The 72,089-nt window shown below is 45.1% G+C and overlaps 1 protein-coding gene across 1 annotated transcript; it reads left to right on the top strand.

Annotated features, from left to right (window-relative positions):
- The first annotated feature begins 36,723 nt into the window (after nt 1-36,723).
- On the top strand, nt 36,724-49,490 carry LOC119455135 (glycine receptor subunit alpha-2). The gene is made up of 8 exons (XM_037716602.2): nt 36,724-36,846; nt 42,328-42,395; nt 42,709-42,938; nt 44,800-44,882; nt 45,014-45,148; nt 46,402-46,543; nt 47,349-47,568; nt 48,567-49,490. Exons 2-8 carry the CDS (start codon nt 42,354-42,356, stop codon nt 48,705-48,707), a joined length of 993 nt encoding a protein of 330 aa, XP_037572530.1. The 5' UTR covers nt 36,724-36,846; nt 42,328-42,353; the 3' UTR covers nt 48,708-49,490.
- The last annotated feature ends 22,599 nt before the right edge of the window (nt 49,491-72,089 follow it).

Genomic DNA, 72,089 nt, shown 5'->3' with positions numbered 1-72,089 from the left:
AGCAGAGAAGTTTGCTGTTTAAGCTCTACCAATAGAGATGGGGATTATAAACGTTGGAAACGTTGTAGCACCTGTTTTGTAAGACCGAGTCGTCGTGAATGTCACGACGCCAATCGTATATGGTAGCGTGACGCCCTGTGAAAACTAGAAGGCATGAAATTTCAAAATAATGACGTCGCTTTAGGGAAGTGACAGCCGTTAAAAGCGACACCCGGTAAGTGAACAACGACGGCTATTGCGTTCACACTTTCTTCATCGTGTGCCTTGAAAAAGAAATGTCGTAGTGCCAACGTTGCCTCATGTTTGAGTTGATGAACTAGATCACGTTGAACAACTATGACAATACATATACTCGCGCGAATAACCTAGAAATCAAAAGTGCCCCAGTGATGGTGGGCCTATAGAAATCGTGAAGAAGCTTGGTGACGCCATCGGGGCCATCTTACGTTCTGACAGAAAACATATGTGCCATTGGGTGGTTGCTGGCAGGTCTGGACACTAGAGTATAATCCTTCGTTTCGTCCATCAGGGCAAAACGAACGCCACAGTGACCGAAGATAGTAAGTAAACGCTATCCGCCAAATAAATTAGGTTGAAGTAATCACAGCCCATATCATAGATGTCAACGAGAACTTGTCCAAACATTCCGGGTAGCTGCTCGGTGCCGCAGTTGCTAAGAAGCGAGACGCTAATTGGTAGTATAATATGAAGAAATGGTGAAAATATTTTTACCTGTAAGACAGAGACATCCGAGCTTCTCAAGATTGTTGAGCACGCAGATCTTGCACAGATGACAACATAATTGCTCAATACAGCTATTTGACCTCATAATGATTAACACCACTTCTATACGACATCACTTGGTTCAACAAACTGGTTAACCAAAGTGTAGATAGATTTAATGTCCTCCACGTAAACGTTCAAAGTAGGAAGAACAAAAACAAGAATGTTCCTCGATCCATTGACGATCAAGCTTAACGTGCTACCTTTGTCTGATTTTCGTTTAACGCCAAATAACGTCCCTCCAAGCTCTGCGGGGTGCCTTAATGCCGTACGTGCTGTAATGTAAATAATTGAGCAGCTAATTAGTGTAATTGTGCTAATTATTGAACTAGACATTTTCATTTCTCGTGGTATAGTAATGGCCACCCCATCGTGTAATTTTAGCTGAAGGGTTAGAATTGTTTTATCTGCCACAGGTAATTTTTAAATATATGGTGAAGCTAAAAAAAGCATATTTTATGTACAATGGTGTAGTGCGTTCCTCTGGCTGCGGCGGTGGCATCGCCATATGTGTCAGAAATCAAGTTCATCATGAAATAATGAGTGACTTTACAATAATTTCTTCGTGCAGAGTACCTTGTGGTCAAGACTAAGAGAACCATTGTTGCGGTGGTTTATAGGCCACCAGCACGTAGAAAGCAATTTTTTTGTTATATATATACACATACTGATATCTTTTTACAAAACTTACATCCATGTGCTTGCTGTTTTTGTTGATTGGCGCAGTCAACAATAACATATTCGGCGATTCGGCGAGTTCTACACAACTGCAGTCAATTTTCGATTTTTAGACATGCATATGCACAATAACAAAGCCTAGCACGTTATCAGGTAAAACCTTGTCGCTACTTCATATTCGTGTCATGAGCGTTTCAATTTGCAAATTTATCTCGGGCTTGTTATCAGTTAAAAAAAGTTATTGGGTGCCATGTGCCCAAACCACGATCTGATTATGAGGCATGCCGTAGTGGGGGACTCCGACATAATTTCGACCTCCTGGCCATATTTAACGTGCGCCTAAACCTAAGTACACGGGTGTTTTCGCATTTCGCCTCCATCGAAATGGGGCCGCAATGGCCGGCATTTGATCCCGCGACGTGGTGCTTATCAGCCCAACACCATAGCCACTGAGCAACCACGGCGGATGATTGTTATGAGTTGACGTAAGCGATCAACTGCCTACTTTTTCCCTTTTTTCACTGTCTGGTATACAAACCAAAAATCAAATCACGCTACATTATCTCAAAATTAACATTGTCACATGAGACAGTTTTCGCGCTACAGTTAGGTCCACTAATTGCAACATAGTATGCGTAGAAAGCAATCCACACTGCGCTTGTCAGCGTCATCTACAAATGCTGAAGATCTGTTGCGACTGTGCCTTTCCATACATACAAGTCCTTGCGGACGAAAAAGATTTGCAGCCTATGCATAAACGACGTGTTACACTGAGAGAGAGAGAGAGAGAAAAAAAAGAAAAACGTACCACCCTTTCATTAAATTTGGGAGTATTCACTTCTCGGGAAATTCAAAAGGTGCCACAACCAGCTAAACTTTGACATAAACAAGCTATAATTTCTAATTACTAACATATACTTCAGAGAATTTATGCTAACCCTCGGAAGATATGGATGGAGATAAATAACTTGACTGAAAATAATAAAAAAAGTGATGTTGATTTGCTGATTTTGCAGAAGGTAGGACAGATGGAGACGCGTTAGCAGCCATTTCATATATTTGTTAAAGCTGGTTACTACGTAGAAATAAGCCTATCGTCCATCATGTACGTATGTTGCAGAAAAGATGTCGTCTACCGCACTTATTAATTTTAACCATTGTCACTCCTTATGAAGTTGAAAGGATTATTGGTAAGATCCATGATGATTTCTGTGCCGGTGTGGATGAAGTAAAAGCCGTTGCTCTCAATTATCTCGCGCCATTAATCTCGCACACCCCTTGACATATACACTACCAAATTATATGTTAGATACTTAGATCTTTCCTTCGAATCAAAGTATAGGTCGCGTTTGTCCAATCTATAAACGGGTTGCTAACGGTGTATGATAAAACTGCAGTCCTCTATTCGTTTTACCAGTCCTTTCTAAAGTTTTCTAATGGGTCAGGCATACCAGACTCGAGTGCTTTTTCACACAGAACAACATAATCAATGAAACTCAATATTTATTTCAAAAATTTAAGTCCACAGAGCTGGCAACTGTTACATGCTAAAGAAGAAATACTTGGGAACATGGGCAGCAGATAGTACACTATAGTTATTCTCATTGACTTGAACAAAGCTTTTCATGCAGTGAAAGATGACATTACACTTTATAAATTGCAGGATAACGGTTGGTTATACGGGAGGTGGCATCAGAACTAATGAAAAATTAGCTCACGAACAGAAAACAATATGTTAAGGTTGGCAACACGCTCTGCCCAATGGCATTTGTCAAAAGTGCTGTACCTCAGGTTTCCATCTTAGTCATTTCGTTTCATAATTTACATCAATGATGTGTGCAACATTCCAAACTTGTCTAAGCTAATTATTTATGCAGTACGACACTAATATATTTTTATAGGTATATCACTCGTGGACCTCGAGGTTGACGTTAATAAATCCACCTAAAAGATGCTACATCACAAAAAAGTTTATGCTTAATGTAGCTAAAATAAATATATCATTTTAAGTCTATTAATAGGTCATGCAGAGAGGGCCGAAACACAATGTTTAAGATTCAAAAGCTACAGCATGTTGAGACACAAACATTTCTTCGGCGTGTGGTTCCAAGAAAATATGTCCTGGAACACATAAGTTGACAGACTTGCATCAGAACTAAGCTAAACTGTTGGTTGCGTAATAAAATAAATCCACTCGTAAAATGGCTGAGAAGGAAAATATACTGCGCCCCTTTTTTACTCACGCTTGTCATTGGCATGCTTGTATGGGGCACAACAAGTGAGAAGATCTTGTGCAAATTAAAAGTTTTAGAGAGAAAAAAAAAACCGCTGTCTGTTCGAAAACTATTACGGCAATCCGAGGGATATTTCCGACAACCCGTTGTTTATAAAACACCGCATACTCAAAACGAAACATGTTTGCAAATACAAACTATTGCTGTACATTAATAGAAACAATCTTCAGTTATTCGCCAGTAAATGAAATTATGCATAATTACCCACTGTGTAGACAAAGGATGAAGGTAGGTGTCACAACGACAGGATATATAGAGCACTAACCGCATACCGCGTGCCGGTGTCTCGGAATCGTGCTGGCTAAAAAAATACGCTTCTACAGCTCATCAACGGAATTAAAACACTAGATCAAACATCTTTTTGTGAATGGGTTGATTTATTACTACTGTAAGTTATCGCTTGTGCTGTATATCACTCTTGATGTCTATTGCCTTTAGTCTGTCGTTGTCTTAATTCACGCAAAGTTATCTATACAAATCATGGCTCCAACGCATGCAAAAGCTGGGCTTATATCTGGTTTTTAAGCCTGCGTTTTTGTTTTGTTTTTTCGTTTTGTGTGTGTATGTCGCGAAAAGCGGTGCGAGAAAAGCCACCGGAGTCTTGTTGCGCTCTTTAAAGACAAGTGAGATCGGCGACCGCAGATCACTACTTATCCCTTTCTTTTTCTCTCTTATTTTCTTCCCACTTCCACCTCCTCCGGTGTAGGGTAGCATATCGGGCGCCACCCGGGTAACTACCCTGCTTTTCCTTTTTAATACGAAAGCATTACATACCCCACTGCGCGAAAATCCGGCGTTGTCGGCGGCGGCGTGACCGAGCGATGATACCAAAATTGGCAGACGGCAAAAAGAGTAAGATCACGTAAATAAAAGCTCGGATTGACTTCAAGTTTGTCGGGGAGGAGGTTCCTATAAAGAAAGTAAATTAAGGCGTAGAATTTGATTCATTTCGGTGTGGGTGGGAAAGGAACCCTGGCCTCCAGGGGGCGACACGAGCGCGCTTCCCTAACGCCACGGCGGCTCCATGATTCTCGTTGACTAAGGTGTGTCTAGTGTGTGCGTCATTGCACACGTCACGTCGCAGCCATCTGGCTGACTAAACTTGTAACCTAGTGCATGTGTCATTGGGCCCGTGGCGACACAGCCAGTGAAAAGGGGGGGGGGGGGGTTAGGGCGGGGGCAGGTGGGGCCACGTCACGAGTGAATAAAGTGAGCGCGCTGCTTCCCGCGCGTCACTTGCTCATCATCGGATTTCATCGGTGCTGTCGCAGCTGCGTAAAATTCGCGGAATTCGTCGTTCTGCAGCAAAATGGTCCGAATGTTTCCCGTCTGTGGCCAACGTATGCGCAAAAGCACACACCGAATCTGCAGAAAGAATTGTAATGCATGTCGAAAACATCAATCGCCAAAGCGACTATAATGCTTTCGCATTCCTACACGCAAGCAGTCTTAAGTGTCTCTGCTGAATTTTCTTACTTTCTCTCTCTCTCTCTCTCTCTCTCTCGCTCACTTTATTTTTGGCACCAAAACATTATAATGACCATTCCTGGCATCTATACTCTGACAAAGGCTCGCGGTGACTCCACGTACGCAACTGGGAAGCCCCTATGACAGTGGTCGTAAAATAAGTAAACTGCGCCAATCGCACTCGTCCACAGCGCATGATATTGAACTTCTGCGGAGACGTTCACCACCGCAGCATGCGCTTGTCGCAAAATCACTTTCTGCAGGACTCGGCAACTACTCGTTTTGAGACAGCAACGGCATTAGAAGCGTGTTTTAACTTTGCATACACCCGTAAACATCGTCACAGGAATGCAGAGCACAGCGCCGTGAGTTCTGGACACATGTGACGGGGTCTCAACGCAGCCAACGCTATATCGCGTACACTATACCACAATGTGCTACTGCCGACTGACATCATTTGTTCTTCCCTTTATTTGGTTCTGCGCGCGTGGTGTGGCTTCTTATATTGCAGTTGGTAACTCTCATCCCTGAAATGTACTTCGTGCGCTTGCTTTGTCTATGCATAATGAAACGGAAAAAGGTCGTAAAGAGGGGGGTAAATTTAGTGTCCTATTCGGATTATTTCGCTGCAAAATAAGTGGCTGGCCAACAAGATTGGTTCCCGTATTGCATTCCTTACTCCGTTCGCCCTAATATAATTCAGCACACCTGACAGCCGCCGACAGATAACCTGCGCGCCTCATGTATAACCCTCAGACCACCCCTGCGTGTCGTCTCCAGACTTTAACGAAGACCCTCGCGAAGCGATATCACGAACATACGCCGCGCAGCGCGTCGCATACGAAGATCACAGGCCGACGCGGTTAACATCCAGATTGCTTCATGAGCCGCGATGCCGTCGGTTGGAGAATACCATACATATTCTTGTCTTCAGATCATCGGAGTAGAAAGACCGCCATAAAAAGGTTCAAAAGGCAGCCGCTGGGCGCGCTTCTCGGTAACTACGTTCGCCAGCGGTCAACGCCGCGGCAACTGAACACTGGCAATGTCTTTTCACATTACGTTGAAGAGACGTGACTGGAAGTGCGGTCAGTAGCATGCGGAGAAAAACTGGATCATGCACACAAGACCTGGGGTCATGGCTGCTTGCCTAACCTCACCCCCCTCCCCCCCGCTTCTCTCTTCTCGTCTGCGGGCCCTCCGATATCCATCTCTCTCCCGACAGGCCCGGTCGTCAACGTCTTCATCGCCTTCGCTCGGCATCAGTCGGTATGCGTTCCCAAGCGATGAAGCGCGTGGAGACGGAGCGAACGGAGGGGGGAGGGGGGGGGGGTTCATTTGGAGGTGCTTGGGGTGCGTAGTGCCTGCTCCGGTTCGATCTCTTCTGATGGGGTCTCTTCAAACACGATGCGCCTTCAACCGCCGGACAGCACAGCAGATGGAGTCGCGTTTCAAGAGGCGCAAACAGTTCCGTGCAGTCATATAGACGCTGAACCCCTAAGTGATGGGACTGGTTGTTGCTTCTTTCGCTTTCGTTCGTTCATTCTGGCATTCGGCGAGTTTGGAACATGCAAAGACGCAGTACGGTGGCCTCCTCCGAAAATATTTTGCGTCACTTGCCACAACGCCGCCTTGGTGAAAGACTGTATCGCTTTGGCACACTGATGGTAGCTCATCTTCGAGCTTTCTTTCTTAGGTCCAGCAGCACTGCACGGAACTGGCGAAGAAGAAGAGGGCTCAGAAACAAGGATTCATGGCCGAAGCGCGAAGAAACTCTTCAACGCTGAGAGGGAAAAAAAAGAAAAAATATTAAAAAAAAAAACAGCAGATAGGGCAGAGAACGCCACTGCTATAGGGAGAGAAAGAAAGCGATAGATCTGTGAAAACGAGAGGGCCTGCAGGCGAGAGCGACGCCGAGAAAGGACGTGTCCGCGGTGAGTGAAGAGCGGCCACGGGTCGTGTTCGTGCTCAGTCCGGAGCATCCCGGGAGCACGGCACGCTCGCGCTCGACTGCTGTCCGAGCCGAATGGGACGGCTTCCTCTCTCCGTCGAGGCGACCGGCCCCCTCGCCGCTGTTGCGTCGATAAGCCCTCGGTGCGAGGCGGGTAATTAAATTTAATGGCTGCCCTCGGTGCGCCCGCTCGGACCTTATCGGCGTGATTAATGTGGACGGCTCACAGTGGGCCTCCCGCGATAAGCAACCGGGCGGCGGCGGCGTCGGCGGCACCGGAGACATCGGCCGAGTCACCACAAGAAGCAGCAGCATGGAGCGGCTCCCGTGCTCGGTATGCACCGGCTCCAACTGCGCGGGATCGGACCCGCTGGACTTTTGCCACTCGTCGTCGTCTTGTGTCCACTGCGGGGGAAGCGCGACAGCGTACTGACCTGCTCCAGCAGAGGGCGTCGGCCGAAACGTCATAGCCCATTGATGGAAGCCGTGCCCGCTTTAAACCTCGGCCCTGAATTGTACCTTGTTTTCCGCAATGACGTGAGAAATTCTTTAGAGGCTTCTTTAGGTTCTTAGTTCTGTATTCATTTGTGGTTTAGTTCCATTTCCAATTGGTTATGTTAATTTTATTGCCCATCCCCCATCTAGATAAAGAAGTGTTGTACCTTGAGCAGAACCATGTGAATGCTTTGTAATGGCTCGTTGCGGGCACTTATCGGCTTGGTTACGCATTTGATTTTCTACTTGTGCCGCTTTCGTTTATGCGTTCGTCTGCGCATTTATCTGAGCATGCGGTGGCCTCTTTGAATGATTATCTGAACAAAAGTTGTCAGTTGAACTAGCGCTCTGTCGTGTCCAACCTTTTTTTTTTTTCGGTAGCCCTATTCGCACTTGTAACTACGTCACAACAATTACATCAATACCACCTAGCCCAGATGTCGTTAATTATTCTGACTACATGTCTACATTTCAGGCGCTGTTTATGGAGTAATTTGGGGACGTTAATTATGCATGCGATCAGCAAAAGAGTAGTCTTACGTGGCTACACTCTAAGAAGAAAAGGAGGAAATGGGGTATTGAGGTTACTCCTTTAGGGGAGGAACTGATCTGCCACAACCATTCCTCCCTACAAAGGTTTGAAGGGAACAGACTGCTCGGTATGTGACGTCGGTAATGTGTGTCACGATAGGGAGAAATGGAGCACAATTGGTTGCTTTAGAGGCGTAGCATCTCTCACAGCTTACGTCAGGGGCTCGCTGGTGTACACTGTAAAAATCAGCCGCCATTTAACAGTAATATTTAAAAATAATTTTGGGCAAGCCATCGGCATCATCACGACAAGAAGTTTCTATCGCCGTGAACAAGAGGAGGAGGAGAGAGTTCCGAATACCACACGAAAACAAAAGAAAAAAATTATCGTGATAAATAAAGCGAATCGATTGGCTGCCAAGATAGTTCTCGGCATTTACTGCGGCATTTTTTATAGTGTAGCTTAAGAAAAAGTGCGCTCTACTTTGATTCAACAGGTACCACTCGCTCGCGTTAGGCGAGAGTAACTGCGCTGATATTATAATCATTGATATTATCCTTTTTATTTCATTTACTCATCAAAATATCGTTGAAAAACCTGTGTACGCTAATAAAAACGTGTGTGAGTAATAAAACTATGGCAGCCGCATAAGAGCAATACTACTCGCAATACGCACGGTTCATACACGCACACGACAACAGGGCATACATGGTGAGAACGAATGCTGTTAACATCGGCAATAAAGGTGCGAGCAGAGCTTAACATAGAAATTGCTGGCTAAACGAGATTTTAGTTTTTACTACTGAAGGACTAACTGCGCGTCCCGAGGCAGGGACAACTTTGGGAACACGAGGAATGCAGAGGAACAGATTAAGAGGTAAATTAGATAAGCTTTCTACACGTCGTTAAAAATGTCCACCTCGAATCATCCTTTCAATCACACAATTAAACGTTGCGGATTAGCCGGAAGGGTATTTCTTACCAGTACTTCAAATAAATAAATACAATCAATGCCAATAAAAAATAAACGATCGATCGATCAATAGATAGATAGATAGATAGATAGATAGATAGATAGATAGATAGATAGATAGATAGATAGATAGATAGATAGATAGATAGATAGATAGATAGATAGATAGATTACGGCAGTGCAAAAGCACGCCATCAATTTTTCTGACAAATGAGAAACCGTACCTCTTCATATATGCACGAGAGATAGAAAAATACCACAGTGAACTCTGCGTTTCATGGTCGCCTCAGCCCAATTTGTTTTCCTTCATTTGTTTGTTTGTATCATGTAAAGGTTTATTATTATTATTATTATTATTATTATTATTATTATTATTATTATTATTATATATATATATATTATTATTATTATTATATTATTATTATTATTATTAGTATTATTAGTTTTCGTGTTTTTTTTCTCTTTCTTTTTTTTGCGCAGGCCACTGCACTACATCACAGGACGTGTTTTCTTGGGAACTCAGTTGGGGGCAGAATTTTTCTGCAGGGTTGGTACTTTGGGCCCGTTTTGTGGGGTCCTTATCCTTCTATACGCCGTGTTCCGCGTGTACTCCCTGGCTTGCCAGCGCAACTACAGTTTTGTTAGAGATGGGTAACATAACGTACGCGGGCGTTGTACGGTATTAATATTGCCAGATAAAACGGGCCAGGACAATGAATAGTACGGACCTTGCTCGCTTATATGGTGCTTCACTATTATTATGAGTTATGATAATTTAGAGAAATGTACCAGGTGATTTGCAATGGGAACATGCTTATTAAAAATCGTCTGTAGCATATATATAGCGCGGCTCTTTCATATCAGCTGGGTTATTTGATCTGTCAGACGTTCTTTTTGCTTGCACTAACATGTCTGTGTAATGTTACCTAATTCCACTAAATACTATTAACGTTATGGCACATGTCCGAAATGCGAGACTGAGGCTGAGTGATAATAAAGGCACGTACACTTAGCAGAAATGGCCGGTGCCATTCGGTGCAGGTGATTTCATTACGGCTTGATGCTCACCACGCATTAACAAACGCTGCTGCGTAGACGTCTCGGCAAGTGTTCTTTGTCGTACAATCAGCGCTTAACACGTGAATTTGTTGCATGCGGGTCAATCTTCCAAAACAGAAAGACGAAAGGAAACAGGAACTGCTACCGGGAACACCAAAAATACAAGTTTTCGTCTGAAGAATTAGTTAATGAATCGCCTTGTTTTGGCTAAAAGCTATAATTACGCCGACACCCAGTAAGTAAAGAGGAGCGGCACCAATATTTCGCCTGCGTCAGATGTTGCCCCTTTTTATCTTTGCGTCCGTACACGAATTCCCGGTTCAATCTTTCTCTTCTTGTTCGCGGCAGAACGCGCGCAGCGAACGATATCGACCCATGCTGCAAGCGCCCGACCACGTGTTTTTCTGGGTGTGCACCAGGAGGCCTGCGCGTCTTTCAGTGCCATGTTACCTGCAGAGCAGGGCGACAAAAAATATAATAATGAAAAAGAGAAAAGATGCCTTAGCGATAACCACCAGAGAAGGAAGAAAATTTGAAATCTCTCACACCGGAGACACATTGGAGTCACTGGCCTGAGCTGCAGTGATTAACGACTCCAAGCACGCCATGGACCAATTTGCGCCCGCGCTACCGAACGATCGCTACTTTCTGGAGCGGCCACGTATGTAGGGGTAGGGGGTGGGGTATTTCGTTGTCTTTTGGGGCCCTTCGAGGCCTTTTCTGTGCCTCGTGCACCGCAGTTTAGTCTAATTACGTGCGGAAGCATACGCAAAAATGCGCGCTGAAACGATCGGTTTGTGAAGCAGACATGGCTGCAAGTTGCGGCAAATGATATACGGCGTAGCTGTCCGGCCCCCGATGCCTTCACCACCGCATAAGTCGCACCGCACGCTTATTAGCCAAGTATGCTGCCGGCACGCAGAATCGGTGTTCGTGTGTGATGTGAAGCGCCGCGTGAGCGCGTTAAACGCTGATTTATATCGACGTTTTCTGAATTTAGTTTCATTTCGTTAACCCCTGGCGGTTTCTGCTCGTTACCACCGGCGGCCGAGGTGTCATCTAAACTATGCCTCATTATACGAAATAAAAGCTATCACTCGACTCACCCCACTTAACCGGCTATTAATATATGGCAGTTTGCTGTTTCGTCGCCACGTGTTTAAAACTGGATACCTAAGTGCTGCCTATCTCAAGGTCACTGCTAAGAAGTGCTTTCTGCAATGAATGAATTCCTTAAGATCAATATATAAGCTCTCCATATCGTTTGCGAAGAATGCTACCACGGAACACAGAAAAAAAAATGTTTATTTTCATTTCATGCTAAGTACCAGTAGCGGTCGTTGTATTCAAACGGAATGAAGAAAATTGTGGCCACTTTTTGCATCCTCTTCAGTAGAGTGGATGAAGTTCGGCGATTTTAATGCGTTAGCATTCTTGGGGTACTTAACGCACTTTCCGGGGGCTATCTATCTATCTATCTATCTATCTATCTATCTATCTATCTATCTATCTATCTATCTATCTATCTATCTATCTATCTATCTATCTATCTATCTATCTATCTATCTATCTATCTATCTATCTATCTATCTATCTATCTATCTATCTATCTATCTATCACTTGGGTCACTGAGTATGTGCCACTGTGTGTACGGTAAGCGTGGGTACAATTCCCAGCGTTCGCAGGCACTGGCGCGCCGTGCTCCTTCAGTGATAGTCGCTGTAAACCTACTTGCTGAATATAGCTAGCTAATTTCCTGAGCTACCTCGCCTGCTGGATGTTATCACATATTAGAGGCATCGTAGAACTCGTATACTGCATGAGACTTCCAAGCTTCCAAGATGGCGTCAACATCACTGTATTACAGCGAAGCTGTTAGCCTCTAGTTGGTCGGAATTTCTCGTGGTACGCTCACGAAAAAAACAAAACGGCAGCTGGAAATGGGGTTTGCGTTTCAGTTTTCGCGTAACACAATTATCTTTTCTCGTATATTATAATTATAATCCGATGACATCATGTCTGTAGGTTGTTCGTAAGTCGTATTTTACAAATTTCTTAGCACACTTCACTTTGATAAATTCAATTAGTTCAATAAAGCACTTGTGCTAGGCGGAGGGCCTACAAAAATGAGGATGTGTGGATGGATGGATGGATGCTATGAGCGACCCCTTTGAAACGGGGTGGTGGGTTGCGCCACCAAGCTCTTGTTATTATTTGCCTAATGTCCTACCTTTATTTTATTGCGATAGAAATTATATGGACACTTCAACCTGGATTTCTGCCGTCGGCGTCGCTGTCACCGTGAGGTTCCGTATAAAGTCTAAGGGTGATAAAATCGTCGCCGCATGCCGTATTCTCCAGCGCGCTATCACGGAGAGCGAACGCACGGCGGAAAGCAAACGCGACCGTCGCGCGAGAGGCCGTGGGGGTATACATTGGAGGGAGGGAGGCGGGGCGACGCTGTGCTGCGGCACGAAATGCGTATCTTGCAACCGAGTGCAGTGCGTCGCAGTAATATGACCTAAGGAGCTCTTCACTGCGAGCCTAGAAATCGGTGCAGCTTTCTTTACCCACACCACTAGCATAATATTCTTCGCATTAGCTGAAATAATTTTTGTTCACTCCCGACGATTCGGGAAAGCAGGAAGAATGCGTGCGACCGAGACCAACAAAAAAGCTTCATGCCGGCCGTGACGTGCCAAAAGCGAATGCATCTTTAACACTGGACCACTCATCAGAGGATAAAAATTATGGGCTTTTACGTGCCGAAAGCTACGATCTGATTATGAGGCACGCCGTAGTGGTGGACTCTGGAAAACTTGGACAAGATGGGGTTCTTTAACGTGCTTCTAAATCTAAGTACACGGGTGTTTTTGCATTTCGCCCCATCAAAATACGGCAGCCGTGGCCTGGATTCGATCCCACGTCCTCGTGATTAGCCCAACACCATAGCCACTAAGCAACCACGGCGGGTCCATCAGAGGATAGCTGCTAGTAATTTATTGTCTCCTCTACTAAGAAGGTATGGTATGCATTAGCTTAATGCTAATTATGTCAAATATGCGAGCCCTAATTGCGAACAGAAACACCCGCTTCGAAACCTGCGGCACCAACCGCCGTGCCTCCGCGCCCGGAGAGCGATCTTACTGGCGACTGCAGCGCCGCCGCTGCTGTCATGATTGCTTGCAACACTCCGCCGCCGCCGTTGCTCTCACCTCCCCCTTCTAGCCACCGTACTGAAGGACAAAGCCCTTTTCCAACTGCCATTCGAGGTCTATCTCAGTGGCCGCGGCAGCTAGGTGGCAGTACCATTGTACAGCACACCATACAGCGCACAGATAACTCAAAGGGAAGCTCCTTACATTTCGAAGCGAGATCCGGATGCCTTAGAACGCGCAGTTATAAAGCGAAGTACACCAAGGACGGAGCCGCATGTGCTTGCTGTGGTAAAGCTAGAGAAACGGTGGAACGTGTTCTATTGGAATGTGAAGAAATCTACCCAGCTGCAAGTCTAGGCTTCTCTGACCTCCTTGAAGTCCTTGGGTTCAGGGATAGCACGGGCAAAGTAAACATGTCAGCTGTAGAGATTAGTAAGAGGCGGTTTGAGGTTTAGTGGTAGAAAAGTAGGAAGACCACAAACAACGGAGACGTACAGAAACAGAGTTCCCAGTAATGGTTCAAAAAGGTTGATGCCTGGAGTTCTTTGTATTTGTGCGTTTCTCAAAAATTGTCGCAGTTTCGCCCGAAAGGCGAAGCATCAATTGCGATAGCAAATTAGTAGATAGCTATTCGGAGTAGGGATAGTAGTTTTATCGGCTGCATAAGCTTGGACACATTCGCTTACTAACTGAATTAACAAGCGTGGTGTCAGCGCGCACAAGCAAGCATGAATAGATCACACTGAATGACCGCAGACAACGACTGTCAAAACGCTGGCAGCAAGCGCAGCCGCCGCAGCGGGCGAAGGTTCGTGCGGTCTATCGTTTCAACGGAAACTAAGCGGCGAATGCACAGCGCATACAAAGGTCAGAGCCGTGTGGAGATAAGAGACGGTGCGGGCGACCGCCACAGCCGGGCAAAGTACAAACGCAGTTGTTGGCAGAGTAGAAGCTGCTCCAGTTTCTTTCAGTTTCCGCGTAACAGATTAATGTTTTCTCTTTATATTCGAATGACAATCCGAAGCTGTCATTTCTGCAGCTTGTCCGTAAGTCGTACTTGACGCATTTCCTGGCGCAATTTACTTTTAAACATTATTTAGTTCATTAAGGCAATTGCCCTCAGCGGATGGCCTAGAAGAATGAGGATGTATGCTGCATTTCCGCACACGTGCGCGTGCGCGTGACGTACGTCGTTCGTGGTGGTGGTGCTTGTGTAACGTCGTCGAATGTTAGTTTCGAACGTGGTGGTACTTGTCTGACGTGCGCACCAACTTTGCTGTAGATCCACTTTCACAGGGTGGAATAGAGGCGGATTTTCTTTTTTACAGCGAAGCTGTCCAAGGCTAGTGTCCCCAAGATCGTGTGCGCGTGTTGAAAAAAAACTATCATCATCAGCATTAGCTCGAGCGTCGTCGTCTTCTTCCGCAGCTGGCTCGTTGGCGCCCCTCGGTTTGCGCTCGTGCCGTTGGATGCCGTGTTGAGCATGAGCTCGTGCTTAAAAATATGAGGTAATTTTAAAGTGATTCATAACAATATCATCAAAAATAAGACTTCCCAAATTGGTTCATAGATATGCAGATTATACTTAAAAATTACCTTGAGCAAGGGCTGAGACTTTTCAAGACAGCTTTCAAGGCACTGCTCCCGCGTTCGTCGTCGTCGTCTGCTTCCAGCTGGCTGCGTTGTCGCTAATCATTTCAGCGTAGAATTTCACTTCTGTCATCGTAATAGGGAGGCCGCCTTTACGGTGGTATCAGCCATTCATGAACAAATGACGTGGTGTCCTAACGCGTTTAAGAAACGCCGCCACGAACGCGCTCGGATAAGGGCTCGTTGTCGACGTACCGATCGTAGCGTGAGGACTTCCGATGCCCAGACGAAACGTCAGCGAAGAGTCGTGGACCCCGAGATGAGGGAGCACGATGTCGAGGCCAAACGTCAGTGAGCAGCTGCCGACCCCAAGTTGCGGGTGCGCGATGTTGAGGCCAAACGTCAGGGTCGTCTTGCCCTCCAGGAACCCGTCAACGGTGGTGCACGCCTCGGCAACTCTAGCGCCAACTTCCCCGGTGCGACGACCAGGTTTCAACGCGAGTTTCTCAACCAGAACGTTCATGATAGACATGTTCGGATGGGTGATGCCCAACGACGATACGCCCATTCTCATCGCGGAGGGAAATATTCACTACAGCAGACCCACCATAGTCACAGCTTCGCTGGCTTCCATCGTCACAGTAGTGGAAGGGCTCTGAATTGTTTTCTTTTTTTGTACGCTGGACAATGACAACGTATATGTATATTTTGCGAGTATTGCAGCGGCCCTCCCATTTTGCCTGTGAATGTAATAAGCTCTTCACTTGTTCTATTAATTATCGAAATATGCAAGTTCTGCAAAATACTGGTGACTATATAGAAACTGGCAAATTCGAACTAAAATAATTACTCGAAGTGATAATCTGGTCTCGTGACGTGAGTACCACTAACATATATTTATTACAGTGGCTATGGTGAATTAGCAACTGTTTAAGTGTCCTGCGTTTGTTTTGTAACGATTACATTCGTTTTCCGTACTTCTTGCCCTTCGTCGTGGCTTGCACGAAGTCGCACCAGCACTATCACCTGGATAAACCATGCATTCGTGGGAATGAATGATAGGCAAAGAAAAAATAATAATCAGGAGAGATTTAGCGGGGAATGCGAGAGAAACGAGTTAGCCTTTTGCCCCTTATTCAGGTCTCGGATTCATGATTTAAATTGCGTTCACCACATTGCAAAATGTTGAGCAGAAGCTCACTCAACACATGTGTTGAGTGACCTTGCAGCTTGCCACGCAGCTTGCCACGCAGCTTGCAACACCGACACCGCGTTCCAGGAGAGTCGCAGTCGCAGTCTCTCTCGCTCTCATAGCGCGCAAAACCTCTTCGAGGAGCGAAGTGCAACTTACGATGGTCCGGAGCAGACCACCATACACTTTCTTCAACTTCGACAATCGAAATGCTGACGCATAAAAAAAAATAAATCGCAAGAAAGAAACACTAACACTTTTACAACCTAATTAAAAAAAAAAAATAATCACCGCCCAAGCACCCCGTACAGATGGTTAACCAGCGAAGCTGAAACGTGTGGCCCCGGTGTTTAGCAGTGGGTTAATCCCGACGCTGTATTGAAGCGTTTCTCAATTATTGGTTACATGTTTTTGTTTCTAGTGGAACGCAAGCGCCAATGGTGGGCGGATGCTGCTAACCACGACACCGAGCTAACTCGAGATATCGAACGCGTGCGACAACGGCGAGCCAAGGAGGCGACGTTGTGGGCAGAGCAGGCGTGCATGCTTGGGTACGACGCAGAGAACGACGTCACTAACGGCGCTGCCAATGGCGCGCGCACTTGGGTGCGACGTAGAGAACGACATAACTGGCGGCGCAGCCAATGGAGACGTTTAGCGAAACATGGGACGAACGGTTTTTCGTTTCGCCTAGCCATATACAGCTTTCGCTGTAAAAATGCTTAGCCTTGCACTCAGCCGCGCAACGCTTGAAACATCGAAGCTGGGCGATCGTAGCCCAGCATTTTCCGGAAGTGCGCGCGAACTTTTCATCTTATTACACATGATGATGATAATTTCTTTTCGCGCGTCTCGGACTTACGGCCGTCACTGCGCGTTGCATAGCGTAGCTTGCAACACCGACACCGCGTTCCAATGCCGACACCGCGTTCCAGGAGAGTCGCAGCGTGAATGCGTCTCTCTCTCTCTCTCTCTCTCTCTCATTCTCGCTCTCATAGCGCGCAAAACCTCTTCACCTCGCAGAGCACGAGCGTAGGAACGCGCCAGCTGTGGACGAAGACGACGACGCTCGAACGCAATCGTATGGTTGGCATAAATGCATGTTCCGCGAGCGTGGCTATATAGCCTAGTGGTTACGACACCCGCCTTAAGACCGGGGGTACGCGGGCTCGAATCCCGCCTCGGTAAGAAAGCTTCTTTTCTTTCTTGGAAGTTTCTTGATACGCGCCACAAATTACGGCTGGCTTAAACAGCTTCGCTGTAATAATAATAAAAAAAAAACTGAAGAAACAAATTGTTACAACGTAGGACACCGGGCAAGTTCAGCTTTCCGCCTCATTTGGGCTGCTCCGGGCTACTTAAAGGTCTATTGTGCACGCAAAACCCATTATCTTGAAGCCACTAATGACTACAGCGTTGAAAAATCAATTACTGCTTCTGAAAACAAGTTTTGTAGCAAGATTCGCATCCTGTAATATTTACATTCATTCCTTCTCATTCTCAGCCATTGGGATATTCCTTCTCATCGTTGACGCGCAGCCTAAACATTTTGATTATGTGCCATCGCATGCATAACATAATTGAAGACTCTATTAAGTGTAAGTTCAAATTGCGCATTCCTGGCAGAATTTGAATGTTTTCGGCTAAAATGAGTTCATTTCCGATAATACTTAAACAATTTCAAGCGAAATGGCTGTATCAAAATTTCGAACGAAATTCATGCAGAATAACACAGAAGAATAAGGTATGCATTGCGTTCAAGCCTTTCCTCCTCTGGCAGTTTCTATGACTCAGAACAAGAAGCTCATCACGAATTAACGACAGCCATTGTAGAATTTCGAAGGCCTTAAACCTCATGTGTCTGTTGTCCACCATATATAGTGAACGGCTTGTACGTCGCACAATTTTGGAGCTCAGAGTACAAAAAAAAAAAAAAAAATATCACGAGTTGTTGCAACGTCGAAATAATTTTGAACTGCAAGGGACAACTTTTGTTCATGAAAACACATAATAATGTTCTTCAACTGGTATCACGCAAACTATTTAGTTTTTTTAACAGCACTGAAAATTATATGAATGTGGAATGTTTCAAATCACGTATATTATTTCGTATGCACGTTGGCCGCATTGTGACTGCGACCCCAGAAAAGTGTTGTTGGCTTATGCTTGGCACTGGACTTTGCTAAGAAAAACAATTATAAAATATTTTTTGCCGCACTGAAAAAAGATACGTGAAATCTCCAAATAGTGATCGCACCATTTCAGGCATCTCCATCTACTTCAAGAATATAACGAGAGAGTGTAAAACAACGCGCACGTTCTTGTATTCTCCGCTGCATCAACTTCACCCAACATCGAACACGCATGTTTTTAGGGTGAGACACATACGACAACCAGATCGAAATACATAAGAGCGCGTTTAAGAAGTTTTCGTGCTCATCGTTTATGACGGCTTCCGTATCGTGTAAAAGCGGCAGCACCCACTGTCTGCGACGCAGACACCAAGCGCCATCACCCGCTGGCTGCTTTCTCAACGCGAAAAAAAAAAAAAAAAAGCCGGCAGATCCCACATCCTGTGGGAATCAATGTTATGCGAAGCAGTGTGCGGGGATCCTATCAAGTTAATGAAATGACCATGGGAGCACGAAGACGTAGGCGGCTGTTTCATGACCTACATGACACACATGTCATGATTCACGTCATCACCTGTCATTTATGTTAGTCATGCACTCTTGTCATACTATGCCAATTTTGGCTTGATGACCTAAATGACTGGCTGTTCCATGACCTACATCATATGTTTGTCATTTAATTCATGTCATAACCTATCATTTATGCTCGTCATACGCTCTTGTTATACTATAAGCTAATTTTGGTACATACGAAGGTAACGAAACTTCCATGAGAGCCCAAAGACGTAGGCGCCTAGATAGATAGACAGTTAGATACTCTCAAAGTTCCAAATCTTCGCCAAGAAATGCTTCGCATTTAATAATTGCGGTCACTGGCTAGAGTAGAACAGCCATAAGCCAGCGGTTAAAAGGATGGTAGTACTTCAAAACCTAAACGCACTGCTAATAGATCCTGGTTCAGTGGGCGCTGCCAACATACTTTATCTTGGAAAGCCTTCGCGGTTGCTCTGGTTATTCTGCTAAGTTTTCCTGCATATATAATGAAGCTTAGAAATAACCATAAAATAATTAGGCAATGTTCTGATTCTTCCTTCTTCCTTTACATTCTTTATGCTAATATCCCCCAGAATTAAGTATCTGCCTGAAGCTGTTTTGCTTAAGTGTTTGTTTCCAATTGTATCATAAAAAAGCCGGCAGATCCAACGCCCTGTGGGAATCGATGTTATGCGAAGCAGTCTGCGGGAGCCTACCAAGCTAACGAAACGACCACGTGAGCACCAAAACACAGGCGGCTCTTTCATGGCCTACATGACACGCATGTCATGACATTCATGTTATGAGTCATCAGGAGTCCCTTTAGCTACACCTGAGAGACCTTAAGGCGAAAGCCTTAGTCATGCTCATGACTGACTTCTACCACCATCCTTTAGGGTTTCCTTTACTTAGTACCCACGTCCGAAATCATTTAATTGGTTTTTGAGTGTTAATCTTATTTCGCTGAGTCATTGTCATTTTTGCTCAGTTATGATCATGATTATCACTTCTACCATTATCCTTTAATGTTTCCTTTGCTTAGTATCCACGTCAGAATACATTTCAGTGGCTTTCGAGTGTTAATCATTTTTCGCTGCGTCATTGTCATTTATGCTGAATCATGCTTATGCCTATGATTTCTACCACCATCCTTTAGTGTTTCCTTCACTAAGTGCCCCCGTCCGAACCCATTCCAGTGGTTTTTGAGTGTTAATCTTTTTTTCGCTTAGTCATTGTCATTTTGTTGAGTCATTCTCATGACTATGACTTCTACCAGCATCCTTTAGTGTTTTCTTCACTTAGTACCCACGTACGAACCCATTTCATTGTTTTTTAAGTGTTAATTTCTTTCGCTGGGTCATTGTCATGACCTACATGACACGCATGTCATGACATATCACTTATGTTCATCATACATGTATGGCATGTATGACTCTGTATGACTAGTACATGACATGTATGTCATGACATACATGTCATGTATGTCCATGACCAAAACGACCATGAGAGAACAAAACGACCATGAGAGAACCAAGACGTAGGCGGCTATTTCATGACCTTCATGACACGCATATCATGACATTCATGTCATGAATCTTCAGGAGTCCCTTTAGCTCTACCTAAGAGACCTCAAGGCGAAAGCCTTAGTCATGCTCATGACCATGACTTCGACCATCAAGCTTTAGCCCTTTCCTTCACTTAGTACCACATCCGAAGCCATTCCATTGGTTTTTGAGTTAATCTTTTTTTCGCTGAGTCATTCTCATTTTTCCTTAGTCATGGTCATGGCTATGACTTCTACAACAATTCTTTAGTGTTACCTTCACTTAGCACCCACGTCCGAACCCATTTCAGTGGTTTGTGAGTGTTGTGAGTGTTAATCTTTTTCCGCCGGGTCATTGTCATGTCATTTATGTCATGACCTATCCCTTATGTTCGTCATACAATACTGTCATACTATGCCAATTTTGGGACCTACCAAGTTAACGAAACGACTATGAGAGCACAAAGACGTAGGCGGCTAGATAGATAGATAGATAGATAGATAGATAGATAGATAGATAGATAGATAGATAGATAGATAGATAGATAGATAGATACTGTCAAAGTATCAACTAATCTCCAAAAAATGCTTCGCATTTAAAAAAAGTGGTCGCAGTTTCACCTGAAAGGCGAAGCATCAATTGCGGTAGCAAATTTGTAGAGAGCTATACGGAGTAAATGATAGTAGCTTTATCAGCTGTATAAACTTGGACATGCAGCAGCACCGACAACACGCAGAACTAATGTCGATGCCGTCGGCGTTTTGCCCGGGTTCGCACAAAATGGGTGCGGCGTTGCTGACTGGTGCCGGAGAGAGAGAGAGAGAAACGAGAAGGGAAAGGTAAGGAGGTTAACCAAGGACGTGCCCGGTTGGCTACCCTACGCTTGGGGAGAGGGAAAGGGGAAGAATAGATAAGGAGCGAGAATATGAAAAAAAAACACATAAAGAGTCAGTTATTCACACAGTCAGTCGCAGAGGAAGGTCCACTGTCACAAGCGCTCATATAGTCCAGTCTCCTTCAAGTACTGAAGAAGAGCTTTTGTGGCCTTTCGCATGCAGGAATGCGTAAGCCATGGTCCCAGAATCTTTTCCTCTGACAGCACTCTGCTATCTAACATGCTGAGTTGAGTTTCAAGAATCCGTCGTTGAGCGTCAAAAGCTGGGCAATGACACAGAAGGTGCTCTAGCGTCTCATCGCAGCCGCACAAATTGCATGCCGCACTGTTAGTCATTCCTATTAGGAATGAATAGGAATTTGTAAATGCGACGCCCAACCACACGCGACACAGTAAAGTTGCTTCACCACGGGAGAGTCCAGGTGGCAGGCGAAGGTGCCGGAGCCTCTGATATAAATAGGCACTTGGTGCCGCAGCTAAAAGTCACCCCCCCTCCCCCCCCCCCCCCCCCCCCCCACCGCCTTTAGCGCGTCGGAAGAAGGCGCGTTTGCTCTACATATATGGTGATTGTAAAGGAGGAAAAAGACGCCTACTTCTGCAGCCCTTAAGGAAGTACGGCGCAGAACGCACATTTGTTTTCCGCCGTGGGTTCACTCCCCGTGAAAGAGCGCGTCCCTCGCGCCCTTTCACTCGCACATACAGCGTTCGGCGGCGCGCGGCGACGATTTCATCTCCATTGACGTCATACGGAACCTCACGGCAACGGCAACGGCGACGGCGACGCCGACGGCAGAAATCTGCTTTGGAGTGTCCATATAATTGCTATCGCAATAAAAAAAAGAAGAGTGTTGCCGCGTTAATTACGAAGTCGCAACCACGGTCGCCACGCTCCGCTAGCAGGGTCGACTGAGACTGAACGCGCTCGACAGAGGCTGTTCGCAGCAGCTATCGCGCGACTCGAAAGCGCGTAAAAAACAGACACACCGACGAACGTCACCGGCAAATGTACGCATCCGCACCGTCTTCCTCCCTCACCTCTCACTCTCTATAGTTTCTCTTCGATGCCGGGGAGAAGCAGCACTGAGTTGTTTCTGTATACATATACAGGTAACACGGCGGAGAGTCAAACGAGCAGGTGCAATCTTCCCGGCTGCCGCAGGTCGTGGAAGAGATCGTTTCTCTTTTGTTTCTCCCGTTCCCGAAAGCACGGACCGCACTCTTCATTGGTAGCGCTGGTAATCTATATTTTTTTTCTTTTCTCCTTCGACGGCTCCCTTCATTCGTTCCGGCGACGCGCGGTCTTTATTGAGTGCGTGTGCGTACAGTTATAGTCGCGCACAAGCGTATCGCGCGGTACCAGTGCAAGCTAGCGCACGCACACACACTCTCTCTCTCTTCAGAGCACATACGCACAGACAGGCGCATGCCTGCAAGGTACAGCAGATCCGCTTCCACCGGGAGTGCGATAAGAGCGCCCCGTTACAACATCTGCGCAGGACCGAAATTGGGTCCCTCGTAGACATGGGCGAGACGGGGGAAGAAAATTGTGCGTAAAAGCAAGAGCGCTGATCGATTACGCGCGATTCAGGTAGGAGACAGGGCTAGAGCACTCTACCGAGGACTAAAAAAATGAAACAAGAAGAAGAAAGAAAGAGAGCGGTAAATACAGAAAGAAAGAAAGAAAGAAAGAAAGAAAGAAAGAAAGAAAGAAAGAAAGAAAGAAAGATGAACAACACATTCAAACCAAGAAAGAAAAAAAAAAGGGAGAGAGAGAGTCAGTACAGTGCGCACAGGGTCCTCGCAACACACCCTAATAAAAAAATATCACTGTAATAATGCAGTGATATATTACAGTCAACTATAGTGCGTCGAGCCGTATGCGTTTGCTACGGCCACGTTTAGTTGCCGGTAAGATAGTCAATTAGAGTCTGTAAAGCGCTTATGAGGCTGTCTGAAGGCGACGTAATTAAATAGGACCAGCTGCTATATGGATGCAGAGGCCCGCGGGCTTTCTTTCAAATAAGGATTAATGGTGGCCGAGGTGATTAGTCGTTCTAGTTAGCATGTTTTGATTGTTTAGACTAAGGTGAGTGGAATTAAAAAAAGAAAATGTTTAAATAATTACAGATTATGAGCCGTTGGTGTGAATGAATGAGCCATTCCGTAGCATAAAATTAAGAAGGATGTAATCAGGGATTTCTCCAATGTAAGTGAGAGCACGATGGATTTCAGTGTCTAGAGCTGAGTGAGGAACCGCATTGCAACGAAGCAGAGAGAGAGAGAGAGAGAGATAGAAAGCCAAAGCTCTTTACGTTAAAAAGAGAAAAGTACAGTTTCTCATATGCACGTTGTTGGCAGAGCGAGAAATGTGGCCTTTGATTAAATTTCCCTCGTTCGAAGGTCGAATTAGAGGATGCTCATACTATATGACGTAGTGCCACTTCGGCCTTCGTATTCATTCTAAGTGCTCTAATATAAATAATTTCTGGGGTTTAAGGTGTCTAAACCTCGATCTGATTTTGAGGCATGCCCTATAGTGGAGGACTGTCGATTAATTTTGACCACTTAGGATTCTTTAACGTGCACTCAATGCATGGTACACAAGCGTTAGTGCATTCCGCCTCCGTCGGAGAGCAGCCACCGTGGCTGGAGCCGAACTCGCAACCTCGAGTTCAGCAGTGCAACACCATTTCTGAAAAGCCATGTAAGTCACAAGGCCTGAGTTTCGTCGAAGGCCACCGGGTTAGGCCCTGCGTGCGTGTGTGTGTGTGTTTGTGAGAGAGAGAGAGAGTATCGCGCATTGGGCGCACGTTAAAGAATCCCGGTGGTCAATAATATTACAGAGACGCCCCCCCAACACTCACTGCCAGCTGGAAGCGCTTGCCTAGTGAATAATACAATCAGGGTTGAAAGGGATAGAGAATGAAGGAAAAGTAAAGCACACGTACGAAAAACGCACTAGCACGCAAACTCATGTTTAGGGACCGTCATTAGGGCACCTATCTGTCCCACAGGTTGTTGGAAGTGCTTCTGCAGCACACCTCCGTGGTTGAAGCGTTTCGCGCATCTGAAGGCTTATGCCAGGGAGGGTTTTCAAAAGCGTTTGTTCAGACGGCTCCTAAGGTTGTAAAAAGCCTAGAAATGCAAATTACGCGGTCCATATTATCGCTAACGCTGCAAGTGGTGCACGAGTGTGTGATGGATAACTGAATATTTTGAATAAATAGTGCGGCGTGTATTCACAGGATGAGATAAGGCGTCAAAACATTGAGATAGCTACTTAGTTCGTGTAGCATACTTTTCTAGAGAATAACACTGAAATTACTTCTAGTCAGAGCGAGTGGAGCAGACATGATGTTTAATTCACGCACATCATATTGTTCGGGATTTTTCATAGGTCAGGCTGATTTATTAGTTGATCGCTGGCATTTTGTGCTATATAGAGTGCTTTTCTTCTTGCCATAACATGTGCGAACTTCAGCAGGAGTCCTTGCCCATTGCAGGGTAGCCAACTGGGCTAATCCTGGATAACTTCCTTGCCTTTCCCTTATGACGTCTATCTCTCAGCATGAGTAGAATGTTTGCTTTCATCAAATACAATAAGGATTCTGCCTAATGAGTTAATTGGACTTATTTGCATGCAACATAAGTTTGAAGTCTCTTGAATAAATAGACCACTACAATGCGATGAAACAGCGTGCTCTAATGACAAGAAGTCTCGTAGTCGAGACAATACTAATTTCATGATTGTGCTTCAGAAACAATCTGAGCTTGACCAATCATGTAGATAGTGTCAAAATAAGGACGTAAAGGTCCGTTGGCTTCATTCTTAGTTCGAATTGCCTTATTTGCTTGCACGTCAGGCGTCGACTGCATTATTTTATCATTCATTCGTATATTGTGCATGGTTTTCAGTTGTGAAGCGCGTGTAGCAATACGACATCAGATTGCCGCTTCGCCCTTCAGAAACCAGCATTAAGTTAAATTCTATAAGAGGGTGAGTGGGCCTGTTTCGAATACATGACGTGATACCACTCGCCGGTTCTTCTTCTTTCTGGGGTTTTACGTGCCAAAACCAGTTCTGATTATGAGGCACGCCGTTGTGGAGGGTTCCGGATTAATTTTGACCACCTGGGGTTCTTTAACGTGCACTACAACGCAAGCACACGGGCGTTTATGCATTTCACCTCCATCGAAATGCGGCCGCCGCGGCCGGGATTCGATCCCGCGACATCGGGCTCAGCAGCGCAACGCCTTAGCTAGACTGAGCCACCGCGGCGGGTACCATTCGCAGGTTGGCACAATTGTTATCCGTGCACTCCTTGACCTAAATATTATAGACGACGTGAGAGCTGTACACACTGCCCTTATATAGTGGCAGAACTAAGTAAGGCATATGTGTTCGTGTGGCTAAAAATCTTCCATAGAAGTACGGAAGACGTAGCGTGGAGGTTGATAGCGTTGTGGCAGAGAGGAAGGCAGCCGCTTTGTTTGGCTTCCCTATTTACATACAAGTGCTGCAAACTGGACGGAAAGATTTCTTTGGTCTCCACACACTCGTGACGTCAGATTCAATAATATGCTTCGGTAACAGTGGTTCTGACGCTTAGCACTCCTGCGAAAGACAGCTGTACAAATACATCTTCAGAAAAAATATGCCTTGTGTAATTCGTGTCGTTTTAAAACATGAAACTACTGTAAGATTTATGGTTCGCGCAATTGCATGACTTCTTCAGCAGGCCGCAGCCTTTCCTTAGAACACTTCATTTCTCTCTGGCATCCGCATTGCAGTCGATGTTGTCCTACGACGCTTGATGTTAAAGTGTCAAATGTGAACCGTCCTATCGCAAAGGCGACGGTTCCGGTCCGCAGTGAACAGAAGCAATCACACTTCACACTAAGGGGTATGCTTTGCTCGCTGGTGCCGGGGGTACACGTGGTGCCTAAACTGACTCTACTAGCGGCCAGGTGCACACTTAAGTACATCCGCCGACCACGCTCTGCCAAAGTACTCATCGAGAACAGCCGGAAGGTTCAACTGCCCACTCACTCACTGCTCGGAGGGTGGCGCGTCATTTGCGGAGAGTGAGCAACTTCAACTCTCGTAGAGCAGGAATCTACTCTTCAGAAGACTGCTCGGCGTGACTCCATTAATAGAATAAAATTCTGAGATTTTATGTGCCCAAACTACGACTTGATCTAAGTACACGAACGTATATGCCTTTCGCCCCTATCGAAATGTGGCCTCCGCTGCCGGAGTCGAGCAGCTTGCAGATGTGAATTCCCTAATCGGCAGAGTGAGTGCCAGTGATGGCGTTACCTCAGAGGTATGCGGAAACAGCAGGACGGTGGGTCGGTAGACGAGCGGTTGCTGGGTGAAGAAGGATCAGACGAAAACGGTGAGTCCGATCACAATGAAACCTTGGCTTGAATTTGACTTTGGTGCTACTACACTGAGTTGTAGCCACAAGAACGTTGGCGAAGCCCTCGGCAACTTTGTGCGCGATACAAAAAGAATTGCATGCTAAAATTGTTCTTTTTACTTCTTATGCTCACATAATTATTACTGTAATATTTACATATTTAATCCTTCATATCTGTAATAGTACACATTTTACTTCACATTTACAAGATACGTATTTCATTTCCCTTCATCTTCCTAAAAAATTGTAATAACACTCTTTTCACTGTCCGATTCATGGCCGATGCCCCAGAGTGGATTGCGCCATTTCATTAAGGAACAAGAACAACAAAGAGAACAAGGTCTCAACACCGATGCGCGCGTTCGCGCTCAGTGTGGAGAGCAGCGGCTACTCGCCAGTTCAATGTGTGATCGCCAACATTGGCTTTCACAGAAGATGCCTGGGATTCCTCTGACATTGCTGCCTTTGCTACTAGCAACTCCACACGTTCGCTAGCTTGTAATGCCCCGTTTTCTGTGTCTTGTGGGCCGGTCACATGCGGATGTACTACATTGACTGTCAGATTGGCAAAGGGCTCGGGCCACGGTCCACGCCAGACCATAACCCGGTACTCGCGTTGAGCGCCAGCGTGACGATGACCCTGCCTGAAAGACCTGGCCAGGTTGCGTAGCTCGCTGTTGTGCATTTGATGGTACAGAACATACGAGAGAGACTGGACACACAGTGTAAGAACGGGAAACCCATCGTCTTTAGCAACAATGAGTTGTAAAATAAGATTTAATAAAAAAAATCTGCTAAACACTCCTGAGCCCTTGCTAACGAGAATGAATACCTATCAACTGACATAAAGAAAAAGCGGAATCTTTCATCTGGCAGTTGACAGGACACTGCCACCAACGTTGACCAGCAAAAACCTTAATAAATTTGTGGAGTGCAGTGCAAATTGCTTTGCAGCTGGTGGCAAGCGGGTGTGAATGTCTGTTTAATGGTGATCTGGATCCGTTTGTTGACGAAGTGTTCGCTTGTTGGTCCACGGAAAGTGCACAGAAATTCGCAAGAGACTTATGCACATCATTTGATAGAGGTCTTTTCTCTTCTTCCTAATTGGTTCCAGCGTGTCCGCAGAAATCTCCTCTCGCATTAATCAGTGAGCCTTGTTAAATTGTATTGGTCACATTAAAAATATAATTGGTACATCTTTATTTATGCTTCCAAGTTTGAATATACAAGCAGTATAAAATATGTTCGAAACAAAACTGAAACATCACTTTTCAACCTAGCAATTCTCCATGAAAGCAGTTATTCGAGTTCTATAAATACCTCTGTGAAAAAAACATCGATACAATCTTCATGTCTCTAGTACATTTTACTGTTCTGTGAACGCAAAACACAAGTAATCAAAATCAGCATTTCGCGTGAACTGTAAGGAGAAAATCAGCATTTTCTTTAGTGGATTCACAATACAGGGGCATAATATTATGATCCTGTTTGTTTGGACAACTCAAAAACGGTCAGTTGGTGAGGGTGGTACCCGCAAGCTTTTCCAGCGCTTTTATTTCTCCTCGACATAGAAACCCGCTCACCAGACGACGGTGTGGGCTAAATAATGAAAGCTCGTGGAAGACGAAAGGGAAAAAAATTGCCATCCACCCGACCATAGAACAAAGCTACGTCTGCTTGTCTAGTGCACAATGTCCGTCGGGAAAGTACGCGAACTAAAAGCGCGAGTAGCAATGGTACCAATGGTACCAAGAGTACCATCTGGACGCATAAGTGCACATTGTGCTTCACTACCTTTGACCTTGCTGCTTACGATTACTTCTGTGAATCGAAGTCGAGTTCGATTGGCAATTCTGTTTATTTTTCCAGGCGAAAGTGGTACGATTAGATCGCAGATGATTCGGTGACACTGTAAACTCAAGAGTGTAAAGTCAAGCAATATCTTTGTTAAGAATCTTTGAATTATAAGAACACCAGTTCGGGAATTTTTGTTCTGGAGAATGCAGTGTACTCTTCCCACTCGAAGAAACACCATTAATAGTCCTTCGGCTGAAGATGTCTCTTCAACAGGAACATCCTAGCATCAGTTCATCGGTTCTTTCAGTGTTATTCACAACGATTATCTCCTACAATGAAAGAAAGTCATTAAGAAGTGCTATTTGTGAGCCAATAAAATTACCTAAGATGATATAATAAATAAAAGTGGCTAAGCTTGGTGAAAAGTAAACTTCATTAACCATCAAGCAGCGCGCGTGCCCACAAGTCCCTCCAATGTATTTCGCCCAGAAATTAAAGCCATATGTAGAGGAAACTTCGTGATAACCGGCACTAGCTCATGCATTTTTTAAGTTTTCAAACTAAAATCCAAACAATATGTCGCAGTGTTGAATCCGCTTATATAAGCTTCTCGTCAATAAAACAGAAGGCAGCTGTGCTTAAGGAGAGACAAACTTAATTGCACGCGAAAGTAATCTCAATCGGCTTAAATTTGCAAAGCTCTAGAACTTTCGAGAAAGTCTGAGTATAGTAACAGGGAGAATAAGAAGTTAATTTTACTCTCAACGTTGAATATGATGTTATTGATAGAAACTTGAAGACACTGAAAACGAACCTTTGTGTGGTTGCTCTCATCCAACATAGTTTTTCTTGTTGCAACTTTAGTAGCAAGTTATTTGACAAAGCGCTTGCCTCATTCTGTTCCTTTGCGTGGTTCAGCGCTATCTTTCTTGCATACCACGAACAGCGAAAGTTAACTGTGTTCAACGTTTCTTCTTTTTTTCCTTACTAGCCGTTAAATATGAAATTTTTGGCCACTGAAAAGGTCGGCAATCAAGTAATCTTAGCCAAGAAAAAATGAGCAACAAAATAAAAAGCACTGTCGAAACGAGTCTACGGATCATAAATAAAAGCAGAGAGAGAAATATATAATAAAAGAAACACGAAGATTATAAGAGCACAAGAACAACATACGCATAAAGAAGTCTCGGAAACACAGCAAAGAAAAAAAATAAATGGTTATAATTTACTGTTAACAAAGAACTTACCAAGTCACTTTTGATAAGTTTTAACAATTCCTAACACGTTTAAGCTTTCCGATTTCAAGTGTAGGCTACAATCACGTTAAAACGTCACGAAGTGCAGTCATGCAGTGATGCTACAGTCGGCGCCCTATCGAAACAATCAAACTTTATCGATCGCTGCAGTCATATCAGAAGTATTTATCACACCTTATGATTGCACAAAGGAAATAGAGGTGGGGTAAGGAAATATGTCACGTTACGATTTCTCAATGGTTCAAACTTACCGCCGGGGACCTATGACAACGGCCGACTCGAGTAGCAGCGCGCGCATGTTGTGCCATCTCTTGCAGAAAATGAAAGCTAGGGTTCCAAGAATGCTCGCGGTGTGTCGCCACAGGAAAGGGCAGAGCTACGCTGCATGGGCCACGGTGCTCTTTGGTGCACTGGTGAAACCGATGAACCTAGCCAGGGAGCGCGAATGTTAAGGCCTTAACGCGCTTCTTTCATGGTGAGGTGCGTACGGAAAGTAAAATATTGTCATTCCCCAGAAAGCAGCATGAATCTACAAAGGAAATTTATGCGGGTCATGCGGGAGCAACAACAAGAAAAAAATCGCAGTTGAAAAATTGCAATCGTAGTTGACGAAAGGAATTGGTCCTTGTTGATGTGTCGACCTACATAACTCAGACGTATATGCTTTTCATGCGTGGTTGCTCACTCTGCATGATCAGCGTCACACTGCGTGTTCGGTGGCTGAAAAACCTGCCCCCCTCCCCCCTTGTGTGATTCGCTCATATCTTGGTTAGCTTTAACCTTCTTCCAATTTTTTGAAGCTCTATGGATACCGGACCAATCAGCAAACTTGGTTGCAGCCTCTATCAGACACCCTGTTCGTATTCCAGTTCCTTCTTTCTCCCCATCATGTCCTGTTGGGCCGTAGATAACCCAGCATATGTGAGAAACGTATGTTTTGAGAAGTTTAACTTTTAAGAGGAATAAAATATTCAGGAGAAGCTGGAAATATTGAATGTTTTCAGGAGTCTCCTCACTATCGCAGAGTAGGATAGCAGCGGGTCAGCCGGGGTCATTTATGTCCCACTGCATCTTTTTCCCACTTCCTGGTTAGGTATTCTGCTCTCCTCCTCGCTCAAAGTATATTTAGCACATCGCGCGCAACCAACGTCGCTTGTACGAGAGAAGGCTTCAGTGCTGTGAGCTGACCTCACGGAAACGTCATCCGGATGAGACCATCGAGGTCTTTCTCTTCGATCAGACGTTATTCGGGAATGCACAGGATAGCTACGTGTAGCACTGCGCTAGCTGCCATCGTCACTGATTCTTCGCACATAAGTGCAACTTCTTTTTCTTTTTTTCCTCGTCGTGCATGGCTTTATTTCCTTCTCAGCTGGCTTTCTGATCTGCCAAAACTTATTTTGCCTGATTGCGTGATACCTCCTCTCTTTCGTTATAGGGCTTACTTTTACAATCCTCGTAATTGTGTTTCGGTCCCCTGCATACAACGTATAAACAACGAGGACGCACCTCACTGTGGCCGTCATCGGGGTGGATGAGCTCAGTCCCTTGGGGATAACAATTGAACAGCGATGACCTTGTCAGCACAATGAGAGCGTGGCGCCCGGGCTCTACATTTCGAAGCTGCACTAAGGTGATTAAGCAGTAGCTTCAGCAACGGCGGTAGCGCTTGCTGCAGAAAGCGGTGTTTAGGGTTTGGTTCGAATAAGCATGGAAAATATTGTCACGTGCTTCGTTTATTTTATTTTGCTCATGCCCCGAAAAACGTGAGTTTTTACTGCTTGTTTATTATATCTCATTTTCCCGCGTTTGATCCGATATATAAGCTTACGGAGTTCCAGATGCACTGCGACTATTGAAGGTCTGAACGTACTGTATCTAATGGAAGTCCATTGGACCGTACCGGACCTGGTAACATAGCCATAAAGTTGTTAAATTTAGCGAGCTTATGGTTCCCTAGTGACAACTTTGGCTTTTCGGAGTTTTAACAACATTTTTAATGACATCGTTAGTTTCGTAAGTCGCCAGCAGACTTTCCTGGTGAAATTCCTTAAGGGACTTTGGCAAAGTTCAATACATCGCCCTGTATTATCCCAACAGGGATATCATCATAATCATCAGGCTATATTTTATGTCCACTGCAGGACGAAGGCCTCTCCCTGCGATCTCCAATTACCCCTGTCTTGCGCTAGCGTATTCCAACTTGCGCCTGCAAATTTCCTAACTTCATCATCCCATCTGGTTTTCTGCCGACCTCGACTGGGCTTCCTTTCTCTTGGTATCCATTCTGTAACCCGAATGGTCCACCGGTTATCCATCCTACGCATTACATGGCCTGCCCAGCTCCATTTCTTCCGCTTAATGTCAACTAGAATATCACCTATCCCCGTTTGTTCTCTGATCCACACCCTCTCTTCCTGTCTCTTAACGTTAGTCCTAAGATTTTTCTTTCCATCGCTGTTTGTGCGGTCCTTAACTTGTTCTCGAGCTTCTTTGTTGACCTCAAAGTTTCTGCCCCATTTTCTGCCACCGGTAGAATGCAATGATTGCACTCTTTTCTTTTCAACGACAGTGGTAAGCTCCCAGTCAGGATTTGGCAATGCCTGCCGTATGCCCTCCAACCCAATTTTATTCTTCTGTAAATTTCTTTCTCGTGATCAGGGTCCCCTGTGAGCCCTGAGAGTACCTAGATGAACGTACTCCTTTACAGACTCTAGAGGCTGACTGGCGATCCTGAATTCTTGTTCCCTTGCCAGGCTATTGAACATTATCTTTGTATTTTGCATATTCATCTTCAATCAAATTCTTACACTTTCTCGATTAAGGTCCTCAATCATTTGCTGTAATTCGTCTCCATTGTTGCTGAATAGGACAATGTCATCTGCAAACCGAAGGTTGCTGAGATATTCGCAGTTGATCCTCACTCCTAAGCCTTCCCAGCCTAAGAGCTTGAATACTTCTTCTAAGCATGCAGTGAATAGCATTGGAGAGATTGTGTCTCCTTGCCTGACCCCTTTCTTGATAGGTAACCTTCTACTTTTCTTGTGGAGAACCAAGGTAGCTGTGGAATCCTTGTTGATGTTTGCTAAGATATTCACGTATGCCACCTGTACTTGATAACGCAATGCCTCTATGACTGCTGGTATCTCTACTGAATCAAATGTCTTTTCATAATCTATGAAAGCCATATAGAGAGGATGATTGTACTGCGCAGATTTCTCGATTACCTGATTGATGAAATTGATATGATCCATCGCAGAATATCACTTCCTGAAGCCAGCCTGTTCTCTTGGTTGGCTGAAGTCAAGTGTTGCCCTGATTCTATTGGAAATTATCTTGGTGAATATTTTATACAATGCTGAAAGCAAGCTAATGGGTCTATAATTCTTCAATTCTTTAACGTCTCCCTTCTTATGGATTAGTATAATGTTTGCGTTCTTCCAGCTCTCTGGTACACTTGAAGTTGTGAGGCATTGCGTTTAAAGGGCCGCAAGCTTTTCAAGCATGATATCTCCTCCATATTTGATTGAATCTACTGTTATTCCATCTTCTCCAGCAGCTTTTCCCCTGGTTATGCATGTCTTTCAAGGCCCTTCTAACTTCATCGCTAGTTATAGAAGGAGCCTCTGTATCTGGTTCATCACTATTTCGAATGAAAGTAGCCTGGCTGTTTTGGGCACTGTACAGGTCAGTATATTACCATGCTTATCGTTCAGTGCATACATCTTGCCTTGTCCTATGCCAAGCTTTCTTTTTACTGATTTAATGCTGCGTCCATATTTTACAGCTTCCTTAATCTTTCGCACGTTATAATTTCGAATATTCCTTATTGATATATATCTTGTTGATTAGTTTTGACAGTACAGCGAATTCTATCTGATCTCTTGAGTTGGACATTTTCATGTTTTGTCGTTTCTTTATTAGGTCCTTTGTTTCTTGGGAGAGCTTACCTACTGGTTGCCTTGGTGCAATTTACCTCCCATTTCAATTGCTGCTTCTGAGATCAGCCTAGTCACGGTTTCATTCATTACCTCTATGTTGTCTTCATCTTCCTGTTCTAAAGCTGCATATTTGTTTGCGAGCACCAGCCTGAATTGGTCTGCTTTTACCCTTACTGCCTCTATGTTGGCCTGTTTCCTCTTGACTAATTTCACTCTTTCTCTCTTCCAATTGAGAGAAATCCTAGACCTCACTAACCTATGGTCACTGCACTTTACCTTACCTAACACTTCTACATCCTGCACTATGCTTGGATCGGCAGAGAGTATGAAATCTATTTCATTCCTTGTTTCTTCATTAGAGCTTTTCCAGGTCCACTTCCTGTTGCTGCGCTTCCTGAAGAAGGTACTCATTATTCGGAGCCTATTCCTTTCCGAGAATTCTACTAACATCTCTCCTCTTGCATTCCTAGAATCGATGCCGTAGTTGCCAATTGCTTGCTCACCAACCGGATTTTTCCCCACTTTTGCCTTAAAGTCGCCCATGACTACAGTATACTGAGTGTGCACCTTTCTCATTGCTAATTCAACATCTTCATAAAACTGCTGTATTTCTTCATCATCGTGACTAGTGGTTGGGATGTAGGCTTGTACTACCTTCATTTTGTACCTCCTATTCAGCTTTATTACGACGACTGCTACCCTCTAATTAATGCTGTAAAATTCATCAATGTTGCCCGCTATGCTGTTATTGACTAGAATTCCTACCCCGGATTCTCTCTTATCTGGAAGACCTCTGTAGCAGAGGACGTGGCCGTTAGTCAGCACTGTGTAAGCCTCACCAGTCCACCACATTTTCAGGCATGGAGTGGTGCCTGACATCGGCATAATATATATATATATATATATATATATATATATATATATATATATATATATATATATATATATTGCCGAGAGCTGGTGGGGCTATACTAGTTCAGGTGCAACCAAACTAGAAAGACCCACTAAGCTTCATAAAAGTCACTCCCTCACAAGAACAGGAATTGGCCTCCCTGGTGCAGTATTCGGCCACTACCTCCCTCATGACTCCGACAATTAACCCATGGCCCTCAGTTCCCAATGGCTGCGGAGCACCTGACCAAGGTGGCGGTCAGACCTGCTACGCGGCAGAGGGTGCTAAGAATCTCGGGGTCCGGACAAGAGGTATATATGAGCCTCCATTTATATTTACTCGTAAGACCTGCCGGAGCCAGAAAAAGATAAAAACTTTAATCATATGCGGGAGGTATTAGCCGCAGGCTGTTCGCCTGACACAAGCACACACTCTCACTCACTCACTCACTCTCTCTCTATAGTTTTAAAGATATTAAGGAAGGTGTCTAGGAACCATTAAAACACTAAAAAAGAAAGGTTTTGAGAATGTCGTCATCATCAGTTAGCAATTTATCGCTAAAAATGGCGCGTCTTGAGTCGCCACTTGTCAAGGTGGTCCAAGAAAAAAAAATTAGAAACCCTGGACCGCGTAAATTTAATCCTAACTGCGACATTCGCAAATGTTGAACAAACTCGGAGGAACGATATGCGAACAGCTTCAATTTGCGCATTTGGTTTTGATTCTTTCGGCTGCGCTTATCCTCCCTGGGTATTATTAACGAGGGGGCGAAAGGCCAAATGATTGCAACGCCAAGAGACTTGGTGAAATCCGATTGAATGCTTTATTTGTGCCAAAAATGATATCCTGTCAGCGCTGGCGTATGTGCTGCACTATGACTGAGTCTGCTCTGCAGCTGTTTAGGTTGTCCTGGAGCATCGGGGCCACTGTACCCCACACATAAAGCTTTCTTTTCAAAAATAATTTTACTCGGGGGTTCGGTTCGTGGTTGAAATTGTTTCCTATAGTGTAGTGAAGCACCGCATCTTGGAACAGCAGGCTTTCGCATTCGGACGCACGAGACGACTTGACTGACAACGATGAACGGTGTTATTCGCAAAGAAGCCTTTATGAAAACATTACTGTGTTTTAAGGTCAACATCACTCGCTGTTCAGAATTTACGGGCGTGTCAGAAATGCATCAAAATGCACAGGTGCACTCCCACTAGGAAAGAAGGGATGGGTGGTTTGGATACGGTTGTGTTGCGTCGGTTAGGAAAGCTAAAATTGAAGTCATGCAGCTCCTGGATCGAAAAATACAACGTAAGAGAATGAACAGCGCATCAAGAAGAAAGACATAGGATACAACAATATGTGGCAAGATCCCTATCTAACATAATTATAAAACTGCGCTACGCTCAATCTGAACCATCGCGTTTATATTTTTTCGGATGCTGGAAAAAACAAAAACTTGTTCAAATGTACAAAATCGGAGAAATAATACTCAGCTGTACAAGAAGTGGGGAGACTCCAAGGTAATCAGATTCAAATAAATTACCGAAAAACATAATAACCTACGACAGGATTGCCATGAAATTGAACCCTATTGTATTTTTTGATAGGAAGACGAAACCACAGATGATGAGCATTATGATGATGAATGAATGGCTTGATTGAACGTAATTTCCTTGTCTCCGCAGTGTTCAGAATTCACCTTCAAGAAATTCATTGACGTAATCGCGGCCTTGAAATTTCCAGCACTGGCATGAGGCGATCCACGTTTTTTTTTCCCCTAGGAATTCAGTTGTAAGCGACAGTTGGATTCTTCCGTATACTCGCATCAAAATTCCTTAGATTTGGCCTCTCCCGTATTTAATGTCGCTCAGAACCAGGAAAAGAAAATATTTGCGGAATGTCAGGGCTCATAAAACAGCCACAGAATCTTCTTTATTGATCACCATCATTAAATGTCATCGCATAACTTGCTTCAGTTGCTTTGCTTTTACTGGAAGCCAAATATGAAGTCTTTGTTGTGAAAGGCTCCAAGCGAAGCATTCTTATTTTGGAAACAAAAAAAAAGCTATTTGATGCCTTGCCGTTATTATTATCGGATACATTTCGGGAGTTTTTGTTCTGTTCTTCCATTCAGTACCGTGGCACTTCCATACATAACAAGACCGGGCTCAGTTTCTTACGACGCACTAAACTTTCACCAGCTGCCAGATCTCGATGAATTGTTCGATGGATACGACAAGCGTGCTTGGCCCACATACGGCACAGGTGAGAGTACAGTTCTCTACTATCCCCTGTGTAACACGTTGTGCAAAATATATACGTTCAAGCGTGAATGTAAGCAAGGAGAACACAAGAAAATAGAGAAAAAAAAAGCAGTTGTTCATTCTGTGACAACGGAAACGAGCGAATTTCCTGATTTATCTAATATCTACCGGGTGTCCAACGAAACACAGTGGGTTGTCTATGCGTTCCAGGAAAGTCAATTGACAGTCAACTGAACAAGTCTCTGCATTTGTGAGGATCCTTGTAGAACGTGAGCGAGAGCTAATTTGTTGATTTTTAACAGCGTAGCTGTTTAAGCTCGAGGTTCGGCTAGAAATCGTTCGCAGAAACTACGCCGAGCTATGACGTCACTGCGTTGCCTAGCAACCACTTGGCACAGCTGCGCCTAGCTTCGCACAGGTGCCGTGGCGTAACCGCTCCGACTTCCGCATTGCTTCTCCTAGCCGCGCTGCACTAGAGTGACCTAGAATATGGGAGAGTGTGCAAAGCTGCCGCGCGTATGCATGGGAGGAGCGAGGACCTTTTTGTGTGAACTCCCGCGCCGCGGCGCTGCTGTACCGGACCCGTGGGCTTTCTCCGCTGCGGAAGCCGCGCCAAGGCGGCGGGCGTCTGCTACGAGCCTGTTATTTTGGTTGCTATTAGCCAACATCGCGATAATTTGGGATATATTAAGTACCAAGTCACCGCAAGGTAATACTGCCATGACTCACCACACAGAGAACGCGTTTGCCGGCTCCCTCCCCTCCACCCCCCCCCCCCCCCGCCCCGAAATTTTGATCTTTCTGTGTTTTACCGAAAATAATTACTGAAAGACAGGTGATTTCCTCACATAGTCAAGGCCTTCAGCAAGTGCCAACCCCCCCCCCCCCCCCCCCGGACACAAATTCCTGGCTGCGGGTCTGGGTGTGGGTGTGACGATAAGAACGTGTTGAATGCCAATCTCGATCTCAACGTATCGAACTTACCCATATATCGTGAAGAACTGAGAGCACAGGGAAAGGGTAATAATAGTAATGACAATTTCTGGGATTTTACATCCAGAAATCACAATATGGCTTGAGAGACGCCGTATTGAAGGGCTCCGGTAATTTCGACCACCTGCGGTTCTTTAACGCGCACCTATATCTATGTACACGGGTGTTTTATGGCTTTCGCCTCCATCGAAATGTAAGGCGCCGTGACCGGGAATCGTGCCCACGTCCTCGAGCTTAGCATTCCAACCTACCAAAGCCACTAAGCTACCGCGGCGTGTAGGTAAAGGGTACGCGAGAAATATACGGCGGCAAAAAACAAGACAAACCAAAATAAATGAAACGCTAACAGCGCAACATTGTGTATGTACGCCTCATTTCAATATTACGAGCGAACGTCAGAAAACGAACGCGATGGTTTACGGATGTGCAACTGGTCTTTCGCCTTCTTCTGTTGCAAGAGCGCAAACACTAAGCAAGTTTTAACATGAAAGTAACTTTAGGAATATTTATTGCGTATGCTCGCTGGTCCGTACACAGCCAACATACTTACTGATCAATAACTGCATACTTGTAGTTATGTAATGAAAGAGGCAACAAATCACCAGAACATAAACTTTTCATTGTTTGCTGTTATTGAAGGTAACTATTTTAGGGATATGTAGAATCAATAGCGATATTTGTAGTGCATCAAACACAGTAATGTTCAAGACGATTTTCCACTCAATATATAATGCAAGCACAAACATCGTCACGCGCCATGAATGCTTTTTAGTTTACGTAAAAAATTACACGTTACGCAATAACTGTTATAATGAGAAGTTACATGTTGGTAATTTCAGAGAAGATTCACGGATTATTAAAACAAGGCTATTGCAGTAATTACTTCTACATAACAAATTAGTAAATGGCTAGGCCAGTAGTAGCTATCTATTCATTTCAATGTAGAAAAAAAATATTTGTTTAGCTATTGGCTGGATCGAATGGCTTTTCTTTCCAATGTCTGAATTTGAAAAAAGCTTCACTCACGGTGAACCTTAAGGTACATCATGCGCGAAGTTTGTATTGAAGAGATAGCATACAGCAAGAATTGTTCATGTACGTACGCAATCTCTGAAGCGAAATAAGCCAACAATATTGCGGCGTTAGGGCCGTCTTTGCTCTTTCTTTTGCTTCCCTTACACCTTCTCACTCTGTTCTGTTCATAATAAAATACTGTCGTGGCTAAAAAGTATTCGAATAAATACATATGCATGTAGCTGTAAACCACTACTGACCGTGAGCGAAAAGCGCGTAATGGTGAGCGAAGCGGTCACTGCACGCACGTAAGTATTTCACTCGACTGCGCGAGTAATTTACTTTTTTCGTTACTCTTATTTTTGCAAGCATGGTGCTATTGCCAACGTACCCATGCGAATAACGTTCCTTTTTTTGCGTTCTTTTCTTGCGCGGCCTCATTTAGCGCGTTTCTACGCACGCACAGTTACCGTAATACCGTTCCCGAACTCTAGCACCAGAGCTAGGCCGCGCTGATGAGTTTGATACGTTATTTTTTGCATTATCTTGCTGGCCAAGCACAAAGAAACGCTCAAAGATGGGTAAGCTCCACGCAACACCACACTGTTGAAGTTAAATAGAGTTCAAGTGCTTTGCGTGGAAAATGAACGCAAAAAACTACAGCGCGTGGCAGACGACCCTCGCTTCCCGCGCGCTTCGCGAGTGCGAAAAGTCCACGGTTCCGGAGCAGGGGGTCGGGGGGGGGGGGAGCAGAGGAAAGGAGCGAGAGAGGGGGAGGGTACGCGCATGCGCTGAGGGGGTGTGGGACGCGGGCGCCGCTCCGTAGAGGATTCCTAGAGGAAAGAACGGGGGAGAGCGTAGGAGAGGAGAGAGAGGGGGTGGGGACGCGCATGCGCTGTGGGGGTGTGGGACACCGCGGGAGGGACGGAAAAAGCCCCCGCCATAAGCTGCTTCGCATCTAAAAAGCCATGACGTCACTGCGCTCCACTTCGCGGCTTTCGCGTAAAGCACCGTGACGCCGCGACGGTGGCACATTGCCTAGTGTCTGCGCCGAGCACATCGTTTGCGCCACCTAAAGAAATTTTGGCATAACATAGAATTACATAGCAAAAACTCGGTAAAATCTTAGCGTAACATAGCAATGAATAGCAAAACTCGGTAAAACCTTCGCATAACATAGTAATACATAGCAAAAACTTAGCAAAACTTCATAAACCTTGGTCGACCCCCAGCTACGCTGTTTCTTCAGCCTTACACCACTAGTGCAAGCTGCCCTCATTTTCTTTATCGACCCGCCGTGGTTGCTCAGTGGCTATGGTGTTGGACTGCTGTTGGACGAGGTCGCGGGGTCGAATCCCGGCCACGGCGGCCGCATTTCGATGGGGGCGAAATGCGGAAACACCCGTGTACTTAGATTTAGGTGCACGTTAAAGAACCCCAGGTGGTTCAAATTTCCGGAGTCCCCCACTACGGCGTGCCTCATAATCAAATCGTGGTTTTGTACGTAAAACCCCGTAATTTAATTAATTTTAAAATTTTCTTTATCAGCTAGGTTCTTCAATGAAGCTACGAAAGCTAAAAGACACATTTACAACTGCTTGTAGCAACTGTGTTGCGCAGACAGCGTGCCTAAGAAGTTAGCATCATATGAGTGTTACTATTGCGATCGAGATTTGATAATGTAAAAGTTAATCTTTCTGCGAACGCTGATAGTTAAGGAGTCGGGGGTGCTGTTCGCAATCTCGAGCGCGTACATTGCCACGTTGCAGTGACGGTCAAGAACACAGTAGCAAAACTGCGAATGACGAAACGAGCTCTTTATTGGGCGAACCTGTGCCCACAAAAGCAAGTGACACTCGAAGCACAATGATCGCGGCGAGCATAGTCGGCGATTGTCGAAAATACGATCTGCGGGCCAAGTGCGTCGGCTATTATACACGACTCGTCGAAGGTTCGAGCGTAATCGCTGGAACCCACGTGCCTTCCAGAAAGTACTACACAGCTGGCGTCGCGCAGACAATCAGGTTACACGAGGTTCGGTGACAACAGACAACGGGAAGAACCATCGATAGCACTCGAGGAACTTCAGAGACACGCAATAGCGTCCTGCGCCGAGTGATAGCGTTCGACATTTCTTAGCCAGTGAGAAGCGGTCACCGTAGAAAAATAAGTGCACGTGTCGATGTGCTTGGTTAAATTAGGAGTCACTTGTCACTTCTCGCGTTCAGAAGAAACAGCCACTTGCGTTGTACCAGCGTATCGGAACTATACACATTGCGGGGTAAAACACTAGTTATTGAAGATTAATTATGAATTATAGCAAGTGTTCTTAAATGCTCAAGAACTAGCAGTGCTGTAAAAAGGGACTTTCAGCGCACTACTGTTCGAGTGCCAGTCTTTCCCGCTTACATTGGAACAGTAATGCGTGGTAGGTTGTGACCGTTGTGTCAATATTTCGCAATTTGGTCTCGGCCTAGTGGGCACGAACGTCGATATTGTATTACAGAATTTCGAGTAGATTGCCGTGAATGAATTTAACTCCCACCATGAAGGTGTCGATTCGAGTGGCGTCCTCTGTTAAATCAAGCTATGTTGCTACCTCAATGTGAAAGTGTCACAATTAGATGCCCGTAAATGATTATAAAGAATCGTTACTTCTTGTAAAATATTAAATATTTGTGTTTTGCTTTCTGCCCATATGAACGTAGTCACATTTCACAAACGTAGGCATTTAAATGTGAGTATTTATGCAATTAAGACACATGGGTGTTCAACAGACTGACCACTATCATAATAACAACTGTCATGTATAGAAAGCAATCGAGCCAGTGCTCATCGTGTGCCATAATATGTCGTACTTTTTTACTAATCGTTGCCCTGACGCCTGTTATTTAAAACCTTGCTTAGTGTGCTCAACGACACAATAAAGTTTCTCATCTGAGCTCGGCGCACTTTTAGATTATCTGATGACACCTTGAACGCTTCCTTGCAGCGTTTTAATTGCTGCTAACGTATGCAAATATAAATATAAGGGCGAGCTCGCTTTCATTTTTTTGTTTATTCTTGCCTTTGTGTTAAGAGAACAGAAATTCGTAGTCACGGACACAAAATCTTCACTGCCCGACCTGCAGCATGGCGTTGCAATATGTAACACTGGAGCAGCAATGGGTTTTATAAGGGGCTGCTTTTGGGTCAACTTGAAAGTCTAAGTGACATCTGGAAAATACGAAAAGTACACGTCGATACATATATTATTGGCGTCCACACGTGCTTCGGCATAGGCCACTAGCGTTCCGTTGTAATTGTTTGCAGAGTGTTGTATCAAATGCAACTCTGGTTATCTCTATGTAACCAGCCCAGCCAAAACCCTAATGCAGCGAGCCTAATTAAGCAGGATGATTTGTAACCTTTACATATTAACACTCTTCCAAGATCAAGTATCCATAATGAACAAATACATGCTGGTTTCTTGTAGGGGAGCCCACAAAAGTCGTAGTCGACATGCGTATCAACACCCTAGGACCGATGAATGCGGAGGACATGGTGAGTCAACAGCAGTTTAATTAAGCATCAGTGCTCCTTTACTCAGTGCATGTCACGGTGTAGTTTCTTTGCTTTTGGTGCACACTGTCGAGCAAGCGCATGGAGGGAGGGCGCAAGAAATATGTGGCAACATTACGCATTGCCGCTGTATCACATTCAGTCTTAAATTCGCCGTGGCACGTCATCAACCTGTTTATCACACTAAGGTTGAACTTGGGGTTGGAGTCTAGCCAGCCATCCAGGTCGTCGATGCGACTTACTAAGGTCTGGTACTGCATATTTCCGCTCTGTCACTGACACCATGGCATTGTAGGACTACGAGATGGACGTATTCTTCCGGCAAGCTTGGCGGGACCCGAGGATATCGCTGCGGCGCTTCGGCCACATCGATAACCTGACGGTGAACGGTGCCGCTCTGTTGGGACGTATGTGGAAGCCCGACTTGTACTTCGTCAATGCCAAGGAAGTGCGCACCCACACCGTCACCATGCCCAACCAGCTGCTCAGGCTGTCGCCAGACGGTGACGTGCTCGTCAGTATCAGGTGCGCAGTATATAGTGCTCTGAAGCATGCTTGCGCTTAAATGCCCCTTAACATAGTGCGTCAGACATGGGTAGTGTGGGAGACAGAGTAATAGGGAAGATGTATACCGTAGCGTCACACGCCTGCCATGACAATGTTTCATTAAAAACTCACTAATGTGAAGCATTAAGTTAAGTTATACTAGCAGGTTACGCTTCTAGAATACCGAGACATCAGATAAACCGCGAGTAGAACCTCGGTAAGCCCGAAAAATGCACAATAATAGCAAGGCTTTTGCACCACCGCCGAGTGCTCGTTTTTACCTTTATTCCGACGTTACACCGACCGAATGCGCGTACCTCGCGCGTCCCGTCTCTTTTACACCATTGCACCACATACGTAGATGCAGCAGTGAGATAACGATAGACCTGGCCAATGGCGATGCTGCAACCTGATATTAGCTGCGGAGAGTTATGTCAGAAGAGGCCAATGAACAACAAAAGAAGTTATATCACTTTCGCAGCTTGCCAGATCACACCTTGCGCAGTTGTGTATCTAAGAGGCCATCGCATTAAGCGAGGTGGAGTTTACTTCCGCAGACCAAACGAGCTGGTTTTGTAAGACTAAGTCTGTGAGAGTTGCTCTAGTTTGCCTGCCACAATCAGATTTTCTATTTCCCTAAGCAGTGTGCTAGCTCTCTGCCCTTGTGAAGTTTGTTCACTTTATATAGCAGACTGGCTTCGATATTTTGGAGCAAAGAAAACAGCAAGAACCTATATTTACTGGAACGAAAGACGGGGTGCGATGACACACTGTTATTCCAGCATCTTGTTTCCCTGACGTCCTAAGTATTGACACGGGCCTATTAGTGTTGAAGTAAATGCTTGTCAATAAATAAGGATTACAGTGGACATTAAACGAATCCGTGACTCAAGCTAGGAAGCTTGCATAACGTTTGCTGCATTAAAACGGCGCAAATTCGTAAAAATACTTTGATGATTGTGACGTCAAGCTGACGTACCGGCGATGCAAGCTAGTCTAAAATTAAACGAAGGAAAGCTTGGACTTCATGCTCTAGGCTACTAATCAATGTTTTCCAGCCAAATGAGCGAAAACTAAGTGTTTTTTTTAGAATAATTTAGGCCACCGTTTAGATGTCGGCAGCTACAGCCAAAGAAATAGGGTGCGGCGAGCAAAAATTTCCCTCCTTCCTCCCAATTTTCCACTCACTACTACAATAAATTAACACAGTGTTTATTGAAATTGTCTTTCTAAAGTGCATGTAAGTAAAATTAATGCGCGGGCTGGGGCAATGTCAACTCCTCTAAGTGATCCTCCATGCACTGTCCTCCTTACGTCAGTGGCGTCAAATGGAAGTTAACCTATATTTAAACACATTGTCCCAATATGCACTTAGTACGACCTGGAAATCGCTTCAGATACAATATGGTGTCCTGCACACGGAGGCGCTATAATTTATGTTGCAAAAAGTTCTTGTGTTTGAATGACTACGTATTTCATTTGAAAATTATCACTAACGTGGTTAGCAGTTTGAAACCCGGATACAATAAGATATTTAGTCAATCTAACGTATATTCGTTCCCGCTTTATTTCGTTTCGGACCTCCACGTCATTTATAGTTGCGTTAACCAGTGTACAAACCAATACAAGTCTATATAATTAAACAGTAGCGCTGGCATAAGGCTTCAGCCATTTTTGCCTCTGGTGATTACTTATTCCCACCTGCAGTAAAATGACTTGAAGCAATATGTTCGAAAAAGAGCAGCCACAATAAGTAAAAAACAAAGTTTTCATGCGAATTCATTCATTGTCGCTTCAAGAACGCCTCCATTAGCGGTTATAAATTTGTTGTGCTGCGCAGGTTGAGCTTGAGGCTTTCCTGCTTGATGTTTTTCTACTACTTTCCATTCGACAAGCAGAGGTGCTTCGCCCAGCTTCGTCCATGTAAGTCACGCAGCCCTTCTTTTCCCTTTATTTTCTTAAGCGTTTATTCGTAAGAAATGTACCGACACTGTTATACTGTTATGATATCATTTGCCTTGGTTGCAACCCCAACTTTCCTCTTTCGCTACCAGATATCAACACACTGAGCCAAGTAGAGTTCATTTGGCGAGAAGGCCATCCTGTACATCTGGTGCGGCCGATCCACATGCAGGATTTCAACCTCGAAGAGGTGTCGCACGAGAACTACACCATCGAGCTTGAAAAAGGTGCGTCTTTCGACATTGCATTAAGCTCCTGTTTCTCTTTGTAGCTCCATGTTTTCGGTGTTTCAAATCCTCAGAACCAGGGCATCGACTCCTTCCGTTCAGGTTAACAACCATTTAGAGAGAGCCTTTATACGGAGATGCAATATGCACCATTTTTATTATTCGCCTCTACCATAGAAAGGAAAGCCTTCAGCATAACATTCGGGATCTGGTGGCGGAATCTGAGGAGTTCCATCCTCTCTCCCTTCCTTACCATAGTGATGAAACCCAAGAGGTGAGGTTGTGCCCGTATATAAAAATAAAACCTTTTGATCCCCCCTCATGTAATGCCTTAGTCTGCTATATGGGACCCTTGATATTTGTATAAGTTAAAATAAATAAGAATATTTAAAGAATGCACCAACTAGTAAAAAAACACACTTCTTTTCTCTCTCTCTAGTGCAGAGTAGCCGACTAGAGTGCACCAGCTCAAGTCGACCTCTCTGCACTTCTTGTAAATAAAATTTTTTCTATAGACCACCAACCACATGAGCAACCATTCGATAGCATAAGATTACTCCAATATAACACGTCACTGCGTGTCAGCCGTGCCCTTTCTTTGTTACAGCACTACACTTTTAATCACCAAGCGGGACGTTCAGCGCACTTCCCAGTGCATGCAAAAGCAGTGCCGACGACCAGAATCTCTAACGAATACACGAGGTATTTTCCAAGTCGTGCGGGTATGATGTAGCTCGCGTCCCCATGCATTCTTTGGGTGTGCAGCAGCTGAACAAAACACGTTTTCATTAATGACATTCGCATTCGTAGCTGCAGCCTGCATTGGACTAATTTGAACGTGTAGACTGCCGCAATAAAGAATGACCTGACATTTTTATTTTTCAAGCCAGAATTGCTCTAAACAGCGTACTGCCGGCACCGTTAGCAAGCAGAACCTGGTTCTTCGTCAATGGCATGCTGTGACGGAATTTGGTGAACCTTTTGCTGGCCTAGCTGGTGTTGGAAAGCGGCGTGTTGATCATCCGTAGTTGTCTTCGCGCGCCGGTCATCATCTAAGCAATATTGCGCACCATATTTCGTGACATTATATTTCAGCACTGTCGGTGAGTCAAGTTTTGCGCGTCGCTTCTGATACTGCCGAAGCCAGCACATAACGGGGTACACCTTCATTGTTGAGAACCAGCTGCACGATTGTGAAGGCTTAGACAATTGCTTTCTCTATTTAAAAGCGTTTTTTTTTCTATTTTGTCCAGGGTCCTTCTCGTGCCTCCAGGTGACATTTCTACTAGAAAGGCAGCAGGGTTTCCACATGATCCAGACGTACCTGCCCATCTACATACTGGTGTTTGTGTCTTGGCTTTCCGCGTGGATGAGGCCAGACGTCATTCCACCCAGGTTTGTGAGCACAAAAAAGAAAAAAAAAACAACAAACAGCAGGCATCTATAGCATACAGACTGCAGTAATTAGAAGCGTTAGGGGTCAAGACAGTTCGCACAGGTGGTCGCTTGGGAAAGAAAAATTGCAAGTATTGATGATGCTATAGGAGGTCTGCATATCTGAGTCAATGGCCTCTCGTAAGGCTACCAAAAGATGCCTCGTCCTTGAAGCGGTAGGCTTTACTAAAGACAACGGGATGCAAATGCTTCGCTATGGAGCATTCGTACCACATGGCCTTTATCTCATTGGTTCTGCACTTTTTTGCGAGGCGCCATGTACAACATCCGAAACTTCTCTCTGCTATCTAGGGAAAATCAAGACGATACATATAATCTCACCGTGTCCGGTTCCCTTGAAGATTATTTGTTATCCAAGGAGAACACAGCTACTCTGAATGCATGCTCTTATTACATAGTGCAAGACCATGTTCTAGTGGTTCGGGCGCGTATTATAGAAAGCGAGCAGCAGATAAGTTTCTTTCCATCGGCTGTATGCACTGAGCGACACGTTTTTACATGAACGTACAGTTTGAATACAACATGTAAGAAAAGCACACCGCGTACAAACCGCGGCGCTTATTTTACACGGAAACACTTATTTCACGATAGCAGACCCGAGTTTGTAGCTACGCCTTCCTTACTGCAGCACTAGCGGGCGACACGCACACCTTAAGCATGTTGCGCTAGTTCACAGCACTCCGCGCACTGAGTTTGAGTGCGTGCTAGCACTCTCCTCCGATTTATTTTTCTCAACATTGCACAGGGCCATCATCGGAGTGAACACGCTACTCACAATGGCCAGCATCTACCTGTCCCTGAGTACGCACCTGCCCAACGTGGCGTACAACAAGGCCGTCGACGTTTGGTTGGTTGCGTGTATCCTTCTCATAATAGGAGCCCTGATCGAGTTCGGTATTGCCAACTACCTCTTCCGAAGCAGACTCACTCGTGCCGAGTTCCTACAGGCACTCAGTATCTTCAAGGTGAGTTGAGATGGGCTCTAATGGCAATGTCAGCGAAAGGATCACACGCAAAAACGTCCTTTTTTTCTCTTGTTTTTTTTCTTCTATTTTTAGGGGGGGGGGGGGGGGAAGGAGGATGCAGCGAACGAAACACGACCACCGTGAAACATGTGAACGAAACATGGCGATAGAGATTATGGCCACGGGGCTAGCTAAGACAAGCGCGCTGTGAATGTTGTTACGGTGGCACGTCCACCACCTTTACAGATCTGTCATACGGTGCAGAAAAGTAGACTGTGCCTTAGGAATATTGTGGATGGATCATAACGATTTCTAGAGTGTACATCGATAAATTGTAGCAGTAGCCGCCTGACGCCGCTAAGAGCAGAGAGAGAGACGATGAACAAGAGAGAACGGGCTATTTACTCGGACCAGCATTATACAGTTGAATTCCGCTGACTTAAGGATTAGTGATCTAACATAGCACACTGAACTATCCGATACCTAGATTTGCTGCCGGGGGTGCTGAGGTATGTGCACCTATAGCTCCGCATGCGTTTGTGGCGCAGTGTAGGGGTACATGAAGTACAGTCGAACGCGCATCGCTGGGACTAAAGTGATCGAATCAGTACATTTCAATCAGTAATCAGTACTAGGAATGTCGCTGAAGTCAAAATTTCGACAAGAGAACTTGTCTGCGTCAGGGCAGCAACTGCCCCGACGAAAACTAGTGCCCTTGTCGAATTCCACCACTGTTAATCACTTAACATTGTTCGGTTCTTCAGGTTGCCGAAGCGTCTGGCATGTTGTTAAGTAAAACCGAAATGCATTTCAACCATCAAAAGAAAGCAGACTGAAGCTCAATGTAATGAAACCCTAGATATCGGATCTAAATCAAAACAGCAGTTTAGGCATATCATCTATGATATTCCATGTGTTTCGAACGGGTAGCCTGAGCTAACGCTTTTCAACTGCGGCATCTTTGGAAACAGCCGTGCCGTTTTTGTTTTCAATTCCAGAAAGACAAGTTGCCGAGGGACCCCAGCGGCCTTCCCTTGAACCAAAAGAGAGCCTTCACCGTGGAGCGTTACTCAGCGGGCCATGTTCCCGCTGCTGTTCCTAGCACTGAACATTGTCTACTGGTCTGTGTACCTCAGTAGGCCCCTTGTGGAAGCCGAGAGGATCTGAGTTAATGGAACCAGTAATCCGACGCTAAAGAGAAACACTAAATTAGTTTAGACTAATAAATTATTCTATATAAAGTACATTTTCGGTAATTTCGCCGTCATTGGTTGATTATTGCCAAAGAAAATTAAGGTCAGCGTTGCATACTTTGAGTTTCGCACAGAATCTCCAGTGCTGGTACTTCAGTGTGATCTTCCGGACTTCCAGATATGTGTTTCGTATTTGGGCCATTGCGGCGATAAATAACAATTTATGAAACTTGCAAAGTTTAGTCATTGGTTCTTTCAGAAGACAGTGTCGCTCGTCTTAACCAATTAAAAGTTTAACTGCGCTCGAGTAAACACAGTCAAAATTTGTGACATCGCGGCAAGCTGGTGCATCAACTTTAAGGCGTCATCGTCGCCACTCTTTTGTTCATGCGTCTTTTCTAGTTTACCGATTCCCCTATTACGGTAAGGGTGGCTTTTTTGATACTTTAGAAGGGCACTTTACTGATACAGTTCACATTACTTTTTTCTTTAGTGTCATTTACTGGTGACGACAGAAAATCGGATGCTGCCTGTTTACTCGAATGCGCCTTGCGTTAAATTTGTAGACACGAGACACGTCAGTCAGTCATTTCAGTCCCGTCAATGTGGTGTTATTTTCATCTCATACCCAGGCGACGACTGTCGGCGGTTATATTATTCTTATCTGAAAAGCTACGGTAATAAGGAATCAGCTCGGTTTGGTGAAAAACTAAGGAAAAAAACTAAAAAAAAAAACGAGAGAGATTCGTGAGACCCGTGGCGCAACCTAGTGGCATTCTTCGTGTAAATTGACTAAGTTTGAACTACTTCCAAGATGTATCGCACCATTGCGGTCACCAATAAATGCACCAATACTGTCGCAGCTGTCGCATTGCGTGGATCACAAGTTCGGGAAATGAAGCGCCGTTGTGCTTTTCTTTTCGTTTTTTTTTAAGAATTCGAGGTGTATAGTTAGGGAATTGTCTTGACGGCCGTGAAAGATGTCACTGAGCCAACGGAACAGAGGAAACAACGCGGCGTCCACTCCTTTGTGAAGAAAAGAAAGACGCAAACAAGGAGAAAGGGAAACATACTATAAAAGAATGTGTTCTTATTTTGTACTTTGACCCTCCCGGTTCTTGGCCGAAACCCCAGAATGATTACGTGCCAGTATTTCCAAGCATCTACATCTATCGTACAACATATCTGATCGCACGCGGACACAGGAGGAACCAGGGAGACGTGAGCCAAGTCCTGTGGTGACAAAGAACTCATATAACTTGGGTAAGCCTCGCTCATACACAAGGCCTTGTCCTTCAATTGTTTGCACCACGCTGCCTTTTATGTTCCTGTCTCCGTTTTTGCACTGCAATACGAGCCTACTATGTCTATAAATGCTCCCCATTGGTAAGATCCTGTAAGACCTCCCATTCCTTCTCCACCTCGACCACGTGACCGGCTTCACAAGCTTCACACACGAAGACTTTTTTCCACTTTGACACTCCTAATGATAACGCGTTAAGACGAATGCCACGCTACACCGAGTGCGCCATGATAGCGCTGCAGGGGAACTTTCTCAAAAAGAAACTACAACAACTCTGTATTGGGCCACGCGACGATTTCGAAACAAATAGGCGTCATTACACTCGTCGCAGTATTCATGTCAAAGAATGCGGTTGGCTGACCATTTCGAAATGAAGCAGTGTGTAATAACTTCGCTTTTGCGACACGGTTACCGTTACCAAAATTCATAACTTGTGATTGTGGCTTTAAGTATAGTTCCTATAACAAATGAACTCGTCGTTATAACTGAGAATGTATCGTTTCTGTGCGGCGCTTGACCACGCTAAGAGCCTGGTTGGTTCATTTTGAATGCACTAGATCAGATACCTGAGCGATGCGCGAGCGAATCGTTTGGTAGTGCTTACATTTCGCGGGCTTCCTTCGAATTGTAGAGCGTAGATTTACCGCATACAGTTGCATATATGTCATGTTGTAATGAGGCAAGGAACGACAAAAAAAATGAAATGTTGTGCGATACAAATAGCTGAGAATATTGAAGCTTTGTCAGATGTGGGAGAGGAGAATCAATATCAACACACGAACTGAACCAGAATCGTTTGCTTGGCCGGTTTTGCTAAAATACACGTATTGTGTGCACTGTCTATGTTATTAGTATGTCACTCCTTTTAAATTTCAGCTTTCTCACTAACACTAGTATTGATTGTCGCTCTCGTTAGCATGAAAACCTATAGTCCTTGGTCAATATGGGGGCTGACAAACAATCGTGTGCACAATTCAAATATTAGATTGTTGTGATACAACAGACGCTTATGAAACCGGCCGCCGCATGGAAGTCGAAGAGGTTCCTCTGAGCTCACGGCCTATCACCCATTGTGAGTACATGCCATTGTTCTGAAGACGCATAGTCATCATCATCATCGTCCTCGTCGTCGTCCTCCATTTGTCGTCACCACCATATTGAGGCGAGCCAGTTTTCATGTTGGTCTTTGGCGAACTTGCCCTTGTAAACACATTGATAATAGTCTCTTTCGTCCGCGTTTCTCCGCATGTAACAATATTATAAATTACCATTCTAGCTTTTATGAAGAGTAAGCACTATGAAAAAAAAAAAAAACGGCTGCACGGATTGTTAACTTGTGAAGAACAACGGCAAAAAGAAAAAAAATAATAATAAATTGGACCGCGATCTTTAAATGAGATATTTTGAACGCACAATATTTATCGTCATACAGAAAGGGCACAAAGGGCACCAGATCAGTGTTTCGTATCAAGTTGAGAGCGGAAATGTGACACTGTTTGTGGGGGATACTTCGTGGCTTCGTGTATTTCAAAACTCACTACGCCAGCGAACTGAGAGGACCCCATATTCAAGAGTCGCAATGACTACGTAGTCTGTCGGGCTGAAAATGGCCCAACAGAATGGCCCAACATTCGATTGTAGAAAGATGCCTTGGCCAGTGAACAGTCATTCTGGCTAAGTAATAAAGAAAGAAGAAGTATTAAAATTTACGTCTCTGCTTTGTGTCCTATGGGTTGCCATCATCAGTGCCGTGCGAACTTCGAACCCACGTTTTCAGCAAAAAAAAAAAAGAAACAAAAGAAAAGGACGTCAGACTTGTGTGACAATTCAAAGCCACCAATTCACAGTTGCAATAGGATTTTCATCTGCCTATAATTAAACCACATACGTTAAACATTGCCCGTATATGAATCGCCCGTTTTAAACCTTGCCCGCACGTAACACTTCCGAGCACTTGGTAAGATTTTTTACAAAGACAGAAATTCATTCACGCGCAGCTTACTTCGCGAGAACATTGGCCCCAATGTGCCCTAATATTTTCCCTAATATGATCTTGGTGGTAATTTATAGTTCCCTCAGGGCAGCGAGTGAAATATTGTTCCATTCGTAAAATACACTTAGCACACTTCGGAGTGCTTGCATACGCAATTTATTGCAATAGCCGATATTAACACTCGCACTTCCGACTTTGCCTTCAGACCAAGTTATAGCCAACCGCTGATGTTCACCAAATATAGACACGGTGCCTCACTTATTTCTCCAAGGACAGCGGACCTACCACGAACCTTGTTTAACGCATAAAATATAGTGAAAATAATAGGGCTCAGTAATCAGTTGCAGCGCTCCTACCAGGCAAGACTGGGAAGCATAGCTTAAAATGGTCATATAGCGCCCTTGAAGACTTTCCCAAAAATTTTTGCGAAAGCTGCATTCGATTAATACATAAAAAAACTCGCACACAGATTTGGCATAGCGTTTCCTCATAATTTCGCTAAATTTGATCTTGGTGGCATTTGTAGTTCTGCGCCGTTCGTAGAACACACACATGGCGCTGCGGAACGCTTACAGACGCGCGTTCAGTATTTAGTTTCAAAGCTCCTAATTAAACTAGGAACGTTAAAGTTTCGCCATACATTACAGTTAACATGCCCCCATGTCCACTGAATGTGATTTTGGTGTCACGGATTCTGGGAAACATTGCTGATAACGGCAGTATGACACTCCGAAACGCTTGAATAAGTATTTTCTACAAATGCTGTAATTAACCTACACAAAATAAAGATTAAGATGGCTCTGAACCCCTTTTTATCGAAGTAGAGAAAGGCATTTGAAGTGAAAATAGGCTATTTCAGAAATAATTTGCCGCAAAAAGTACATCAATGCGTTCGGCAAGAGCGAAGTTATTGGCAATCAAACACGGCGTCCGTTGTGCTCCCGTTCCTTCTTCATTGCCGCTGCACTGCCAAGGCTACGGCAGAGTGGGGTGGGGCCACAATGCTCCGCCTTCTAAATTTCACCGTCGCCCGCAGTTCAAATTTCATTTTGGAAGTTAACGTGGACACCAGGACTTCGGAGTTTGGTGCCTACGACACGCTAAACGTAAGCCAAACGCGGTTGTCTTCAGCGAGCAGCAGTGCGCTTAGCCAGTGAACTATTGGCGGCACCCCGCGGTGGCCGCGGTATCTACGCTACGTAGCCGACCGCGGCTACCAATAGCACCCGCGTATGGGAATCCGATTTATTATGAAATAAAGCGCCCAGAAAAGAGTGAGGAACATGGCTTCAGTTGAAAAGAGAGCGTTTGAGAGAAAGGTGACTTCGCGTTCCGCTTGCGTGCTCCGCGCACCGCGTACGACAGCAAAATTTGGCTGACATGTTCACAGCTGCGTATGCTACCCACGGACTATCTTATTTCACCAAGGCCGCGGGGTGGTTCAGGGCCCCTTTAATGGTGCGTCACTTACAACATGCTTCCACGAAATATACGGGGTGACCTTGTTCTGGTTTACCGGAATTTTTTTTTAAGTTGCCCATAGCAGATAGCATAATTATTGTCCTTGAACTGGATTATTCGAAGAGGCGTACATTACTAGCACGAAAAATCGAAACACATAATGAACAAATGAAAAAAAATCCCTAATTAACTGCCTAGTTCAAAACTTTACGACACATATTGCAATTAACGAATTGCAGCCGGTGAGTTTGCAAGACGCATCCACTTGAAATTAATTTACAGGGTGACACCAGTGTCGAGATATTATTTCCCCAAAGTGTGCGATGAAATACATGAGCGTTCCAGTTACTTTTGTGCCTCAATACATAACAGAGCGTTTTACTAAAAATGTAAATACAGCAACAGAGCATTCTTACGGCGAGTTTGATGGCGCATATTCCCGAACTGGTGTCATTCTAGAAATTCATTCCACGTGGATACGCCTTGCAGACTTATCTGCCACAGTTAGTAAATTGCAATATGTGCCGTTATGTAATTAACTAATAAGTACTAACCTTTAAAAATTACTTGAATATGTGTTTCGATTTCTCGTGCAAGTAATGTCCCCCTCTCTGAATAATCCAGGTCAAGGACTAGAATTGTGTTATCTGCTACAGGCAATGTCCAAAATTCCGGAAAACTTAATATGGTCAGCTGGTATATGCAACATGCCTCGCATAGTTCACCGAGTAGACCGGGAAAACCAACTACATGCTTCGCATAACACATAGATATTATGAAAAAAAGAAGCATTGATTAATTTTTCGCAAACTATATAGTTAGCCTAAAGCCTTCAAACTTTCGGTACATGTCAACCATATCACGGCCCCCATTTGCTCCAAATATGAAAATGCTGCCGTCTGTTGTTATCCCGCGGTAGCGGGAAAACTTTGTAAGGGTTTCTTATAACGTCACTATAGAGAGGCAAGTGTGACATTTTTGCTACATGTTGTACATTTGAAGGCCTTACAACTCGTGATAAACACCGGTTTGAGTTCGACAAATCATACATACTATGGCATAGCGAGCTCTCTCAAAACGCGACGATTCCTGCTCGGACAGACAAGCGTACTGCCCAGCTACGCTCTCTGAACGTCGGGCAGAGAGCGTAGCTAAAGCGCGTCGGGCTAAATTTAACTCCGATTGCGTCATGCGTGACACGACACATGCATGATCGAGGAATGGCTTCTTTACAAGGATACCAAAGAAAGACAAGTGGCTAGTATGGTTGCAAAGATTAAACAAAAAGAATAAAGAATAAATGAATAAAGAATAAAAGAATAAATACCTAAACGTTGCTATGAACGAAACTGATCTCAATAGTGTGTATTAGAGTGGCCAGCATTGCACAAAGAGGAAGAAAAAAAGTTGCAGTGGCTTAGCTCGGCTATGCCAGGATATACGTAGCGTTAGCAAAGGTTCAGCTGATTATTCTTAGCTTTCCTGGTTGTCTCCTACGCTCAACCGCTAATTGCCAGGCAACTACTTCGGGATCCGATGAGTCAAGCTTCTCCGTTCTTCTGCGCTGTTGAGCAGCATTTGCGCTCTCCTTCTCCATGGCTATACCACACTGGCAAACGCCAGTCAGAAGCGCAGCGGCTCCAGCGCAGTGTCAGACGGCGACTGCACAGCGAGCGCGCGCCGGCGCCAGTGCGTCTACCACGGCTACGACGTCACTCCTCTGGAATGCGCAGACCGGCGGCGGTGAGTCGCGCGCGGCGGCGGCGGAGCGCGCGAGAGGTGCCGGCTCCGGTGGCTCCGGTGCGCAAGCCGCGTGACATCACTGATCCTTGCGCATGCGCAGCACGGCTCTTGATGTGCCGCGCGAAACGGGCTTGGCTAGGCCTGTGTAGCTAACGCTACAAAAAAAGATGACCCATTGCACTCTGTGAAGGTGGACGACCAGCAAAGCTGTTAAGCACACGAGACAGAGGTGATACAGAATTTCGAACAAAGGTACGAACATATTTATTGTCCTGATCGGTGGCTGATCGTGACGATAGGTATACGCACGTACATTCGCGTGTCACCTCTGTTATTAAATGCGTCCGTCACGTAAGACAATGAATGACTCGTACCCCCTTTAAGCAACGGCTAATTACCCCCGTAAACGCGGCCTCCCCATTACGGCGACAGAAGAGAAGTGAAATTCCACGCTGGAATGATGAGCGGGAACGGAGCCAGCTGTGGAGAAAGACGACGACGAACGCGCGAGCAGTGGCACGAGCGCGTTAGCGTTATGCTGCGAGGGGCGCCAACGAGCCAGCTGTGGAAGAAGACGACGCTCGATCCATTGCTGATGATGATAGTTTCTGCAAACAGATGCCACGAAACCCCGGAGCCATAAACAGCTTCGCTGTTGAATAATTTCAAAATCATAATAGTATGGCGCCTCCCGGTTGATGGCATGCCCCTGAGAGGGCTGTGCCATTTCACTGAGGAACAAAGAAAGAAAGAAAGAAAGAACTGGGTCGGATCAAAGAAAGAAAGAAAGAAAGAAAGAAAGAAAGAAAGAAAGAAAGAAACAAGCCAACAGTGTTCTCACCAGGAAGAAAAAGACAAGGAGCGTTTTCTCACGCGTGCACCACTTGTACATCGCTCACTTCATCTGCAGACACTTAAATTATGGGGTTTTACGTGCCAAAACCAGTTCTGATTATGAGGCACGCCGTAGTGGGGGACTCCGGAAATTTGGACCACCTGGGGTTCTTTAACGTGCACCTAAATCTAAGTACACGGGTGTTTTCGCATTTCGCCCCCATCGAAATGCGGCCGCCGTGGCCGGGATTCGATCCCGCGACCTCGTGATCTGCAGACACTACTGTAACCAATACATTTAAATTGTTAACCCCTCCTAACTTGAGTCTGGTACGATTGGTATGGGTTCCAGGCCATCGTTGGTATATTCTTAAATGAACTGGCTGACACACTTGCGCGGATATCTCTTGATGGACCAGTTAGGTCTGTCATGCCTAGTTCGGCTTATGTCACTGCGGCTAGGTTTAGAAAATTTTCCCTATTACAAGATTCTACAAAACTGAAAATCCAAATGTCGGAATTTAATCATTTATCCTTTTCGTGGGACAATAAATGGTGCCCCACACGTAAATTAGAGATCTCCATAACAAAATTACGCTGCCGAATCCCACCATTAAATTTTTACCTACACAGGTCCGGTCTGGCACCGTCCCCTCTGTGTCCTACCTGCCATGAACCCGAAAACATTGACCACTTTCTATTATTTTATCATCGCTTTAGGAATCAGAGGAAGAAATTCGAATTTTCATTCCGTAAATTTGGTATTTCACTAACTACTGAAAATACCCTCTCCTTCGGGGCTTCTTCAATGGGCTTTAGCCACAGGAACATCTGCGTGGCCCTCTGTGACTATATCTGTGACACAAAAAGACTACCCAGTTAATTCTCGAAATAAATAATTGGATAACTCATTAAATCGCTAATTGGTGTTTCGAAATTATTCTAATACCACCGAAATGTTTGTGCTGTTTTTATACAATTACAATGATTTTAATTCTGTCTCTGTCCTGTAAATCTCTTTCCAAATTATCATAAACACTATACTTCACCCTGATTTACTTTATCGTCTAGTTTTTTTTTTTTTTTCATCTCCCCCTTCCGTTTAACCTTTAACCGCCGGCTTCTTGGCCAATCCCCCGTAGTGGGTAAGCGCCACGGATGAGGATCAAGCAAGCAAGCAAACCGCTTGTTCTTAGGGGAACAACAACAATTGGGTGAGTGAGAATTTCGTCAAACGACTGCATAAGGGGAAGCTTTGAGTGTCATTTTCCCTCGAGGCGCCTTGTGTGTCTTGGTACTCCTGCTGCAGAACGTTCGCCCTACTCCACGAGTATGACGATAAAAGGCGGCCGATAGGTATACTTTGGCTGCTCTTCAGTCATTTAGGACGTAATCCGGGTTTTTCGCACCACTGGTAGGGCAGTTGGTTTTGCGCCTCGACGGACGCTCGAGGACGGTCGACGGACGGTCGCTCTGTGGCATAAATCCGGTATTTAGGTTCCTGCAATCGACCACAAAAACAATTTCATTGAGTTACTAATTTCATTGAGTTACTAAGGTGCAATACACGAATGAAAATTCCAGGCACAAGATATGGGCTGAGCACTTGATTAAGCTATATTGTTAAAAAGAAAGTCATCGTCTATTGCAACGATTACGTAGTATTCACCGACACTTGCGTTCGTAAACCGCTAGCTGTGTAACTGAATGGGTGACGTGGTTCCATATGTGAGCGAAGAGCGAAGCAAATCGACGCGTTTCACATTCGCCTATTTCGAGCTAATTATCCGAAGAATAATTTAAAATATTTCGCTCTCTCCTCTTACAGACCGCTGGGCAATCCCCTTATGCATGTGCCGGCATTAAATGAACGCGTGTCATTGGTTTCCCCAACATTTATAGCCATTGTGAAGGCGAAAAGCGTAGGCAAGTTGCAGTATCAACAGTAAGCAAATCTTTAGCAAAATTAAGTGCAGCACACTGTGCAATTAAGTTGTTGGCCAACTATACTAAGTACCGTCACAAATGTTAATAATTTTGATTGATGGACCTGTTTTTGGTTGCAGCCTAAAATGTGATGTCGACAAATAAAATATTTCGTGGAAGATTTTATTTGTTCGGTCAATGCATTTATCGTAATTAATCAATTCTCCTAACTTAAAGGTGGTCTCTGTTCGGGAACGCACAATTGTGTAGTTGCTACACATCCTTAAATGTAGTGAACTCTATTGTGAACTAGTGGGACCCAATGAATGCGTTGTACTGTGATTATCGCGCAACTTCTAGAGGCACGAGAGACATCCCGACTACGTTGTTTTTACCTGACAACGTATTCGCTGAAAATGACGCATGGTGAATGAAGTACTAAATGCCCATGTTATAAAACCTGCACGCTTAAGGAGAGTGAGACCTGAGTTATCTAGCTAGAACACGAATGAAGTAGCTTGAAGAACAAATATACTGCCGAGATAAACGGGCTTTCTTTCGTAGCCTTAGCGAAATGCTACGGAAATGTCGTGTTAGGATGAGGTAGCTTTGGGTCGCAAGGTGGAAAGGAGGGGGGGGGGGGGGTTATTTTACATCCAGTGCATATGAAACACTGGAATTCGCTCATGAAGCAACCGATCGACCGATGTGAATGATATTTGTTGAAAGCAAGGAAGCGTTAGTGACAGAACACTATAGTGACAGAACACGTTAGGCATGGATGCAGGTACAGGGCCCATATTCATTAAAAAGGGCTTACGCTATAACTGCTTGTAAAAACAGATGCCAACCAATCCTGATGTCGGTCTTATCATTCGCGAAAGTGGCCCGCCAATGGGAAACAGCCCTTACGAAGAAAAGTCTTGTGAATTTGGCCCCAGTTTTATAGACGGACGCTCAGTAAGAGCATTGTACCAGTTATCGCCCTAAACATGGCTATACAAGTGTTTATTCTCACCAATGCTTCATTTCATTTGCCGTAGCTTCAATGCTGTAGCTTTCATTTTACCCAATGGTGGGACAATCTCTAGAGTTCCGCGAAGCTCAACACTCTTGCCGACACGAAATGATACAATGCAGCACGGCTTCCGCTTTCGACTCGCATCCTTCTGATAACCACCGTTAAAATCAGTGTGCAGGTTCAATGGCGACTTTTGGAACCTCGTCACAAAGGCGGCAAGAACGTTGCGGAGTGGAGAGAGTGGACGCGTCTGTCTTGCTCTTGTCCCGCCTGAAGAACGCCAGGAGCAGATCCAGAGGCGTCGTGATCGACCACCTTATGCCTTGTACAGCTGCCGAGCACCAAACGTGCCACATAGCGGGGCAGCTCGCCACATGCAACGAGCTGCTGTTCCCGGCCAGGTTGGAACTGCGAGATCTGTCTTCCGACCACGGGCAGCTATGCCTGGCGAGCTTTGCTGAACCGGAGTTGCATCTGCCAGACCCTGTGGAGTTCCAGTTGCATCAAGCAGCCACGCTCGTGTACTGGTTGCTCAAGACGCACCGCTGTGTGGGATCGCTTGATCTCACAACTTCAACTCTGGCCAACAGATGGGAGCTTCTTCTCGCCGCTCTTGAGAGCAATTCATCACTGAGAACTTTGAAGATCGACGTTTCGGAGTTTGTCGTGCAGAATGAACTCTTCGTTGCCATAGCCTCCTTGAAGCACCTGGAAGAATTAGAATGTTCGTCTTTCACGGAATGTCTACAGGAACTTCCGGCGACTCTTTCGCTATTTCTCCGGAACACGCGTTCACTGACTGTTCTGAAGATACCCGGGTTGCGAATGAAGGACGAAGGTGCGAGGAAGCTGATGACCGCTTTGAAATCAAACGTCAGCATAAGAGAGCTCTCTCTTCATGGGTCTATAGTGTGCCAGGCTGGTCGAAGGGCGTTTGCAGAATACCTTAAGGCCACTGGCACGCTGACTACGCTTACCATTGTCGCAGAAATGGGGAAGTCACGAGGTTGCTTCACCAGGATTATCGAAGGCCTCATCGCAAACAGAACAGTTTCTAACGTGGAGCTCAAGTACGTCCCCATTGACCCCGAATGCATTCAGCTTACGGCGAAAATGTTTCTTGAAAATCCTGTGCTCCGCATTTTCAATGTCTCGTTCTCCCACGACACGAGCATTCGGAGCTGGTGTAATTGCTGGCTTCTAGCGGTCGCAAACAACGACACCTTGCAAGAACTAAGGCTTCCGTTTCATATCTGCACAGCAGAGCAGTGGACCGCTTTTCTCAGAGCTGTGTCGAGAAAGCGTTCTCTCAAGAAGGTGACTATTGACGTAAGGATGTGGTTTTATCACCACTTGGAAGGTATCTGCGCAGCACTCAGAGAAAGCAGTGGGGAAGAGAAAGTTTCTTTCGGCACATACTACGTCTCCGACAACTTTAATTTGATCGAATATAAGACATTTTCGGACGTAGAAGTGTCCCTCTACTCAAATGTTGCGCACGAACTTCTACTTCGGTTGCCTGCGTGCGGCCACATCACGTGCATACGGCTGCACATATGCACTGGTCACGTGGCACTCTCTTCAGCGGTCGCTGACTACGTCCGGGAAACAATGACCCTTGAGAAACTGCAGCTGTATATGTACTCTGGTGAAGATCGGGATGATGTTGACAGGTCGTGGACGCTCATTGTCCTGTCGCTTTCCCAGAACACGAGCATAAGGGAGCTTCAATTTGAAATGGATACACGCGACGACGTCATTGAGGAGCAACACGTGGAGAGTTTGGCCCAAGTTATCTTGTCTATGAAGAAGATACGCAAGGTGCACTTCGAAGCTTACCAGGGGGCAATAACGAGCGCTTTCATTCACCGTCTTTCGATGAACATCGCCGAGACGTACACTCTACAGAATGTCACCTTGCTGGGTCGGATAGACTGGAGAGCTGCCACAGACTGGCTTGCCGTTCGGAAGGCAGTCTGCCGCAACATCAGCCTAGTGGCCCGCGCAATTCACTTCGCAAGCGGTCGTCGTCGGGACGGGTGTGTATACGATATTTTGTACGCAGTGATTAGTGTAAGCTACAGACTGGCGAGTTGAGACGTAATATGGTACGCATTCCTATCGAACAGGCGGTAAACCGAACCGATCAATAGGTTGCAGTGCGCAACAACGGGACAAAGTGAGACACGGGCGTACGTGCAGCGCTGACATGTTTATTCGAAGAGCAACGTTTTATAACAATGAACAGGCTTTCTTATAATCCATTACAATGCTGCGTAAAGATGCGCGCTTTCTTATCCAGAGAGGCTAATTCAAGGGCGGCTGGCTCAATCAGTTTTCCAGCAATCTAGTTCAAAAACTTCTAATATCTCCATGTTTAGCTTATCGGATGGGTGTACCAACGAACGTTCGTAAAATGAACGCGAACAATCACACTCGCGGCAGTGAAAGGCAATATAACCAGGTGTAGTAGGTTTGCCGATACTGTCTGTATGCTCTCGCAAGTTATTGATTATGAACCAAATAACCCGTCAGTTTCTTCTTCTAAACAAAACCACTGAACCAAGATATAGGCAGCTCTCACGAAGCTATACGCAAATTAACTTCTTTGTTGCTAGAAGATTCTTCAGTAGCGTAAGAAGCGAAGGTCGAAGTTCAATTCCCTTTTGTGGCTTAAAACCAATATGCGGCGAGACATATACGCAGCGCTAACTTAGAGCCCTCTGCACTAAATGCTTCGAGTCAGAGGTGCATCAGCAAGCGCCGTATGTGTTTGCCCCCAGTGTCTGGGTGAGAGACTGGTAAGGAAACACAATAAAAAAAAAAGACGGTTCAGTTGGCCAGTTGGTATACCTTGAAGTTAGTGGTAAACCAAGGCAAGCGGAAGAAACAAAACTGCACAGAACGAGCTAAGATTAAGAAGTTGAGATCTATTAAAAAATAAACAAATCGCGAAAAAGTCATATCATTTCTAAACTTCAACTTTGCGGTATGTACCGGATATTGCCTAATGCGGATTTTTCAATGTCCCTTAGTGCCAGTTCTCGGTTGCTACCTGGTTTGCGTGCATGCATTGTATAACGTACTTTGTTTCGTGCTTTATTTTTTTCGGTAAGCCTTGCGTTGAATCTTTTTGGAAATGTTGGATTCGCGAATCGCCGTCATTATCAACATGATCGCCCGTCGGGATACAGTGGACAATAACAAACGCATTAGGATCGGGAGAATACTGGCACTGGTCTATAGTATTGTCGTGTGGTCGGCACAGCAACGAGTTGGCCTACAGACAGTGGGATCAATCATTCTTCACTATTCATTCCATACATTGCAGGAATGTCCGCAGCAAAATCCCGGATAGGATGGAGCCATGGAAAAAAGAAAGCGAAGTCATTTCTCGGCTTAGACACGTAATCCGAATTGACGCTCGAACAGCGAGGACGTTGCGCTATCAAAACTTCCTTTATATCCACACCTTTCCTCCTAACAGGAGTTGGCGTCCGCGATGTACCGAGTCCTAAGTCTATATAGACTTTTTCAAGCACAATTACATTCTGAACAGGTACTGTGCCCGCGCCTTGGAACTGGTCTGGCGGCGTCCGGTGCTGCTGGAGGAATTTGCCGAACAGGAGCACCGCAGTGTCAGCGAGGCTACTGCCATTGTTCAAGGCGCTCTCAAGTGGATGGAAAGCATGCACGACTTCATGCGACTCACCGGCGTCGTGAAGGAGCGGGTCGTGTGTCACGAGTGCGAAGATAATCGCACGCAGCTTGACAACCTCAACGAGCACTGCTGGTATCGACTAAGACGCTATCTGACGCTTGACGACGTCAAGGATATTACCCACTTGGTACCGTTGAACGCCTAACTTCGGCGAACGCCCTCACGGGTTGTACCACGCGAACCAAAAAACGTTCGCCTCAACTACGTCCATACGTTGCCGCAGCCGATAATAGCTAAAAAGAATAGTGAGACCTGTCACGTTGTTTCGTTTACCTATAGAATACGTAATTCGTTTGCACGAACGGACTGATCACATTCCAGGCGTTGCTGCCAAACGGTGTATACTGCGCAACAAACGGGAAATTATGCGACATCAAGGCCTAACCTCCATAGGACTTTCATCAAGTGTATTGAGCAGGACGCGTATCGGTCACTGAACCCGCGTTTTGACAGTGCAGATACACTTGAATATTCGTTTATTCTATGCACTAATATGGGAATTGGTTACACTGCGCAATATACGAAACATGTTTCTCAGCATTCATTGTACTTAACATTCGAGCCAGTTTTTGTTTGTTTTTGTGTGGCTCTGTCTTACCTTATTGGACCTCGAGTCTGCATTATTTCTTTTAATAATAATAATAATAATAATAATAATAATAATAATAATAATAATAATAATAATAATAATAATAATAAAGAAACCTGCATCTCGTACACGGCGTATACTGAAGCGTGCAGTGCATCTCTCTGAATAAATTGGCTCAGTTACTTTTCATGTCAGCATTCCTTCTTGATATTTGAGAGTGGTTTGAAGGTGGTGGCCGTGGTATAAACGTCTTTCTCCAAGAGTGGCCTCAAGGTCTGCTCTCGTTTCCATCTCCCACAGCATAGAATCCAAGGCAGACTCATATGACGTAGGAGAGGAGCGAGTCATAGTGAGTAACGTACGTACACCCATGCTCGGAGGCCGAGCTTATCATAGGCGAGATGGGCGGTGCGAGTAAGCTATGATCTACCGATGTCACCAGCTCCAGGGTTGACCCATATTAGGTGCGGGCGTTGCCATGTTCCTCTGCGTCACGCCACATCAGATGGGCAAACCTTCCTGCCATTTCCTCGGCCTCTCGAGGAGCTCATTGAAGCCATCTTTCCAGAACCTTAGGTGTGAGCGCTTGCCCAGGTAGATGGCGCCATAGGATCAAGACAAAATATTTTGCACATTCCTAATTACCCAAGGGAAGAGGCAGGGCGGACAGGCAAGAAAAGCATCAGCAGTAGTACGGGACTTTGGAAAGTCCGCGCCAGAGGCGCACCTCCAATTTTCTCATCATTTTTAAGGGTGGCTTGCAGAGGTCACCTATGGGTAAAGAAATGGCGCAGCGTGTTTTGTCTCTCTGTGTGCGCTCTTAATTTGCAACCGCTTTTCTTTGCACTATTACTTTGTGATGGTTGTGAAGAAATTTAATTTCTCGTCAAGGGTTGCGATGGGGGCTTGTTGGTGATTCATGAGGAACTCTGTTGATGCAGCGCGAAACGTAACAGCACGCAAGAAGGCACAAGTAAAAAGACAACACACAGCACTACTAGCAATAACAGTGTTTATTCTCAAAACCAGACCGCTTAAATACCACAAGCGCCATAGCAGACATACATCACGTGGAAGCACTGAGAAACATGCGCGAATGAATTCACACTATCGAACCATGTTTAATGACCCGCGACAATCTGCCATAACAACCTGTCACCGCTTACGCAGGAAATCTAACTCCTTAAGGAGACAGTTCTATCGGAGGATTCCTAATGCACAATTCACCAAATGCGTCGATAGCTCAGCTTCAACAATCAGCCGGGTAATCACTGCTTTATATTGACCAACAATAATGGTCTTGTCAAATAAAGCATGGCAATCATGTGACTGGGTATGGAGGGCGAGAAACCCATTAGGTGGAAGATGATTGGTTTTGTTTTTGTGCTCTCTCAACCGCTCATTTACGCACCTACTGGTTTCACCGACGTATTGTTTCCCACAAGAGAAAGGAATGTGATACACTACAAATGCCTTGCAATCTACGAACTTTTTATTATGCCCTTTTGTGCACTCAACTTTTTCGGTCCTAGAGGCATTTGTCTTCGCACAGAGCCATGCAAGCTTATCGGGTACTGAAAAAAAAAAAAAGCACCCTTATGTTATCGCGGAGTGCCACCTTCTTGAGATTATGTGAAAGTTTGTGAACATAGGGGATTACGGTTGTGCTTCTCATTCCTGCACTCGCGCGCTGCTCAGTGTTAAATTGGCCTGAGCTTCCCCGAATTCTTTTCAGCTGCTTTTCTGCTACCGACACTAAAACATGTTCCGCGATAGCCAGCTTCCTTCAAGCGCGTAGTTTGATTCTGGAAGCTATGCTTCATTAGGTGAGCGCAAGATTTCTTTAATGCTTTGCTGAGGCAAATCTGTCGCAATGCCCCTCTTGGTTAGTTTCGAGTGGTTAGAATGGAATACGGAGTAAAGCTTTGTTAGCCCGTGGATCATAGCACCAGCAAAGCTGGTTGTTGGAACAAACTAGTTTCAAGTCCGGAAATCTAATGAACCCGTCAATCGGCCATTCAACTGTCACCTGAAGAGGATGAAGACCATCGCGGAACACACTCAACACTTCCTTGCGCTCGTTTTGAAAACTTTCCCAGTAGTAGTCAATAAGAATAATGAAATCATCAACAAATCGGAAAATTCTTTGTACATTCGTTCCTCCGAGACAAGTTTCAGTGATAGGCCTATATAAAGTTCGGCTAAGAAAAGGTTGCTTAACACGGGAGCTATACATGAGCCAATGCACACACCTCTGTTTTGCAGAAATGTATCGTTATTCCACTTGATAAAAGTCGATGTTAGGTAAAATTCCACCTACGCAAGGAGATAAACAACAGAAATTCCCGCTTCTGTAGAAAACTTGACCGCGCAAAATCCATCAATGCAAATTTCTCGTGTTCTGCCCTCCCGTAGCCCACAGAGTGGTCAATGGTTTCTCGATTTCAGCGCCATACAACCTAAACTCGAATCACGGTTAGAGTTACTCGCGCCAGAAACTTTGCAGAGGAAGACAAGTACGAGCGACAAGAGCGCGTGCGCTTCTCTCCTTGTTATCACCCTAATCTTCGAGCCAGCCGCATTGCCCGCATAACTGCGCGGCACTTTCTTCAATCGCTTAGAATCCTGTTTCTTCCGTGCCTGTGATTAACCAACTCGTGAAGTGTGCTTACATTCAAATCAAATGAATTAAGAACAATATTCTACCATTTCAATATTAATGAACTGAAAGTTTAACAGTGTAAAGACGTTTCCACCAATCTAAACAGATATATGGCCGTCCTCATGTAATGACTGTCACAGTCGGTTCATTTTTTGTTAACTTGCTAGCGCTGCAGTCATTTAATGAGTCTTTCGTCTTGGTCATGCTGCCATCATTACTGTGCCGTCATATTTTCCATTATGGTCGTGCCGTCGTTGTGGTCGTCGTCTCGACGACCACAACGACAGAAAATCAGTTGTGTAAATTGATTACTTGAAATCTGTTTGCGACTCTTCAGTCGTGTGATAGTAAAGCTGTAACTTTCTAACTTTCAGTAACTTTCAGTCGAAAGCTTTAGAAAAAAAAATTATGAAAATTGCGTCTGTGTAAAGGAGTTCGTGCATGGAAATGTGAATATCAGTTACAAGTTTATCTAGTTGCCTTTGACATGAGTGCTTTTGACAGAATCCATGCTGGTTATTAAGCATCAGGTTATTTTGATTAGGATAGGCTATAGTGTGAGCAAACAGAATGTGTTCAAGTAATATACAACAAACAGATGTCCGTGCTATAGTTCTGTCATTACTAGGGTTTCCGGTGATACCAGGTTTGAAAACCGGTATTACTAATGTTGATTTACAACCTTCCGGCAAATATACCGTATCCAGAGGGTGCTTAAATTTTTAGGATAATAAAATAGAGACTGTAGATACCGTGCAGATTATTATAATGTGCAGATTGTAGCATACAGTAACGGTCCCTCAATGCAGTCAGTGTTATGTGCCCCTACAGAAAAAATAACCCGACGTCTGTAATGACAACGCCTCTAAGGGTTTGTAGAGCCTCCTTGGCGCCTAACCCCTCTTCCAGTTGCACTTTCCAGGCTACTTCCAACCGTGCTCGCACGTAAGCAATTACATGTAGTTAACTACTTGTAATCAGTCGCATATTTGTGGCTTTGTAATTTACTGATTACTTCGTTTACTCGGTAATGCTCGCGGTAATTCAATCACTTTTTTCTGTAACGAATTCAATGTAACGAGTTACATTTTAACCAAACAAGCTGTAGCAGGCGATTTAGCCTTAAGCAGTGGAATTTGGTGGGAACTTCAGTAGATCCCGCGATCTGCAATTGACATCGTCCAGAGAGATCAAAACATGTACATATCGGTTACCTCATTGCCACAATAAGCAGCTAAGCCTCGAACACCTGAACGTGGCCACCTTGCAGAATTGCACACCTCTCTTGGAAGCACTTTTAAGCGGCCTTCATAGGCGGTAAAAGCTGCTCTTCATTTATTATTTGCTTAACGCAGTCTATGACTTCTCTACTATAGACATAATTTTTGTTGTTCAACGGACATGTTCCTATCTGTCTGATACATGACTCATGCACGCCTTATTTAGTGATTGTAACACACGAACAGTATTTTTAATGCTGTATAATATGCCATCATATTTTTCATTACATTGCAGATTTAGCCACCTTTTCGAGGAACGTGAACGTCTGCTGGCGTTCCTTACAATCACTCGTTTATGGTTAAACGGCTAACGAATGAACGGCGAATTAAACCGGCGCGTCTATCGCTCAATAACTATGACCACCTCCATGGCCTACGCATTCTTGCATGCGAAAGGCCACAAAAGCTCTTCTTCACTTCTTGAAGGAGACTGGACTGTATGAGCCCTTGTGACAGTGGAACTTACTCTGCGACTGACTGTGTGAATGACTGACATATTCTCGCTCCTTATCTATTCTTCCCCCTTCCCTCTCCCCAAGCGTAGGGTAGCCAACCGGGCCCGTCCTTGGTTAACCTCCCTACCTTTCCCTTCTCGTTTCTCTCTCTCTCCAACGACGATACCACAACATCCCATATGGAAGATTTTTCAGTTTTTTACTGGCCCTACCAGGAACACCTTCCCCTAAACTCAACAACAACAAAGCGCTGCGCTTCACAGAGGACCCAGATGCGAGCATCGCCGCATTGAGTAACTACAATCTAAAACACAAAGTAATTGTACTTTACAATAAAACCCTACCCTCCAGCGCGCATATCGAGCGAGCTTTCAGTGTCGCTGTTATGTATTCACAAGAAAACGAGGGAACATGATCTACGAAGATGTTGAAAAGCAAAAGTCAATGAAGATAACCTGTGAAGGGCTACAGTAGACACACTAATACAGCCAAGGCAGTTCGTTCTATATGCTGTATGTTTGCAATGATAAGAAAAGTTTCAATAAAAGTAACGTAAACGTTATCAATTGCTTTTTAGGAATTGTTTCAAGTACTTCTGTGGGGGCAATAATTGCTGACTATAATCAATTAAATTTTAATGAAGTAATTGTATATGTACTCGGTTACCTTTTTATTTCTGTAACGTTTAAAAGTCTGCTTCCAGCGTTCCGGAGTGGCCTTGATACAAGCACCTTGCTGAACGTGCCCACCTGGTACCTCAAAGGAGAACTTACTTAAACAAGACTGCCGCCTTCAACGAGAGATGGCGCGACCTGTCTGATTCACTTAAAGTGGTGTCACAAGTTGCACAGAAGACAGCAGGGAAAGAATTCTTTTGCTCCTCTTTCAATCACGAATGCTTAAGTGTATAGGCTAACGAAAACTTAACTATTTCTTCCCCTTTATCTGTCACATGGAAGCATTCAAATAGACAGATAAGCATGATTAGGAGCAGATGACACAGCAGACGGTATTAATGTTAATTTACGAGAAGTAGCGCGGCTACCCTGTCGAAAAAAAATTCTATATCAAATAATCTCGTATGAACAATAGGGGACCCGTATAAATGCCCGCATGATTTCAAATATTTCATATCGGGCAAGTCCCGTATGAGCGTATAGGGTTCCCGGTAAATATCCGTGTGTCCCTTTATGTTATATAGGGATACTATATGAAAAACCAGTAGGTCCTCATATTATATAGGGTGTCCCAGCTGACGTTAGCCTAGCTGTTGAAAGAAGAAATATATTTAAAGATATGCTGCAAGTGTAACGAAGAAGAAGTGCCGGCTAGCCCAGCGCATCTCCAGCGTATGAGATACAACGAAGAAGTAGTAGTCAGACGCATCACCAGCGCTTCACGCACGGAGCCGGTTGACTGTTCGCAGGGATCTGACTGCCGCACCGAGTTCGACCTCGCACTTCTTGCGTACCCTGTCAATAAGCACCTCGACACAAAATACATTTTAAGACCTACGATGTTCGGTCATCAGAGGTCTGACTGAACACCGTAGGTCTACAATTTACTTAATTAAAGGTGTAATTGATTACAGCGAGCAATTACTGCCTCACAAAAGTAATTGAGCAATTCATAAATATTAATTGATTACGATTACATTACTTTCATTCCACCTTTTGTTAACATTGCACAAATACAGTAAATAGAACGAACTTGCCTGGCTGTATTAGTGCGTCCACTGCAACTCTTCACACATTGTTTATCTTCATGAACTATTGCTTTTACAAAATCTTCGTCGGTCATGTTCCCTCGTTTTCTTCCCTCTGCTTGGTTAACGTTAGCTGGGTCACACGGTATATGGGAACATTCTCGCTTTTCTATGGCAGACCCATACATGCGGTACGTTGATATGGGATTATTGAATATAGGACTTACGTTTTGTTGTTTGTTTGCTATAGAGTACACAGTCGTGAACAATGACACAACAGGCACATCGTGCATCACGTGTAGGTTGTAACGCGCTGACAGAAGGTAAGCCGACACCGCGAGCAGTACCAACGCGCGGCACGAGCCATGCATGAAAGAACCGAAGTAAAATCAAAGCGTGGCGGCCTGGTGGGTGAGCTGCGCTTGTACATGCCACCTCATGTGGGAATTGAGTATGTGTTTGTTCCCTTCAAAACGCAACACAACACAGCAGGTGACGTTGACACAGCAGGCCGGAGCCATTGAGTGTCCCGGCTCGAATCAATTCGAACATGCGCAATAGTACTTGCTCTTGGTCGACAGCACCCTGAGCGCCGCCACGGTGAACACTGGACTTATCTGCGCGTGTGAGAGGAAACATCTGACAACATAAGGTTGCAATTATCATGCATTCTGAATCGTAAACAATGAAGTGGTGTGCAATTATCATATTTAAACGAAGCTTTCTCTGTCTCCCTTCGAGGGTATATGTCGCGCCTGGGTCGGTCGATTTCTCGTCTAGGTGGCTCAGAACGAGTGTGGCTCAATAAAGAATTGTCAGTTTCAGCCGAAGAGAATGCATTGAAAGTGATAGAAAGGGTTATAGACACCCCGCACCCTCAGGCGGCGGCGGGCGAGTCCGCGTCGGCAAAGAGGCCGCTGTAGTAGCGTTGACAGTGCTAGCTCGGTGGAGTGTGCATCACTGCGCGTGCAGCTTGTTACAGCGAAGCTGTTAAGGGGTAGGTTCCAGGAGATCGCGTCCGTGTATAGACCGGCGTGTACAACAATTTCGGCTCCATGTGCGTGGCGGTTTCCCGCTAGTTGTGCCTTAGCGCAGGTTTCAAAACGGATGATGGATCACCCATTGCTATACCCCTCGCCACCGCCGATGCCTATTTCACAAGTGTCGCGATACCCGGCGGCGGCACGTCCCACCAATCGTTGTGCCGCTTTGTCTCGTGAAGTAGAGATCGCGCTGTTAGTCAGCAGTTGCCCTTTGAACTCGCTATGAGACAGACGCTCGTATAACGACATCTTCCAGGATCCTGACGATGCCGCGCAGTGTACCGCGGCTATGAACACTGTGGCTCCTCATACGCTAGTATATGACGATGGGGCTGACTTGGCGCAGCAAACGCACTACTTGGCCATTGCGCTGGGAGAAAACAAGACGCTGGTGTCCTTGCTTTTTGACCAACACGCCGAAGTCGCTCAATATAGTCAATAATGATAATCTATAAATTCACTATAGCAATATTCACTATAGCAGACCCACCATAGTCACAGCTTCGCTGGCTTCCATATTCACAGTAGTGGAAGGGCTCTGAATTTTTTGTAAAAAGTTGTCTTTCTTTTATGACCGAGTCGAAGTCACCTCAAGTGCTGCATGGTGGGATGCAACAGTACCGACGGCAACGCGATGGGGGCCAAGTTTTATGGCTTCCTAACCGGGCACTGGGAGACGAAGTGCCGCGAAGTTTGGGTACAACTAGTTAGCAGGCATAAATACGTCTGGCTGATATTCACATTTTGAAATTGGGATCTTTTTACTGAGCTTCCAGTTCGAGGAAATTGCAAAATATCAGTGCGTTTATTGCGGTACAAGAATGACAGCGGCATAGCTGATCAGTCGATTACGTGCATTGTATAAATTCGGTTAGATGCCTACGACATTTACAGCGAAGCTGTTAAGGGTCAGTCTTCGATGGTCGCGTCTGGATGTAGAAAAAAAAATAACTGTCATTGGCCGTATGTTGTATGTGCGAGTGAAAGCGCGCGAGGGACGCGCGCATTCACCGGGAGCAAACGCACAACGGAGAGCAAACGCCACTTCTTTCGTCGCGCGAAAGGTCGTGGGGGGACGGGAGGGAGGGAGGACAGGCGACGTTTAGCTGCGGCACCAAATGCGTATCTTGCGACCGGGCGCCAGGGGAACATGCGACTCAATCTCCTACGCGAAAGGAAGACAGCGGGAAGGCAGCGCGGCAGGGAGTGGTTGCGGCTTCTGCTCTGCGACAACTTAGCGCGGCGCCGGGTGGTCGCGCGCACCGTATCTTGAAAGCGATCTGCAACACGGCTCCTACCTTTATATGCGCTGTGCTTTCGCCGCTGAGTTTCCGTTGAAGTGATAGATCGCATGAACCTTCCCTTGCTGCTGCTGGCGCGCTTGCTCACGCCAGCGTTTTGACAGCGGTTGTGTGCGCTCACACAAACAACGCGCAGGACTGTTGTCGACGTCGGCGGCGTTGATGACGTGTTTATGAAGAACGTGCTAACTTTGCCGTACACCCTATGGCGGTGTAACATAGCGACCATAAGGCCATCGTCTCTGTGGTCACTAAATAAATGAAACCCACCGGATCATGTATATTTCTCAT

The sequence above is a fragment of the Dermacentor silvarum genome, chromosome 6, assembly GCF_013339745.2.
Source record: "Dermacentor silvarum isolate Dsil-2018 chromosome 6, BIME_Dsil_1.4, whole genome shotgun sequence".
NCBI classification, from domain to species: Eukaryota; Metazoa; Arthropoda; class Arachnida; order Ixodida; family Ixodidae; genus Dermacentor; species Dermacentor silvarum.
Note: the sequence above shows the minus strand (reverse complement) of the source record. Positions and strands in the feature narration are given on the sequence as shown.

Excerpts from the sequence above, each read along its gene's own strand:
- LOC119455135 (XM_037716602.2), top strand. The coding sequence starts at position 42,354 with ATGCGTATCAACACCCTAGGACCGATGAATGCGGAGGACATG. Across the intron at positions 42,396-42,708 it reads CGATGAATGCGGAGGACATG|GACTACGAGATGGACGTATT; the intron begins GTGAGTCAACAG and ends ATGGCATTGTAG. Across the intron at positions 46,544-47,348 it reads CCAGACGTCATTCCACCCAG|GGCCATCATCGGAGTGAACA; the intron begins GTTTGTGAGCAC and ends AACATTGCACAG.